The sequence below is a fragment of the Dioscorea cayenensis genome, chromosome 15, assembly GCF_009730915.1.
Source record: "Dioscorea cayenensis subsp. rotundata cultivar TDr96_F1 chromosome 15, TDr96_F1_v2_PseudoChromosome.rev07_lg8_w22 25.fasta, whole genome shotgun sequence".
Classification (NCBI taxonomy): Eukaryota; Viridiplantae; Streptophyta; class Magnoliopsida; order Dioscoreales; family Dioscoreaceae; genus Dioscorea; species Dioscorea cayenensis.
The window spans coordinates 7560707-7632795 of record NC_052485.1 but is presented as its reverse complement, the minus strand read 5'-3'; the positions used below and the strand labels follow the sequence as shown (position 1 = coordinate 7632795).

At 31.5% G+C, this 72089-nt stretch overlaps 3 protein-coding genes and 1 long non-coding RNA gene across 5 annotated transcripts in view; 1 reads left to right on the top strand and 3 right to left on the bottom strand.

The window, feature by feature from the left end:
* Window positions 1-24727: 24727 nt before the first annotated feature.
* Window positions 24728-25322, bottom strand: LOC120276873. Its single transcript, XR_005541377.1, has 3 exons — window positions 25231-25322; window positions 24953-24995; window positions 24728-24787 (listed from the first exon to the last, which is right to left on the bottom strand). It is a non-coding gene; the product is annotated as an uncharacterized LOC120276873 (long non-coding RNA).
* Window positions 25323-41766: 16444 nt separating this feature from the next.
* On the top strand, window positions 41767-45738 carry LOC120277852 (GDP-mannose 3,5-epimerase 2). Of its 2 annotated transcripts, XM_039284692.1 has the most exons (7): window positions 41767-41894; window positions 42859-43275; window positions 44406-44499; window positions 44595-44724; window positions 44799-44931; window positions 45018-45225; window positions 45306-45461. In XM_039284692.1, the coding sequence occupies exons 2-7, from the start codon at window positions 42860-42862 to the stop codon at window positions 45459-45461; spliced, it is 1137 nt and encodes a 378-aa protein (XP_039140626.1). In that variant the 5' UTR covers window positions 41767-41894; window position 42859. The 2 variants fall into 2 exon arrangements, with proteins under 2 accessions (XP_039140626.1, XP_039140628.1); XM_039284694.1 differs by lacking the exon at window positions 41767-41894 and having other exon boundaries at window positions 42860-43275; window positions 45306-45738.
* An 8282-nt stretch (window positions 45739-54020) lies between these two features.
* LOC120277657 lies at window positions 54021-56739 on the bottom strand. The gene is made up of 3 exons (XM_039284514.1): window positions 55687-56739; window positions 54694-54939; window positions 54021-54110 (listed from the first exon to the last, which is right to left on the bottom strand). The coding sequence occupies exons 1-3, from the start codon at window positions 56737-56739 to the stop codon at window positions 54021-54023; spliced, it is 1389 nt and encodes a 462-aa protein (XP_039140448.1).
* Window positions 56740-70964: 14225 nt separating this feature from the next.
* The window catches only part of LOC120277474, a 3331-nt gene continuing 2206 nt past the window's right edge, over window positions 70965-72089 (bottom strand). The window contains exons 3-4 of the mRNA XM_039284334.1: window positions 72063-72089; window positions 70965-71202 (exon numbers count right to left, since the gene is read on the bottom strand). The exon at window positions 72063-72089 is cut by the window's right edge and continues 874 nt beyond it. The gene's annotated coding sequence lies outside the window, so the exon portion shown is untranslated. The remainder of the gene's footprint in view (window positions 71203-72062) is intronic.

Genomic DNA, 72089 nt, shown 5'->3' with positions numbered 1-72089 from the left:
AGTTCAAGCTTCTGTTGCAACACAACCTTGTGACGCCTCCAACCCTCTCGGTTGTTCCAGTCTAAGTCGATGCAGTCAACTCTTCCCGAGTTTTTCCTACCAGTAACTAGCTTGTCTTTTCACATCATATCAGTAGATCCCCTTCCCGAGGGTCGCACCCACCAAGGCGCATCTCCATCTTACCAAAGATAGTTTTCAAAGATCTTTAAAATATTCTTACCAAACTTAATCTCTATTCATCTAAGTTTGATCTTCACAATCTTCAAACTTGATCTTCATTTATCCAAATTTAGTTCTTCAATATCTTCGAAGCAAGATTTTCATTCATCCAAGCTTGAACTTCAATCATCTCGAATTATATGGTCTTGCCAAAAATAGCTTGTGCCCTTCTTTAGACTATACTCCACATGGTCTTCAAGAAAGATCTTCTAAACCAAATATAGACTTTCCAAAGATAGGCTTCAAGACTTCTTGTCATCATTTCTCTTTGCCATATCACCTTGTGCCTTGTTACCTTGCTATGTCATCTTGTTTACCACATCATCGCTTTTCCACGTCATCTTCTACACATGTCAATTAATACCAATTATAGAAGTCAAGCTCTAACAAGGCTCAATGGCATAGTTTGTCTGAGATCGAGGATAACTAACAACCAATAGTATTTTCTAGAGTCATTTGCATGCCAATAAAGTTGCTAAGGCTATTCTATATTTTTCTTGAGAGATTTTTTGTATGAAAAATCCATTATTTGTAGATATTTGAATAGAGAAATTTCTTATGGGATGTAATCATATAGGAAATGAGTTTGATTTTAAGACAAGAACACCTAAACTTCGTAGGTTTTCTCTAGCCCGAATTTGTAAGCTTCCAATGAAGTTATTGTGACTAAGATCAAGACTCACAAATAGTTCAGAATTCTTGAGTGCAATAAGGAACTCAGTAGACAATTTATTGCCTCACAATTATAGTGATTGTATATAAAGAACATAACATATTGAATTAGGTACTTTCAAAATTTATTGTTGTTGTTTACCAAATTTATATACCATATTGAGATAAATTTAACCAATAATTGTGGAGATCGACAAATAAGTGATTTCTAGAGATACACAAAATCACAAATCCCTTTATTTAGCAATATGATCTAAGAAAAGGGTTATATAGTTTGTTCATTGATAGAGATTAACCCCCTATTTGGTTCAAAGAGGTAGTGAGGGGGGAAAGAGTATGGAGGGTTTGAAAAAATATTATGTTTGGTTCATAGAGGAGTGTGGAGGAGGTTTTTTTTTTTAAGAAAAAAGGAGTGGGGAGGAGAAAGAAGGAGTGTAATATGTATTTGACTATTTTGGCCTTTTACAATAAAATAGATAATACCGTACATATATATATATATATAATAAATTGTAGAATAATAATAACACAATATATAATATATGATAAAATATATATAACATATATATAATAAATAATCAGGGAATATATTTATATGAAAAAACAAATATGAATAGTCATAACATCTTTGTTATAATAGATGAACATTGGTTAAAATATGAACATCCAATAATCATTCAAACAATCTCAATGAACTTAGAGCAACTTTAATGGGGGGATTCCATGCGCTCAATGGAATTGCCCCCCATTATAAGAAATCAGTGGGCGCTAAGCACTCAACCGGTGGGACCCATCGATGTTGTTTTATTTTTTTAATCAACCGATGGACCCACCGATTTTTTTTATTTGTTATTTTTATTTTTTTAATCAATTCAACCGTCAATCATATCTTTTAATATTTTTTTTTATTATTTTTAAATTTCAACCGTTTGGTCATATCTTTTAATTTTTTTTATTATTTTTGAAATTCACTCGTTGATCATATTTTTTTTTGTTATTTTTAAAATTCAACCGTTGATCATATCTTTAATTTTTTTTTTAATTTTTTAATTTTTAATTTTTTATTTTACCTCTATAAATACACCCACATACTCAAATAAAACTTACATTCTTCTCCACTTCTTCATCTTCAAATTTTTAATTATATTATGGATAAAAATACTTCTCCACCTTCCCAAGCTCCGAATTTTCCAAATAATTTTCAAAATTTTCCATATTCTTTCTTCCCACCAAATATAAAAAATTTCCAAAATTATTCTCAAAACTCATAAAATTATCCCACCTCACAAAATTTTTCCTATTTTTATCCAAATGTCTAAAATCAACCAAATTTTCCATATGGTTATCCTATGTTTTCTAGACCTGGTTTCTTCAATCCAAGTATTGGTATGGCAAGTCAACAAATCAATATAGAAACAAGTGGCTTCCAAATTCCTTCCAGCAACCCCGAAAATTTGGATAAAAATTATGTGCTAATCAACATAATATAATAGAAACAGGTTCATTTTCTAACTCTCAATTTCCTCCTTTTCCACACAACTAGGGATTGAGAATATTGTTCTAAATGAAGACCAACATGAAGATCAAGTTGAAAAACGACAACCATGGAGCATGGAAGATGATAAAATGCTTGTGAGTGCATGGCTTACAATTTCAACTATTAGCGTAATAGAATGTTTTGGAAAACGATAGAACGTTTTGGAAAAGAGTGACAAACTATTTCAATGAAAGTCAGCGATCTGGTCCAAGGAGAAAAACAACAAGCTGTAAGCAACATTGGTTTTGGATGCTTCAACTTATTAATGAATTTAACCAAATATATAACAGATTATTAGGGGAGAATCATAGTGGATGGAGTGATAATCAATTGAAGGAACATGCTCATACTCTATATTATCAAAATCGTAAAAAAAACATTTCATCCATGAGCATGTTTGGCTCATGTTGAAAGATGATCCAAAATGAAAACCAAATATTCCTCTTGCTAGGTCCTCGAAGAAATTAAAGATCAATGAAAGCAGTGCTTATACATCATCATCCAATGCGGATACAAGCATTGACGTAGATGATAGTGAGGTCGAGGTCAAGAGAAAAGGGAAGTCAAATGTGGTCAAAAAACCAAATATAGATAAAGAAATAGAAGCAAGGTGGGCAGAATTAGGAGAATGGAGGAATGAAAAATAGTAGAAGTGCGAAGTTTGAAAAAATCTTTTGAAATGGTTGCTGATCATCAAATTTTGACTATGGATACTAGCCACATGAATGCTTAACAACTCGAGAATCATCGTCTTATGTGCAATGTTATAAAATCAAAATATAATATTTAAGTTTTATTTGCTTTATTTTTAATGCAATCTATTTTTAATATTATGTAATTTTAAATTCGGGTCATGTAATGTAATTTTAAATTAATGTGGTATCGTAATCAAATTTTATTTATAATGTAATATGTGTTTAATGTACTTTATCATTAATGCAACTTTAATGTAATTTGAATATACACTAGCCATTATAAACTAGCTGTTGTAAACTAGTCGTTGTAAACTAGCCATTTGAAACTAACCGTTTGAAAACTAGCTGTTGTAAACTACCCGTTATAAACTAGCCATTTGAAACCAATCATTTGAAAACTAGCCATTTGAAAACTAGTCATTACATTGTGCTATATGTATATATATGAGAATAAGTTCCATGCTTCTACACTTAACGAATTCGAAGTTTTGTAAACTACATCACTTTGTTAACATTCTAGATAATGGATCCTGCTTAGTTGGAACAAATCAAGCAATTTTTGATAGATGAGTTGATGGATGATTCCGAAGAAAAGATGTGTGCATTACTAGAGGAATGGGAGAGATAGAAAAAGGATGAATCATCTAGTGGCCCTAGAAGAAGTCGAAGGCATTTGAATCATGATAGTAAAGCTGGACATGAAAGGTTTTTCAATGACTACTTCACTGATGAACCAGTTTATCCTGATAATGTATTTCATCGAAGATATTTTGAATGCGCAAGGCGTTATTTCTGCGAATCGTAGATGTACTAGCAAGTCATTCAAAATATTTCCAATTAAGGGTTGATACAACTGATAAACGAGGGCTTTCACCACTTCAATAATGTATTGCTGCTATCCGACAGTTAGCATACGGGGCACCGGCTAATCAGTATGACAAGTACATATGAATTGCTGAATGTACTGCAATTGAATGCCTATTTAAATGTTATCGATGTATTATTGAAATTTTTGCAGCAAGATATCTAAGAAGACCCAATAATGATGATGTTGGACGTTTACATCAACTACATTCTGAGTGACACGGCTTTCCTGGTATGCTTGGTAGCATAGATTGCATGCATTGGCATTGAAAGAATTGCCCAATCGCATAGAAAGGTCAATTCACTCGAGGAAATCAAAGGGTTCCAACAATTACGTTAGAAGCGGTTGCTTCAGCAAACCTATGGATTTGGCATGCATTCTTTGAGGTTGCTAGTTTTAATAATGATATCAATGTGCTCAATCAATCTCCTCTGTTTAATGACGTATTACATGGACATGCTCCAGAAATTCAATTCAATATTAATGGTACAATATATACGAATGGATATTATCTTGCTGATGGCATATATCCAGATTGGGCAACATTTGTTAAAAGTTTTTCATATCCTGAAGACCCGAAGAGAATCAAGTTCAAACAAATGCAAGAAGTTGGAAGAAAAGACGTTGAGCAAGTATTTGGTGTGCTTCAATCTCAATGGGAAATTGTTCATGGCCTTACTCATTTTTGGCACAGGGAAAAATTGAGAGATATAATGTACACATGCATAATATTGCATAACATGATTGTTGAAGATGAAAGGGATATAATCACAAATTGGGATGACGAAGAAATTGAATCTTCATTCCTCGTCAGTCGAGGGTGCACTCAAAATTTTCAACAATACATAAGAAGAAATGCCAAAATACGTGATCAAGAAGTATACCATCAACTTCGATCCGATTTAGTAGAGCATAGTTGGCACCTCTTCAGAGTGAACGAAAATAAAAATCAATGCTTTTATGTCTTTTATTAATGACTTTAATTATGTAATATTTTTAATATTTTATAATTTATATAAGTTTTTTTTATTTCTTGATCATTTTTGATAAATTATTTTTTATTTATTCGCATCATAAACTTATTATTTTTTTCAAAATAATATAGAACATTTTTATTATATTTTAAATATTTGTTTTAAAATATAATTTTAAATATGTTATTAATTATTTTGTTAATAATATTTAAGAATTTATTAAATAACTATGTTTTAATGGAATATAGTAATGTTAATAGTTAAAAGATGAATGAAATGATTGTGGGTCCACTTATAGTATAAAACATTAATGAGAGATAGTTTAATAGGTAAGTGTTTGATGGATCCCATTTTATAGTATAACTATTATGAGAGATAGTTTAATGAGTAAGAGTTTAGTGGATTGATGAGGTGTCATAGGCATCAAACTTTAGGATAGTCTAACCACTAAAGATGCCTTTAGTGTGATGACAACTTAGGCACATGGTCAAAAGTATCTACTCACATGCCAAATAACCAAATCACAGCTAACATACAACTTTGAATTAAAATCACAGCTTGTAAATAAGTCATATTACCCTATCTTAATTAAATTGTGCATTCTAACACACCATGACTGAATTAAAATTTATCATACATTATATTAAGCAAGAGTTCAAATGATGTTTGACAAACTTCCCAAAATAGTACAGACTTGAACTAACCAGACTATATATATGAAAAAACTTACTAATTAAAGCTTCATTTTTCCATCATCATCATCATCATCATCATCATCATCATCATCATCCATTCCAATAGCACACACATTCATACTATCATTTATGCAGTCACCATCATCATCATCCATTTTACATGTATTTTTTTTTTGTCCAAATCTTAATTTTTTTTTTCAGTGTAGCTTAATACTTGAAACAAATTTAGACAATCTATTGTATCCTTTGAACAAATTTGGATCTAGTTATTTTAACAAACAACATATGTGCATGCTTTTTAATACTTGAAACAAACAAAAACTCTATCATGTGAGATATTTATGAGTATACAATATGAAATACAAAAAAAGCAAGAGAATTAGAGGCTCACAAAGGATCAATATTAACATCCAACAAAACAAAGAAAATAAAAAACCATGATTTCTAGACAAACTCATCATGAAAATCCCCATTAAATATAAGAGATGACAAACCTCTTTAAATTCAGTGGAAGCCAAGTTAGAGAGTTTGAAACACTTCTCTCTATTCGGAGATAGGATGCCAATCAACAAGCGATTGCCTTCACATTACATGTATCACCCCAATTTAGGGGAGTGGGTTATGAGGGGTTAGGATGTGTGAGACACCCCTCCCCCCAACCAAACATGCATTACACCCCCAAACACCCCTTCACCCCTCCCCACTCCCCCAACCAAACATAGCCAAGTTTCCAATAACTACAAAGATTGATTATGTATTCAAGTATACTCCTTTAGCGATGCACTTCTCTAAGGGGTTGTTTGGTTACCAGTATTTCAAATTACAGTGTAAGTCAAATTACATGTAATTGAAATTACTGTATTTTCACTTACATCATGGTTGTTTGGTTGCCTGTAAATGAAAATGCTTCATTTTCTTTTCAAGTGTTTGGTTTGATGTAAATTGTGGGTTAAAATCACCATGTAAAGTAAGTGTTGAGATTACACCTATTTTCAAAATTTTTATAATTTATAATTTTTTTTAATATTTCATTTAAAATCTGTTTTATTTATTTAAGTTAATGTATTTTATTTATCTAAATGGATTTAAGTTAATGGATTTTATTTATTTAAATTTTATTTAATTTTTTTAAATTACTTATTCAATATACTTGAATTGAACTTACTAATACAATTATTAATTGATGCTTATCACTTGAGCATACTCACTTGAAATTGAATCTAAAATTCCTCAAGTCATCTAAATTCAACAAACTCAAATTCAATAAAGTCAACAAATCATATTCAATAATTCAACATGTTCATAAAACAAGGTATAAAGTCAATAAATCAGATTCAATAATTCAACATGTTCACCAAACAAGTTTGAGACTCGACAACCTAAATTTAACAACTAACGCCATTAAATTGTCAACATGTTCATAAAGCATAACATAGTTCAACAACTCCAAACAAAAACAACATGCAAAATAATAAATGTCCATAAACTTAAAAACACACAAAATAAGCAAATCATAAGAGTAGACAATCTCAAACACCACCATCACGGCCCAACTGCCTAAGGAAACCATCCATCCAAAAGCATTGAAGGTCATGATCTTTGTTTATAAAAGCAGTTGCTAGATTATTTTGGGCATTCAACTGGTCATATGCTAAACCAAGATCAGACTTATTGTAGTAGCCAATCAAAGTCATGACCACATCGTACAATCTCTTACTCAACTGTACACCTTTGTCCGTCTCCACGGCATTAGCAAGCCTATCCAATCCAATGGAGATTTTTTTGCATGACTTCCAATTCTTCCCGCCTAATACGCTTTGATCCCTTGTTTACTTCTTTAGCCTTCGAAGTGGACGTTGTTGGTGTTTCCACCGGAGGAGGTTGTGATTGAGTGAAGTCCCAATCATCCAACCCTTGTGGTTGATCTTCAGAATCCAATGTCTGTAGTGTTGACAGCATTTCCATGCGGACACCCAGACTCCTAGAGCTTTGAGAATCTGTTCTTGCAAATGACCCCGTTGCTTGATCGTTCCAACAAACAATGGCCATCTTCTCATAATCTTCAATGGGCTTATTGATCTAAACCGCTTCATTAGGATGTGACTACAAAAAAAAAAGAAACAAGGATAAGTACATAGAGATAATGCACACAAATATCAATTATAAAAATAAAAAAAAACTTCAAATTACTTGTATGTACGCTTGAAATTCTTCAATGCCCATAATGATTTTCTTCTCCGAATCATCCCAAGAAACCCCACTTAAACTTTTAAGCTTTTTTATCATTACTCATATTTTTCTTACTTGTCGGAGACGATTGATAACATGTGTATCACTAACTGCCATGTTAAACCTCGTACTAACAAACCTCGCAACTGCATTGATAGCAGTACTCTTGAAACCTTTGTCAATTTTAAGGCCAAGGTTTGCTTGCTCAACTAAGCATCTGAGCAAAAATGACGTCATGATCGTTGTCCACCTAAAATTAGTTGGGCATCTCCTTCCAACATTTTCACTTTCTTGAGTCATTTCGACTGAGTCCATCCTTTACATATAAAAAAAGACAATAAATTTATATTCAAAACAAAATTCAACAACACAAAACTATCACATTAAACAAAATTATCAAAAGATGGAATACAAAATGCAACAACACAAAACAACTACATTAATATAATTCCAAAACAAAACAACAATGAAGTTATATAGTGTCATATTAAACCTAGTTATCAAAAGATGGAACACGAAATGCAACAACACAAAACAATAACATTAAATATAATTCCACAACAAAACCACTACGAAGGTATATAATTAAACAACAAAACCACAACAAAGGAAAACACTATCTATTGTTCCACATGGCCTCCATGATTGCATCACTTATTGCTAACCATTCTCTTGCTTCCTCACGTGCTTGGGATTGAGTTCTAATTTCTTGCACATTAGGTTCCCATTCTTCAACATCGGGTACATAAATATCATTACCTCCTTGTAAAATATAATTGTGTAAAATGCAACATGCAACCATGATATCCACTTGTGTTCGATATGGAAAGAATGGTCTAGATGTGAGAATTTTGAAGCGGTTCTTCAAAGCTCCAAACGCTCATTCCACGGTAGTGCGCAATAAAGAATGTCTATAATTAAATAGTTCCTTGTTATTTGATGGTGTGCGGGAACTAAATTCCTTAAGATGATAGCGAACACCACGAAATGGTGATATAAAACCCGCTCTTGTGGAATATCCAGCATCTACAAGGTAATACTTGTCTACATGGATAATTGTATTAGTTATTCTGACAATATAATAATTATAATTTTGTCAAATAGTGACATACCTTCAGGCACAATAAGACCATCTTCTCTTTCTAAAGCATCACGAAGAACAAGTGCATCATGTGCTAAACCCTCCCATCCAGCTAGAATATATGTAAACCTTAATTCAAAGTCAACTGCGGCCAACACATTTTGGGTGGGATATGATTTTCTCCCACGGAAACGAGCTACAATTTCCTTTCGAACAGATGCATGGATATGTGTACCATCAAGCGCTCCTATGCAATCATGTTTATTAATGGACAAAAATATTACGTATTGCATATAAGTATGTGAGCCATATAGTAGAGTAATTCAATATTTTCTTACCTTAAAATATGGCATAAACCTTGGATCATGTGTAATAACTGAACTAGTAGTTGTGCAGGGTGGTTGGATAAATTCATCTCGAAGCTCTCCTATGGCATAAATACATGTTTAAAATAGCAGCTAATAGTTTCACCAGAACGTAAAAAATTTACTCCAATCACCCTATTCCTCACATTATGACCAAGAATGTGAAGAAACATTGCTACTTGCTTTTCCACGCTTATATGTAGGGTGTTCCACAACAATCCTTTTGACTTCAATAAATCACATAATCCAAAAAATACAACCCTCTTCATCCTTAGCATTGCTATATTAGCCTCCTTAGATCCATGTATTATTCTTGAAACATAGTTTGTACGTTGTTGATCCCTATTGTAATACAGCTCTCGAGGCAAATTCAATCCTCTTCTCCTACTGTACCACATTAACGATATAATTGCAACAATGGTAGTAGCGGCAAGTACAACGCTTTGTAACCAAATTGATTGTCCATTAATAATCTGATTTTAGATTAAAAAAAAAATTAACTACAAACCAATGACCAATTTATATTGTGTAAAAAAATATATATATATGTACATCATATATATATATATATATATATATATATGTTAGGGTAAGATGAAAAGGATAGGGGATGATGAATGTATTCTATATTCTATTCATACTATATAATTATTATAACAATATTATAATTAATCTATTTTTATAAAAAAAATTAATTCATAGCTGGATATCCATGACACTCAAATGAATCCATATTCTATTCATAGTATATAATTATTACAACAAAATTATAATTAATCTATTTTTATAAAAACAAATTTAATTCACAGCTGGATATCCATGACACTCAAATGAATCCATATTCTATTCATACTATATAATTATTATAACAAAATTATAATTAATATATTTTTATAAAAAAAAAATTTAATTCACAGCTGGATATCCCTAATGTTTCCTTCATTGATCACTGGTGAGCCGCACCGTCACTAAAGATGCTTATGTTGTATATATATATATATATATATATATATATATATATATATATATATGTTTTTCAATTGGCAATAACTGGCCAATTATATATTATATTATATATATATACACACAGATCCATGTATAAAGAGAAAGTGTATATAGAAATTAAGAGAAGGTTTCTACACCCATGTATTAAGAGAAGGTTTCATCAGCCAATTGACATTAATTAGTGGAAAAAATCATATGCAAGTCATAGTATAATTATTTTGAATAATTTTATTTAGAAAATGGGCAGGGATGGTTCATGGCGCAGCCTATGGATTACTTCTTTAACAGGGTTGGCCGTTCCAGGATGCTTGGCCTATCAATCCACACATTCTGTCCCATTAATCCCACATATCACTACAAAATCTCCATCTCTTTGACCCAAAAGCAGGTGTTTTAAGGGGCTAAAAATTCTCAATCTTGGGGATTGTTCACCAGGAAAACAGATATTTTGAGAAAAAAATTTTCTAGTTTACACTGAATGCATTATACCACACCACCACAAAGAAGCAAAGCAAATAAGTGCATACAGAAGAAAGCATATATTGAATTTTTGACCTATCTGCAGTCATTAGAAATTATAGACACATCTAACAAATATTCAATCTAAACTCTTATAATTTAATACCCTAATTTTGGAGCTTTTCAATTTTTTTTTAAATGAGAATAAATACCTGACGGAGAAACCTGGGAGCAGAACCAGAAGCTCTGCCTGGGTCGGTGAGCGAATGAACCTCGAAGATGGTGGCGTGCAAGTTCCTGTGCAGCAAGATATGAACGGCGTTATTGTCTCTGCTGCGATTGAAGCTGAAGAGGAGATGAAAAACGCTGGCATCTCTATAGTGATTGAAGCCAAAGAGGAGAAGAACGGCGCTGTGGAGGAAAAAGGTAGATCTGGGCGACTGATTGTGAAGAAGTGGAGAAGCTGTGGATGCCTAATTGGGAAAGATGGGTGACTTTAAGAAAAAAATATATTAAAACAAATGCAGGAAAACATCCCCTTTTGTGTAAATTAAATCACCACATATATGCTTTCACAGTCAACCAACACAACCCATGTTAGCATTTTATCTGTAAATCAAGTTACATCACACCCACTTACGGGTAACCAAACAACCCCTAAGTGTAAATGAATGAGAGACTATTCTTAAAACAAGCAAAACACCTCCAAGTTCAACTAATGATCTCAACCTTTACATGTCTAGAATTTGCAAGTACAACTAATGATCTCTTATTGCCATTCAACCTTTACATGTCTAGAATTTGCAAGTACAACTAATGATCTCTTATTGCCATTCAACCTTTACATGTCTAGAATTTGCAAGTAGCAAAGACTTGCAAATGCTTTCAAGCATGTTCTATCTCATTGGGTTGCTCTGAATTCCTAGGAAGTATGGTTTGCCTAAAAATATTCACCTTCAAGAGGAGGGGACATGTTTTGAAGATTACCAACAATATTTTAACTGAGGTACGTGAGTTTGAATAAATTATTTAAATATAAAATACATGAAACTCACAATACTTTATTTTATCTATAACATATTTTCACCAAGCTGTGTCATCTAACCCATCAGTCCTCTTGAATGACATTTTTTTTTTCTAACATTAAATTTTATGTGAGATTTTGGTCTATGTATGTTTTACATGAAATATATTTGAATGATGTTTTATATTTATATTCTATTGGTAAATATGATCAAACAAAAACTATACCTTGTGTAAAATCTAATTAGTTACCGAATGAAATAGAATTTAATGTCTTATACAGTTATACTTTATTTTCTTTTATTTTGCTAAATATATTTTAAATGTTACATCATAATCTGGCAAGCAGAACATCAAATATATGGATCTTATTATCATATATTCCATTCAGATTTGTCTAATTTTTTCAATGTAGATATTAATTATAAAAATGGAGGACAAGAACCCCACATAGGTTGTCAAGAGGTATACGAAGTCATTAAATTCAATATGCAATGCCGGTTTTGATTAAATTTGGAACAAACTATATATGTATATAACTTGCTTTAGTTATGTACACTAGCCTGGTTTAGTTATTACACCAGCATGATAAGGTTTACCATAAGTACTCAAATCATGACCAATATATCATGTCAAAGGACTATCACATTTCTATAAATGTATACTTTCTTGAATAGTCTCTGTATTTTTTAAAACTTATTCTTTTAGTCCCTCTACTAATATGGTTGAATTAATATTACAATTTAAAGTAAAGAGATTAAAAAGGTAAATTTGGAAAAGTAGACTAGATAAATACTGTAATTGTCGTACATATCATGAGGTGTTTTTATTTTATTTTATATAACAAGGTGCATCAAGGAAATAAATAAAATAATATTATTAAAAAATTAAAAATACATAAATATTGTAAAGAAGAATATTGAAAATTAAAAATTGGACAGCTAAGAAGAAAACACAAAATGCTCCCACTCCAAAGTGGCAAATTTTGGTAATAGAAATAATAATGCAATGATAGAAATAGAAAATATAATTACAATAAATAAATAAATAAACAAATAATATTTAAGAAATGGTTTATGCATTATGCATATTTGAATGGCATTTCAAAATAATTACAAGGCCACAATTTATATTTGACAATGTTTTGCTAAGTTCAGTCATTATTCAATCTATTAAAATAATATATACATAAATTCATATTTCAACAATCTTTTTCACAATATTTAATTTTTTTAAAATAAATATATATAATAAATAGTTATAAAAAAATATTAATAATAAACAAATATAATTAGTTAAAAAAATTAATTTTTCTCCACTGTGAAAGTTGCCATTCCACTTCCCTTGTTTTTGGGATAAATCATTTTTCCGCAATCAATCACCCAAAAATTATACTATCGGTTCTTTTTCATATTATTTAATCATTAATTTTTAATATATTTTTATTTATTTTGATCAATATTAATTAAATTAAAATTTGATAAATTTAATTAGTATTTTTTACAAATATGATAAGCTCATGTTAGTCGAGGGCGTGTGCACAATTGAGAATGAACCGGAGACTGTGCACTCTCACCCGATGACAGAGGATGTGGTTTACAAATTCATACACTTTAAACATGGACCTATTACCACTATTGTATCCAATAAATTTTAAATTTTTGCAATAAATATCTCAAGCCAACCCATTTAGCCGTGGACCAATATATGCCGGGTTATTATCCCTTTGGGTTAAAAATTTTATCTCCAATCCATTATTTATTATTTATTTTTATTTTTTAAAAATGTTACCAAACACCACTAGCCTCCTAACTCCACCAAAAAGCTTTTAAACGGAGTGGCCCAAGTTAGGCTAATCCTATTCAATGTTTGGGCTTCTCTTTCATGTACCAATCTCCTAGCCTTTCAACATTGCAACATTTGTTCTTTGTAATAATAATAATAATAATAATAATAATAATAATAATAATAATACATAAATGAATAAATTGCAACATTTGTTGAGCATTCAACTCATTCACAGCAATACATAAATAAATTTGTGTTAAATGCTTGATATATGCTCATATATTCATTTAGTTTGGCTGCTTCTAGCCAAACTTCCAAGCTGCCTCCACGCCTTTATTTCTATTATGATTGAGGGGTCATTTAGAGGGAGTGGAATACGCATGAAACAATAAGATTTTTTTTTTTTATTTTTTATTTTCCCATCTAAAAAGAGTTAGATCTTGGTTCATGCCCATTTTCAAATAGAATAGATAGATGCAGTGATAGTCCCAGTTTGGAACTAGGTGGGGCTTGAACTCGCGTATTCCATCTTGATACTTCTTACTTGGTAATTGGTATAGCTTATTATATGGATCATGAGTGAACTTTTCATTTGAACATGCATGTTTAACTCCTACTATTTTCTTGATAATGAAGTTTTTTAATTTTAATGGTATGTTTTTAAATTTTTTGGTACTTTAATTTTATAATTATATTTTAAATAATATTTTAGGGTTTAAGATTTACTATTTAAAATAATAATAATGATAATAAAATAATTTGTTTATGAAGAGTAAGTCCACTAAAAATGCAAGATATATATGAGAGTATGATAGCACATGGATTATTATTTCATCTTCCCCTTTCCCCTTTGAGTCCACTTTGAGAAAAGGTACCCATGGTTTCTTGTTAATGAGGACTTTGTTTGCTAATTTTCTTGAGATCCACCAAGTTTTGTTTTTAGTAATGAGGACTTTGTTTAATATTTGAAAGATTAAACAAAGTTTATTGAAGCCAGCCATTGCTATTGATAAAAGTTGTTCTTGAAAGAAGAGCCTAAACAAGCTATTTCTCTTTTTAAAGGTTGTGACATTGTGATTTTTTTAATTAAATTGTTTAATGTATCTAAATTTGATAAATACAAGAACATTATTGATCAAGTAAGGTAGTGTTAAAGATTTAAGCTTGTAAATAACAGTGATAAGTGTATTTTATGATCCACAAAAAATTGGAGTTTCAATGTAACAAATAGGATTATAAAAATTTACACTGTTTTCTAATATAATGTAATATAATACAATATAATTTTATGGATAAATTTTGTAAACAAAATTACAATTTTTTTTTTAACTTGCAGAGCTTATAAATAATTTTAAATAGTCTTAGATATACTTTTTAGTATTTCAAAAAATATTTTTTAATATAGATGATTTGATTTAGTATTAAGTAGATTCGAATATTTTGAAGAGCTTTTTATTAAAAAAAAATAAAAAAAATATACATGTTGAGATTAGTGGCAATTTCATAGGAAAAGAATCAATGCAATTCATGTGGATTAATTTTTGAGTAATGCTATTTAGGCCGAATTGAAAGAGCGAATTGATAGTCTAAATGACATAAATGTCAAGTTGGTATCTACATCAAAATCCATGTCATTCTTTATCTCTCTTTTTGAAAAATATTTATTTTTTTTAATAATCTAAACCCTTAATATTTATAATTTTTAAAGCTTAACAATTTATACAAAACTTTAAACCCTAATACTCTAAAATCTTAAACCCAAATGTAATCTTATATCTAAAATTTAAAAAATCTAAACCTTAAATCATAAGCCTTAAGAGTAATAATGACGTCATTGACGTGCATGCTAACATGATTACCAACTTGACATCAACTTCATTTGATCTATCTATTCAATCTAAATATCATTATCATTAATTTTTATAGACTATTTGTTTATTAATTTGAAAGGAAAATGTAAAATTAATTTCATATACAGAAAAATTTATTGTAAGTAGTTGTAAGACATTTATGAAACTATTGATAAAAAATTATTATAATTTTTTTTAATTAAGATGAAATTTGAATATAAATATTTTAACTGCATGGAAATAAAAATATAATATTATATATTTGAATGAATAATATCAATTGATATGCCAATTTTTATTTTGGGAAAAAATATACACTCGATATTTTGACAATTTTAAGGGGGAAAAAGTCAATAACATAACTCAAAATTTTGGAGGATTTTTATTCAAACCTTCCAAAAAAAAAAATTCATTTTTAATAATTGATGGTTTTTCTTTAGAAAATAACTTGGAGGTCGTTGGGATGTTGCAAAAAAGACATCCAACACCTTGGAAGCATTTCAATACCCCAAAAATCCCTACTTTTTCAAATAGCATTCTAAAATATGAAAAATAATCCAACGGACTTGGTTCCGTCATAACTATCACGGAACCAAGACGTGGCTCATTTTTAGTCATGGATTTATAATTTTTATTATTTATTTATTATATAATATAGGGATAGATAGGTAATTACATTAAAAGATTGCTGCTCTTTATTCTTAAAGTAATTAAATTAAGACAATCAAACGGGTGGGGATGATCCATATCTTAGTTCTGTCGTAACTACCACAGAACCGAGTCCATTAGATCATATCTCTTCCAATCTTGTCTAGCCTTTATAATTGAGCAAGTTTTTTGAATGCGTACAGTACAATAGTCTTTTTTTTACTTTGACCATAAAATATCAATTGATCATTTTTATTAACCGTGGTCTATGGCCCGGTGAATTAGTCAATAAGAATGGACACATGCCTTCTTTGAGGTGTCATGTCAGCAGTGTATGTAGATGGAGAGGTGAACTAGTGCATACATGTCATTAAATTCTCTACATAATCCTCTTGATATCCTCCTATGTCATCAAATTCTCTCCGGAATCCTCTTGGTAAAACTAAAGTTTAATGGCCAAAATGATATAAATTGAACTTCAATGCTTAAAATGAAAAATAACCATAATACAGTATCTAATCAAAATATTTACCCCTTGATAAGCTCATATTACCTGGCTCAACCTCACCCTCACATCAATTATGGGGTAACATGCTTAAGGGTATCATTTTTTTCACCGACAACAAGTGTTGTGAAGCGATTGTCCAAAGGGCATAAGATGGTGCACTAGTTACGGTGCTTAAAGACCCCTAAAAATTTATTATATGGGGCAGACTAATATGATGGACAATGACAACTTGTCATGTGTATCCAAAATATTACAACTATAACATTTTTATAATATTTCTATAATATGCTATAGTATTTGTGGGTATTACAATATTTTACATAACTACTATAGTATTTATACAACAGTACTATCATGTGTTGCATAATATAATATACTATTATAGTATTTATATAGTACACCACAATACCCTAAAAAGTTTAAGTTTATGGATATACACATATCTACATATTTTTCTCAATGTCAAATGGAAGATTATATATTTTGAATATATTTAAAAAAAAATGTATAAAGCACAATATATTAAAAAAAAACGTTACAGAATGATAAGGATTGAAAAACAAAATTTCATATAATTTCTAGAATTCAAACTGCAAGATCTAAGCTGATATCTATAACCAGTTGAAAAAGATTGTTTTACTGTTAAACACTATAAATCTACCTTTTAAGAGATTTAATTATTTAAATTAATACTGTTAGTGCAAAGCTCACTTTAATTGGCATGATTTGACACTAAGTCAAGGTGATTTGACATCCATAGTAAGGTGGCATAGATGATGACGTGGATAACATGGTGACTTGGCAAATGTGCTAGGCTTGGAGGAAATATCTTGGGAGATCTTGGTAGAGTTATTTTTGGTATGTGTTACAACTCCAAGACAGGATCATATCAAGACCATATTTAGGAGATTTGATTGAAGACTAAATATGGATAGAGGCTAATTGAAGAAATACCTTTTCAATGATCGATGAGTTACTTAATTGAAGACATACCTATTGTATAATAAGACTATTAAAGGTATGATTGAAGACATATCAAATTGGGGAGATACCTATGGTTGATATGATTGGCATTATTGATTGAAGATCTATTCTTAGGAAGATTTGAAGACCAAACTTGGGTGAATTGAAAATCAAGTTTGGAAAGTTTTGTGAAGATGCACAAAGTCGTGCGCCCTTGCGAGAGGACTGCGTGGTGAGAGCTGAGGAGGTAGGCTAATTGCTGGTAGTCGGGATCGGGAGGTCTGGCTGCATCGACTCGGATAAGCATGACTGGGAGATTGATGGGTCTTGAGGTCGCTTTGTAAAGGAACCAGAACTTAGTCAAGTCAGCAGTCAGGGCTATGTTGCAAGTTCGATTACAACAGAAGTTGCAACAGCAAATTTTAGAAGGTTCTAAAGTTAGTAGCTGCGGAAATTCTAAAAAAGGTGTGAGCTATATTTGGGATATTGAGACTTCTATATAATCTACCTTACTCTGAGATTATTGAGGTGATGTGAGCTAGACATTGTACAGACACTAGACAATCTAGAGAGGGTAATAATCTTCATTTGAAAGGATGAGTATCCAAATATTTGTACTCATGTATTTTTATCTATTTTAGTGGATTTATTATCTCCGGGCTTAGCCCCCAAACATAGGTGAGTTGGCATCGAACTGGATTACCAATTTCGTGTGTCTTTTTTTTGGTTTGTGTGTAAGTTTTATCGAGAGTGTTTGAGTATTGTCAAAACCACAAATCACACTTGTGAAACTAACAAATACTTTTCAAAATGGATTAATATTAATTAAATCAAATTCCAATAAACTCCATAAATTTGCAACTGAAGTCAGGTAAACAGTTCATTAGTGGGAATTAGCCCTCCCATTGCATTTTTCTATGAACCGGGTAACTTCCTAGGTTCAAAATAAAAATGTTAAGTCACATGACAAACAGTAACATGATTGGTCATTTGTTTGCTTGTTAATAATTTTCTTCTAAATCTCTTGTCCCTCCTAAACTGGCTTAATGATAATAATAATATATTATATGATATGTTCTAGAAACCCACTTATTGAATTCATTTGTGTGCCCTGAATGATTACTTATCCTCTGCAAAATGGTTTGCTGCCTTACCTGCCTGACAAGTTACAAGATAACCAACCATTCAAAAAGAGACAACCTACTGTTAATGCCAATGTAGAGGTGTTTCAAAAATGAATAGTTTATTTATTTGTTTATTTATTCTTAAATATATGTCAAGTTGTCAATATCAAAATACAACAAACAAAATGTTTACTATTTTACATTTTTTATTAGTAAATATTCGAATTGGTAATTTTATTTTTCTCTCTCTACTATTTTGGTCTCTCTACTCAGAAATGCTCCTAACTAGTTTTTCTATTCTTGAAAATAAACCCACTTAGTCCCTCTATGTTTGAAAATGACTTAACGAGTCTCTGCATTTTCAAAAGTAGAGGGACTAGTTGGGAAAAGATTAAGACTTAATGGACTAAGTGGGTCTATTTTTAAAAATATAGGGATTAGTTGTGAGTATTTTTGAGTAGAGGGATAAAAAAAATAAAAAAAAAAATAGAGGGACTAACTCGAATATTATATCTTTCTTATTTTGAGAAATGTTTTTAACAAATGACACTAGTTGGTATAATTTGGAAAAAATTTGACTTAGTTAGCAAATGACATATATATATATATATATATATATATATATATATATATTCATTGAAATTTAACTTAGTTAAAAATAAATTTTAAACGAAAAAACATAAAAATCTCTGGACATTTATAATTGATTCAAAAGATTGTATGATAACTGTAATGATGAACATATTTTACTTATAATTCTTATGCAATTTTTTAGACATCAAATCAATTTTGTTTTGGTCTCGTTCTTCTCTTTCTTCTATGTTTCTTTTAAATATTTGATTCTTTTTATACTTTTTAAACATATTCTTCTTTTTATTATGCTTCTTATTTTTCTTCTTATATTCTCATATTCATGTTATTTTTCTTTTATTTTATTTATATATTTATTGTATAACTCTATTAATAGTGCTCATTTTTTACTTTTGATTTTATATTTTTTGTAAAACTCTATCAACAATGCTTATTTTTCTTGCATGAGTTATGTTAGGTTTAAAGTACAATGGTTTCTTTATTGTATTTATAAGTGTTCGCATTATTTATCCTTTAGGGAATTAAGTAGATTTGATGTTGATTAGCTTTAAGCCTTTTTAAAAGTGTTTTCAGAATCAGTTAAGTACTTTTTAATATTTTATGTTTAGATAACCTAACGAATAAATGCTTTTATATATATGAAGTTATTTGTATATGGCCTTTTAAAACAACTTTTAGAGGTGGCAAATTACTAAAATGGGCATTCATTTTATCTTCATTGAGTTATTATTATACATTGCTCTTAATAATGACTAGGTATTTTCTCTGGCTTCGCATCAGAGATTTTAAAATTTTGTGAGGAGTTTTAAGGCAATATCATATATAAAATAATATAATTAAACTACTCTTAACATGGAAACTATTTTATACCTTGGATTTCAAAGGTCTTATGGACATTTATTACATAAATAATTAGGTGTAATCAATGTTTTTCAATTATTAATATTATAGGTAATATAAATAAAAACTTAAATGTTTTTAAAAAAAAATTAAAATTGTTCCTTTGAACGCTCTCGGAGTAGATTATATATCTACTTGAATAGTATGTATAGATAATAAAAGCACTCATAATAATAATAATAATAACTTAATGTATTATATTATAATTACAATTATTATTATTTTATTATTTTATTATTTTATTACAATTATTATTATAAAAAAAACTAAAATTCTAACCCCAGCACAGGTTAGAATTCCCTTATTGGTAGAGAATCGAATTCTTTTAATTATTATTAATAACTTAATGTATTATGATTATGATTATAATTATAATAATTATTACTACTACTACTACTACTACTACTATTATTATTATTATTATTATTATTATTATTATTAAAACCTAAAATTCTAACCCCGACATCAGCGTTAAAATTCTCTTATTGGAGGAGAAACCCCGACATCAGCGTTAAAATTCTCTTATTGGAGGAGAACCGAATTCTTCTAATTTTTTTTTCCACATTGATTGATTTAGAGCCAAATTGGGTTGATTCGGAGATTGAAAACTTAATTGATTAATTGGAAGCTATCTTTGGTTGATTGAGAGCTAATATGGGTTGTTTAGGAGACTACTAAGTTAGTTGATTAATGGAAGTTTATGTTTGTTTTTGATCGATTTTTTGAGAACTGCAGATGTTTCCATGTTTGGTAGGAATTGATATATCTACTTTAATAGTATGTATAGATAATGAAAGCGCTCATAATAATAATAATAATAATAATAATAATAATAATAACTTAATGTATTATATTATAATTACAATTATTATTATTATTATTATTATTATTTTATTTTATAACAATTATTATTATTAAAAAAAAAACTAAAATTCTAACCCCAGGTTAGAATTCCCTTATTGGTAGAGAATCGAATTCTTTTAATTATTATTAATAACTTAATGTATTATGATTATAATTATAATAATTACTACTACTACTACTATTATTATTATTATTAAAACCTAAAATTCTAACCCTGACATCAGCGTTAAAATTCTCTTATTGGAGGAGAACCGAATCCTTCTAATTTTTTTCCACATTGATTGATTTAGAGCCAAATTGGGTTGATTGGGAGATTGAAAACTTAATTGATTAATTGGAAGCTATCTTTGGTTGATTGAGAGCTAATATGGGTTGTTTAGGAGACTACTAAGTTAGTTGATTAATGGAAGTTTATGTTTGTTTTTGATCGATTTTTTGAGAATTGCAGATGTTTCCATGTTTGGTAGGAATTGATTAAGATTCGGCCATAGTCACTACACAAAAAAAGTGCTTTTGGGGCGGTTTTCAACACCTATAGAGGCAGTTATAACCGCCTTTATAGGTATAGTGTTGGTTTTTTTACCCATCTCAAAACTCGCTCAGTATCAAGCCTGGGCTCTACACTTTAGAGCCGGTTTGTACTAACCGCTATGTAAGTTTTTATCTACGGAGCTGTTTTTTTAATAACAAAGAGTAGAAGCGGTTATAACCGCCTCTATAGCTACTAAGTTTTCATTACCCTTAATAGTTTTACAAGTGGTTATAACCGCCTCAATAGCTATTAAGTTTTCATTTCCCTTAATAGTTTTAGAGGCGGTTATAACCACCTCTATAGCTACTAAGTTTTCATTACCATCAATAGTTTAGATGTGGTTATAACCGCCTCTATAACTACTAAGTTTACATTATTATCAATAATTTTAGAGGTGGTTATAATCGCCTCTATAGCTACTATGTTTTCATTACTCCTCAATAGTTTTAGAGATGAATCTCTAAAATTATAAGTACTAGAGGCGGTTATAACCGCCTCTATAGCTACTAAGTCTTCATCACTCCTAATAGTTTTAGAGGTGCTTATAACCACCTCTATAGCTATTAAAGTTTCATTACTTCTCAATAGTTTTAAAGGTGGTTATAACTACCTCTATAGCTAATAATTCTTACATGTTCATATTTAGAAACGGTTATAACCACCTCTAAATGTGGTCATTACTTTTAATTTATTTTCCTACTAATAATAAATAAATTTATTTAACCTGTAAATTAAAGACAAATATTTAAATATATTAAAAAATATCATAAATTTAATTTCATTGACTTTTATTGACGAAAGTGAAATGTATTTTGATTAATAACAAAATGTAAAGAGTTTTACACTATTTATGTACTTTCATTACAAAATATTTGGGTTAATTACACAAAGCAAAAAACTTCATATATCATCTTCATCTTCAACCCTCTCGATTTTTAATCATGAATTCTCCAAAATCTGCAAAAACATATAAAAAAAATCCAATCTTTTAAATATAAAAAAGATTGGATATATTGCATTAGAAAAATTGTGACGCCAAATAACAAACGTAGCTTAGGAGGACCAATTTAATTAACAAATTTTTCTCATTAAAAAAATCTTGACTGAGATAGGCGCAATTGAGGTCACTATTTAACAAAGTATCAATAGTGTCATATTGTGTTCCTTATTTCAAAGGATTGCATTTTTTTTAGAGTACAATCATCAAAACACAAGGAAACATGTGCACACACTGACACGCACAAATATACAAGAAAAAGTAATGATTAGAGCATCAATTTTTTTATAACAGCCACTCAGAAATGTAATGGCATTATCAAGTATACATGCTATTCACAACATGTAAAACAATACAAACTAAAAACCACTAATTTTTAACAATTAAACTTTGAATGCCGTTCATAAGAAATTCATATACATTTATTTGCAAACAGTAGACATCATTATCTAAATTTCACTGCATACTATTCCCAGTGAGTTGTAAAACTGGCATTAATTATATATAAAAAACCCAAAAAAACTAAAGACACTGGATCATAGTTTCACTGGGGTAATGGATTGCAGGTATGACTAATAAATACTGAAGAAATCAACTGTAGCTAATGTTTGATGTTTGCACTGAAATTGAAGAATTCAAGAAAATATAGATGAATTTTCTCACTTTGCCATCAACAAATCTTGTGCAATCAAACTAAAATATATCACAACTGTCTAGTTCCTCAAATATATGGCCACTCGAAGTCTTAAATTAAACATGAAGTTCATAGACTAAAGACTTACGTACTTCATCAAAAGGCTAACATATGAACCAGGAGCTTGTGAGATTGAGGAAGAAAATAATTTTCAATTCAGATGCTAATCAGATAATGTTTAAATGCAAATTCTTGTTTGCCAACTCTGGGTATATACGCTTCTTACAAAAAGGAAGACCATTAAAACAACAATGTTATGGCATGGGCAAGGTAAATAATACTACCTCACAAGAAAACCATAACATAGAAATATTGCATTGAAGCAACTTCAAACAAACTGGCCATCTTAAAAAAAAAAATAGAAACAATATCCAATCCAAGATGGAGAAAATAGATCATACCAACGATGACTATCTAATTGGAAACCATATAGCTCATTCATGAACAAGCTCATTAGAACATCACCTGCATGAAACAAACACGAAAAGAAAAAAATAAAAAACAAGATACCAAAATAACAAAAAATTGCACCATATAATTCACAATAAAGACCTGATTATATCCCAAATATATACCAGACTAAACCACAAAGACAAGCAAAGAAACACCTAAAATGATCATGTTGTGTTCCCAAATAAATAAATAAAAGAAAAGAACAAAATAGACTTAACATTGCGAAAGACCATCTGAAAAATTATGCACCCTATATATTTCTTAGAATATATATATATATATATATATATATATATATATATATATATATCTGTGTGTGTGTGTGTGTGTGTGTGTGTGTGTGTGTGTATTCATCTCAGGAACCAGGGGATCATCTGGTTTCATAACCATCACGAGTGAGCAAATTGATAGCAGAACATGCAAATTTGAAAAATAATTAAGAGCTTTGATGATTTTGAATAAATTGAAAGGTCATAATAATGTGCCACAATTTACTACTTTGTAAAAGTTTTCATGCATGCATATTCAAAAACATCAGTTATATAGATAGCATTATTAGATGAGCAACTACTACAAATGTTTCAGGCATCATGCAACTTTTTTTAACCCAAGTTTCAAAACATGGATCCTATAATGCAGTTTTAGATATTTCAACTTGACACAAAAAACACAAAAAAAAAAAGAAGCAAAGAAGGACTTGGTCAATTCAGTTAAGAAACTTGTCACATCATTGAACAATAAAAGTTGTCATTTGTAGCATATCAAAAATGAAAAATAATATATAAAGTAAAAAAACAATGACGAAAAAAACACCTTCAATATAGTCGGGGTAGGAGTCCATTACTCCTCTAGAATGTCCAAGCGGATGCCATAGGGTGAAATATATAGCAAAAAGAGAAAAAAATAAAAACTATTCAAGTAAAAATTATAGTGATAAAATAAGAAAGAGAACAATTAGATCTGAACTTACTTACCTCATCTTGGAAAAGCGACTAGTGAAAAACCACTCCTTGGGCTTGGCCACATGGCTCCAGGTCGGGGTTTTATTTCTTGCCACTACAATAAAAGGCATATATGGTAGGTATTAATTAAATTAAAGATAGTTTAACACATGATCTAATGAGATACAAAAAGTGTGTTAATCTACCATATAAAATGCACCAACAAAATATACATATATGCCAACTAGTGAACATACAATAGAGAAGCAATCTGGCTCACCTTAAATTGATCAAGATCAAAAACATGTAGATCATTAAAGTACCTGCAAAAGAAAAAGTTCGTATTGCCAAGTTATTTATGAAAGTGAGATGAGAAAGGCAATGATTTTCAATCACGCCTATAATGATTGTAACTATTTCCAGTCAAAGGACTCTCAAAAATGGAACATATTTATATTATCTTAAGCATTAAGGACAAAAAATAATACTAACATCTAACCTATTCCAGCCATAGCATCTGCCCTAGACAAACAACAAGCACAGCTGATATGGGCTTACTGATTACGCTCAGTGGATTCTTCTTGGCGATCTCCTTCCTTCAAGGAGGTTGCAGAACCACCTTAATTGCAGTATCAAAAACAGCTTTGACATTCTGCTCATCAGAACCAACAAAATTAGGAATATTCAGAGTATTTAAGATGCATGGTTTGTATTATTTTCACTGACTACTCAAATGATTATCATGTACCTGCTGAGTCTTGAAGCTGCATTCAATGTATGCTGAAGCACCAATTTGCTTCCTAAGTTCCCCTCCCTAACAATGAAAGTTTTTCTTCATTGTCAAAACTCTCTAAAGGAAAATTTTCAAAATTAATTTTCTCAGGTTTGATCACTTACATGTGCAGGTGTTATTGCAACAACACCTGGGTGATCAGCAAGATATCCTCTGTCGTCACGAGAGTCTGGAACATTTAATGATAACAATGATCATACAACAGAAAAGGAACCTTTTGTCATACTACATTTCTTGATAAGTTTTTAAGAGATTACACACGCCTAGTTTGGTTCCCATTCAGAACAATTGGAACATTGGGAGCAAAGCGATGGAATTCTGGCATCCACTGATTAAAAAAGAAGATCTAAAGCATGAGCTAATTGCAAATTTTGAAGGCTTTGAAGATAATAAACTAAGGCAAAAAAAAACATCTGGATGCCTTAACTGAAACCTTCATTTTAAAATGAAACATTTATGTATGCCTTCATTTTAAAATATGGCCTGAGAGATTAATTGTCACCATCTTATGCTGCATTTTAATTTCAATGAATGATGTTATATGCACTGAAAGATCTAATGAAAAACCTAAAAACAAACAGAATTACAGTAAAAATCTCAGGAAAAAAAATATAAAAATGACATTAATATTATTAGTAAATGCTAGAAGCTTGTGGATCTAATGAAAAAATGGCAGATTACAATGTTAATACTGAAAAACAAAGAGAAATTAGCATCTCTAACTCTCAGTGGACTATATATGCCGCTAGCTCTTCCTACAAATCAGATAGCAAGGAAGCACATCATTGCACCAATCACAGCAGAGAGAGCACTTGAGAAACAATTAATTTCAATCTAGCTAATGATCCATAGATCGATAATCAACAACGCCAGATGAGATGATAATGATATAAAGCTAGCTAGAATTACAGTAAAATCGCAATAAATCATATTAGCAGAGCTCTCTCTCATTGATAAAACAATCGATCCAACAAGCTAAAATTACTGTAAAAATTTCAAGAAATCATAAGAAAAAATCCGCAAAGCTCTAATTGATAATGATGTAAAGCAAGAAATGACATGAAAATTAGAAAAACATCTCTGGGAATTAAGATCACCTGAAACCTTAGAAAGAGAGAGAGAGGAAGAGAGAGTGAGAGAAAGATGGAGCAATGGGGCGGGAAGTGAAAGTGAGTATATATAGGGGGGATGAAGAGCTAGCACGACAACCGCGAAGGAGACCGCTTAAACGACGCCGTTACAGAAAATTCTAACATAACCAACTCCGTTATCAGTGGAGGCGATCGTCGGTTAGAACTCACCGGCGGTGGTGCGGCGGTGTGGTGTGGCGATCGTCGGTGCGGTGGGGCGGTGCGGCGAAGATCGTGCGAGAGAGAGAGAGAGAGAGAGAGAGAGAGAGTTGTTTTATTTAATTTGTGGGGGTTTTTTAAAACCGGATGTAATTTATTTTTTTTAAAAATTATAACACAGTATGGAGCCGGTTTTTAATAACCACCTCTATAAAAGTGCTTCTAAAACTGAGAATTGGTGTAGTGAGTTAACTACAGATTTTACCAAGGTTGATATGGAGAATGTTAACATAAGAGAATGATTTAGGATGATGATTAATTAGACATCCATATAAGTCACTTCTTAAGGATTTTGTCCTATAGAGGCCAGTGAGATGTGGCGAGAGCATGATTTGATCTTAAGAAAAAGTTTGTTATCCATGATGATTGTGTTCCAGATATTGAGAAAAGCTTTGAGACCAATAGGGTGTTAGTGAAGGCAGAGCTTCTAGGAGAGGATCTCATGTGTTGATTACCATTATTGATGAGGAGTCAAGGGATGCAAATTTAGAAGGAAAGTATGATATTTCGTAATTTGTATGAAATCTTGTACTCAGTAAATTGCCTATTCTATTAGTAAATTAATTATTCAAGCTTGACCACGCAGATATATGTATTTAGTACTAAAATGAGTTACCAAATTTCTATGCCTTTATCTTTCTTTTTGGTTCTTTTGATTGTCTGTGATTGATAACTTGAAGAACATTAATAATCTCTATTAGTGCAGACACACTTTATTAGCATCATTTGATAACTTGTTTATAATGACATGGCAGTCGATAGTGATGTGGCAATTTGATGAAAAGGCATGGTGTCATGGCAATGGAAAGGTATCAACTTAAAGGAGATATTCTAGGAAAAACGCCATCTTAAGAAGGAGCTATTAAAACTAAGGTTGATCTTATTTAAGTAGTAAGCAAGGATGATAATTATGTGAAGACAAAGCCAAATGGAGATTCTAGCTACGTTTGGCAAGTCAAAGGTTAAGAAAAAGATCTTAGCTATATTTGGCAAGTGGATTGATTTAAAGTGAAACTACTTGGAGGACAAGATCATATCGGAGCTCAATTTGTTTCCATGAAGATAAAGCTAATTGTGGACAGAGCTATTTAAAGACATAACTGCACATGGAGAAGATTGAAGACAAGATTATGAAGAGCCAAACTTCAATGAACAGAATATTAAATTTGGGAACTAGAAGATTAAAGAATCAAACTTGGATGAATGAAAATCAAGTTTGGTAACTTAAATATTGCAAGAGATTGTGAAGGACAAATTTGGATGATTTGGAGATTAAGTTTGGTAAAGATTGTTGAAGACTATCTTTGGTGAATATGCACCATGATGAGGCGTGACCAGTGAGAGAGTATTGTTGACAAGATTGTAAGGAGGTAACTAGTTGATGATAAATTAAGATAGGGAGGATTCGACTGCATCGACTTAGACATAACTAAAAGGGTTGGAGATATCTTGAGGTTGCGTTACAAAGGAAGTTGAACTCAGTCAAAGTCATTAGGAGGGCCACATTGCAAGCTCACTTGCACTTAGTGGTGTAACAGCTAATTTTGGAAGTTGTCTAAGTTAGCAGCCATGGAGATTCTATAAGAGGGAGACCCTATCTTTAGGTTGTAGAGTCATCTATATAAAGAACTTCGCTCTAAAGATTTAGGATGAGTCAACTAGACAGAGACCCACGTGTGCGGGTGAGAGAGTGGGCATCTAGCAATCTAGAGAGGGTGCTTGTAATCCTTGGTGAGGATAAATGCAAGTCTTGTACCCAGGTTATTTCCCTCTTTTAGTAGATTTATCTCTAGGCTTGACCCTCAAGTCTAGACTATTAGTGAAGCCAAACTGGGTTACTAATTCGTGTATCTTCTTTCTTTGTGTTGTAGTATGATTGTGCGTGTGTGCTTGCATGAGATATTGATTGAATTGTAACCCGCACACCTCCGACAGAACTAACAATCTCTAATGAAACAGAACTAACAAGTTAAGATAATGGAGAGAAAGAAAACATGTGAGAAATGAGAGTGAGTTTCGAATAGCTTAGTGGTTAAGAGGTTGGAGGGAAAATGAAGAAAACTGGAAGTTAGCATAAAATAACTTCGTGGTTATGATGTTGAAGAAGAAACATGAGTCATTACCCCTGAGATGTATCCATTAGCCTTCAAGATTGTAAGTCTATCTGATTTGAATCATGCTTTACTTTTTGAGGTGATAAAAATTTCAAGCAAGCTTTATTAACTCAGAAACATCAACTACCTACTTAGATTATATGTGTGTCCGTCCCTATTATGAGGATACCATTCAAATCACATGTATATCCACTCTATTCTCTGCCTTTTCTCTCAGAAACATCTACTAGCTACTTAGGTTGCAAATGTGTTAAATATAATTCATAGACTACGTACTTAAAATGGCCATTATCTGCTCAAATTACAAGTTTACCTATGCAAATCAAAGGTTATTTGTGAAAGATACAAGTTTAAACATATATATATATATTTTAAATAAATTATATAAAATAGCTTGGTGGTTAAAAGTTAAGTTTATTAACCAGGGTTGATCCAATTTATAGAACGTTAAGTTACTCAAACAAATATTTTTAAGTTCAATTTTTTATGTATGTTAACAAATATGTACTGAGAGGGATTTATCTTTATACAGAGTCTAACTACCACAAGGATTAGAGATGGCAACCATCTCCAAACCAGGCCTGACCTGACCAGACTTGACCCGACCCAAGTGTGACGGGAAAACCCCGCTTTGACAGGGTTTCGGGTTGGGTTCAAGTAAAATCCGACAACTATGAAACGAGGCGGGGTGGATAAGGGGATTTTGATACCCACCTCGGACCCGACTAGAAAAATAAAATTATAAAAATACACATATGTCATATGTATATATATATATATATATATATATATATATATATATATATATATATATACCTATATGTAAATATTATATTAGCAAATAGAGCTACTCATTGATAGAAAAATAATTGATGATTGATAGCACCCATGTAAACAAAAAAAAACCTATTATTTTGGATTTAAAATTTTAATATCTATTTTAGCATTGTTTTGCATGTGTGACTTGAAAAAAAAAGTGCAAACTTCATTATTTTGGATTGATGTTTTCTATTTTTATTTTTTATATTATGAGTGATTCGTCAAAAAATTATACTTGCCATGATTTTATAACATTATATGTGGGATTAAATATTTTTAGATGGAGGCGGGGACGGGGATGGGGATGGGGATGGGGTAGGGATCCCACAGATGGCCAACTCCCCGTTGGGTTAGGGTGTGTGTGTGTGTGTGTGGGTGTGGGTGGGGGGGAGGGGGATTTCGATTGTAGATTTAAATATATAAAATTTTAATATTAAACAAAATTTGTAGAATACTGCTTATGTTTCTTTTTAATTGGTTCATTTTAGAGTTTTTCTTTCATTTTTTATTTGTCAATTTAAAAAATTTATGAAAAAGTAAATATTGAATTTTCAAAGTTATCTTCTATATTTAATACACTTTTGCAATTTTCAATAAATAATGTGCAACTGCACATTTTATTAAATTATATTTTAAATAAAATTAGTTTTATTAAATTATATTTAAAATAAGAATAATTTTGAAATTTTAATATATTTTTTTTATAAATTTTAGATTACTAATTAACTTTAGCCAATTTTTTTTAATTCATATATATTAATTAATTAAGATAAATAGAAAGAGTAGAGAGAGTACATTAGTAGTTAAATATTGAGATTTCCACGGCTTTTTATTTAAATATTGTTTATTTTTTAATTAATTACCATAATAGGTATTTTTGTAATTATTTATGGAAATAGGCATTTTTATTTTTTTCTAATATCAAACTTTATGCTATGTTTGGATTGAGGGCCGGTGAGGAAAAGTAAAGTAAAATGAGGGGTATGAGGGTCAAAGTGAGTCATTCCCTCGTTTGAATATATATTTATAATTTAATGAAAGGAAAGGAAGGGTTAACTTTGACCCTTCAAAACCCTCCGAACCCCCACTTTTTATAGCCCCCCGATCTGCGGTGACGAGGGAGGAAGAACCTTTTAAAAATTTTAAAATATTTTAAAAGACCTTAATACCCTTAATTTTTAAATTAATTACATAACGTCATTTCATAAGTTTCTCCTTTCCCTTTTACAATCTAATTTTATTTTAATTGAGTATTCACATGACACCCATCGCAGATCCTTGTTTTTATGTATTTCTTTTTTTGCTTTTATGTTAATTTAATTATTTTATATTTTAGTAGATCTTATCAAGCATCAATCCATTGTGATGATATAAATAGCAACATTTTTTTGTCTTATACAAGACAATAATGCATGACATATTTTCAAAGGAAAAATAAATGGTGGTATTTGAGAAGGAACAAAATTAAAGTAAAAAATTTAAAATTAAAATAATAATGATAATTGTAATAATTTAAATATTTATTAAAAAAATCTACTTAAAGTGTGAATTTATTTGAAATATTTATAATGCGTGTGTTTAAGTAGAAATAAGTAATTTTTTATTTAATAATAAAGGTATAATTGGTAAATCATATTATTGTATATCCTCTCCCTTCCCTTTCCTTCTTTAACCAAATAAGTCTTATCAGAAAACTCTCCTTTTCTTTTCCTCCATAAAATTTATTTATCCATAGCAGGGTTAAACCCTTCCTTTCTTTTCCCAAACTTTCGCTTTTACATTTGAATCCAAACATTATGTTAGGTTTTTTTAAAAGGTTGTGGGTTCTACTAGTATTTTAATATTAAAATTTTATTTTATTTTTTAAAGTTGTGTGTTCTACTAGGTTTTTAATCTTTAAATTTTTTTTTAAAAACCACAGGTCCTGATAGTTTTTTAAATTAAAAAACAGTTTTACATTGAAACCATTATAATTTCATAATATGAGAAGTACTGGACCCCTATAATGGTCCATGTCTATATGCTGATCTTACAATGTGAAAGACTACTTTCGGGGCCCATAATCCACCAAATTCATAATGAGATGGACATAAGGGAGGCGGTCAGCTGAAGCGATGTGGTTTATGTCGCAATGAAGGTCATAGCCGTCGAAATTGTCCGAATGTCGTTGGTCCAAGTCGTATTTAATTATGTAAACTAAATATTGTAATTGTTGAACCATTTTATAATATATGTAATTATTTTGGTCCATTTAAAATATCAAGTGAGTTTGTTTTAGTTGTGTGAGTAATTTTTACATGTTAAAATTTTAATTGTTAAAATTTTTAAATGTTTAATATTTGGTTGTTATGAAAAAATATTAAAATTATTTAAATTATTAATAGCTTGTTAGAATTAGAGAAAGTAGATATATGAGAGCAGAAGTGGGAATAAAATAAGTTATTAAAATATATTATGAAATTTTAAGGGCTTCAATGTAAAATTGTTTTTTAATTAAAAAAACCAGTAGTATCCATGATTTTAAAAATAAAATCTTAATATTAAAAAACTAGTGGAACCCACAATTTTTTTAAAAAAATCCTAAAGTTTAATATTAAAAAGAAGGTATAAATATCAAAAGAAGGTATAAATCTATTTTTCATTTTCCATCCTTTTAGTCCCTCTATTATAAAATCTGCCTTTTTGGTCCTTCTATTTGCACATTTTTGTCCTTTAGTTGTAAAATCCGCCCTTTTGATCCTCGTATTTAAACATTTTCATCCTTTTTGGTCCCTCTAATTCATCAACTGAAAGGACCAAAAAGGCAGATCCATCAATTAGAGGATCAAAAAGACAAAAATGTGAAAATACGAGGACCACAAAGGCGGGTTTTATATTAGAGGGACTAAAAGGGCGAAAAACACAAAATAGAGGGACCATTTTGATATTTTGACCTAAAAAAAGTAAAATGTTTATTTTCGAAAATAATTACAAAAATACCTATTTTGGTAATTAATCAAAAAATAAACAATATTTAAAAAAAATCCGATTTCATAGAGGGGTGCACGAGCCGAGAATTAGCTCGGCCTACCCCGGGAAACCCGCCAGGTCATGCCGGGTTAGAGGACCCAATGGCCAGGTGAGCGACCTGTAACTGGCAAGCACGGTAGTGGGTCAGAGGTTTCTGAACCTGTGACCCGGCAGCGTGACCCCCCAGGTCAATCGAGTTCATTAACCCGATGAGTTGTCTTCTGACCTAGCGGGGTGACCCATCGGACATCTAGGTTCATCAACCCGGCAAGTTGAGCCTGGCAAACCGCCATGTTGATTTTATTATTATTATTATTATTATTTTATTATTATTAAAAATATGTTCTCAAAGTTGGAGAGCAAAAAATTAACCACTTGAGCTATAATTTATTACCAATATGCTATAGGAAAAGGCTATATATAGATAGATGTGGAATTTGGATCAAAATATTTATTTTCAGACAACTAAAACTATAGGATTACACTTTCACAAATATTTTTTAAAAATTATTTTTATACTATATATATTAATTTATAAAAAAATTAAGAGACTATATAATAAATTATATATATATATATATATAAACCAATATGTAAAATATCAATGTACCGAACAATAAATTTTCATAAATATTTTTTAAAAAGAATAATTATTTTGTTAATCTCCTTTTGGCTCATAAGTACTAAGTCCCTTCACGTGCACACTCTTAAATTCTCTTAAATATGGGCACTTTTATTTGTCACACACATATACATATTAGATTATTTTATTCCAATTTATAAAATAAAAAATAAAATAAAAAAATAGTTTTCAAATTATGCATATCAATTTGTACAAAAATATATTAGTAAAAAAATGTATATCTTTGAATAATGGTTAACACCATGTTATTATGATTAGTTATAAAAATATATAAAATTTTTAAGTTAATAATTTTTTTCAAGGACAACATGATGAGCACAATAATAATAACCATATAGTTCAAGATCAAAGGGAAATATAAGAGCCAACCCTGATTGTAATGAATAAATAAGTTGATGATTACTTCAATTTAAAATAAGAGAACTACTTGATGTTTATTTTCTTCACTTAAAAATATATGCTAGTAATTTAATTTGATGGATAAACAAATTAAATGCAACTTTTTTTTTATCCATTTTAAAATTATTTTGACATGTCTCAAAATTTTTTAAGTTATTATAAATTATTTTAATTTTTTTTGTTATTTAAAATTAAAGTTAAAAAAAAATTAGGAACTTTTTATATTTATTTATGTTTTATACAAATACAAGAAAAATTTGTAGACCTATTGGTAAGGGTAATAATTGTCTATGGGGTGCCCTTAAAAAAAACATTTGTCCTCTTGTGAACCTCTTTCCAAGAAAAACAAAACCTTGGTCCTTGTTGAGATTACCCCCAAGTTATCATGTGAAGATCTTTTAAAACCTTTTTTTTGCCTGATTAAATTTTCTTCGTGCACAAATTTTCCTTTAATTAACAATTTTATATTTATTTAAATACAATAAAATTTGTGTGCAGTTTGTGTGCAGTTTTCTTTTTCTTAAAAGAAATTATTTATTCATTTTTATTTTTTTCAACAAAAAAAGGTTTATATAAGTACTAAACAATATTATCATAATTACACAACTATGGCCGATAAACAATCAAACTGTTCACGAGCAGCTCGAGTTTGGTTTGATATTGGTTCGAATTCGATTCGATCATTTTAATAACAAACTGAACTTAAACTCAAATTTGAGCTCGAACAATAAACGTGTTGAACTCAAGCTAGAGTCAGCTCGATCGAGTTTGGTTCGAAGTTAGAATATATATATATATATATTATATAATATATGTAATAATAATTATTATTATTGGTTGTGTTTTTAAATTTATATTTAATTTTTAAAATTAAAATAAAAAATAATTTAAATTACAACATCATTTTTAATTACTTTTTTCTTAACCGTTGAATCATTTGATCTAACGGTTGAAATTATAAAAAATAATCTTGAAACCCTAAATCCACTCCCCAATCCCCACTTCCCCGTCTCCCAACATACCAGATACCACATCCTCGCTGCCGCTTTCCAATTAGCTATTTTTGCATTAATTGCGACTTCATCAATCTTACTAATTAGTGTACCCGTTGTATTTGCCTCTTCTGATGGTTGGTCAAGTAAAAATAATGTTGTATTTTCAGGTACATCATAATGGATTGGATTAGTCTTTCTAGTAGCTATCCTTAATTCTCTCATCTCTTGATTTCTTGAACTTCTTTGGTATCTAGAAACCCTAGAGAAAGATCCAGACCATTGTAAAAACCATTCCGTTCTCCTCCGCAAGCAAGAGAAGAGAGAAAGACAAAGAGATCTTCGCCGCTCCCGCCCTGACGTGTCGCCGAACTCCTAGCTTCGCCGCCCCCGCCCTGACGCATCGCAGAACTCCCAGCCTCGCTGCCCCCACCGCTGCTTCTTCTCACCCTTACATCAAACCCTTTTCGTTCGGCTTTCTTCGTCATCCATCCTACTTGTCAGCGATCCCTGGCCACGTGCCCCAAGGTACTCTCCCTTCTCATCCTCTTCTTTTTCTCAATAGATCTATACTTGGGGTTTGATGCTTCAGATCTTGTTTGTTTTTGCTTGATTTTATTCGAATAAGGGTTTTGCTTTCAATACCTTTGAGACCTTGATTCTTTTTTTTTGGATTGTGATATTGTTTGGTTGAATCTTGTGTTGCTCTTGAGAAAAGGAACAATCATCACTTGTTGTTTGCTTTTTTTACTTCTTTTGATTTTTTTAAGATTGGATTATTTGTCAAGGTGCTCAATTGTGGAATTTTGGGGTTATTTCTTATGATGATTCTTAGGTGAGAATTGAAATGTATGAATTTTTTAGCAAGAAATTTTCCTAGAGAATTGATGTTAGGGATTTTGTTTACAACTTTAAAACATTGTTAAATGGCTCGTCTTTTTCATGCTTCCATGTGTATTAGTTTTCAAGTTTATTAATTGGATTATGGATTGTTGGTGTTTCATTTGCTTGTATGCTTTTGTAATCGAAACTCTACTTTGCCTTTTCCTTTTCTATGATCAAAATGACATCTTGCTTGTGTTGCTACTTCGGTTTTTATAAATTTTTTTTTTAATTTTACTCAAGATTATTGTTCAATCTTAAAAGCTTGCTTCTATGTGAAAGTTAGTTGGCCAAGTGAGCACTGTGCTTTTGGATCCAGATTTAATTGTCATTGTTTGTTGTGTTGCATAAATGGTCTTTGTGGGGATGTTGTTTCTCTCTCTCTCTCTCTCTCTCTCTCTCTCTGATGACAATTCAGACATGGGTAGTTTGTTATTTGTTTAATAATTATTAGTTTTTGCTTGGATAACAAACTTATTCTAAGAGTAACTCTTAAATAAAAATTTAAGTTTTTTTTTATGAAATATTATATGTGATATATATAGTAATTTTATTTTATAATTTATTACAAGAAAAGTATTGACAAAGGAGTGGGACACAAATTTGCATGGATTTCTTTTATGGTACAAGTGGTAGAGACAAGTTAGCATTGATACTTTGGTCTTTTGATGCTTTTGTATTTGGATGGTAACTTAGTTTTTGGAATGATTGTAGACCAAATGGTTATATTGAACATGTTACTTTTGGATACCTTTGAATTCAATATTTATATTAACAATGAATTATTAGCACGATTTTTATATTAATATTGCAGTGAAAATTTAAACCATTTCCTACAATTTGTTAAACATTGATTGCAAAAATAATTGTAGCTAAATGATAAAACAAGATAAAATCACTACGAATATGAAAATTGTAGACAAATACCACAATTTTCTACGAAAATTATCGTAGAGAAAGCATAATGGAACAAGAAAAATCCACTATTCTCAACGAAATTTTTTGTAGCTAAATTTCGTAGAGAATTAAGGAAACCATTGCCTACAATTTTATTCGCAGCAAATAATCTTTTCCCTCTACGATTTTTTTAAATTTAGCCACAAATTTCATTTACATTTCTCTACGAAAATAACGTAGAGAAAGGTTCCAAGTTTGGGCTATGAAAACAGGAAATGGTAGCTAAATACTATTACCTACGGGGCATTCTCTACGTTTGGCTCTACGATTGTTTTTCGTAGATGATAAGTTTTACCTACGATTTTAATATATTTTCCTACTAATGTTTACTGTAGACATTAGTCAAGTTTCTTGTAGTGTGTTGAGGTTCCTATACTTTCGCTTAAGAAAGATCAGATATTGTTGAAAGTGGAAGCTGCAGCTTTGAATCCAATTGATTGGAAAATTCAGAAAGGCATAGTGGGACCATTCTTGCCTCCAATATTGAGCATGATTTATGGACTTCACCTTTAAAATAAAGTGTATAACTAGTGGTCATTTTTTATGCAGTTCCAATGTATGCATCCATCTGATTCTACACCAGAACAAGCTCAATTCTTGGTCTTTTTTTTCTATGTGGTGTATCTTGACTTCATGAACAACATGGGGCATTGTAACTTTGAGTTTGCCCCTCACTGGCTCTTCACTGTCGTAAGTATCATCATTAATTAATTAGTTGTTCTTCTTTTGAATCCTTAATCTTTAAATCTGAATGTTAAAGTTTTTGTTGCTAATGATTTCTAACTTTTGATCATGTATCATTCATTTTATTACACTCAGTTCAGAACAAGTCCAGTGATTGTTTGTATGAGAAGTCACTCAAAGGAAAAGAAGAGAAATGTATTGTTGAATGAACTCTCTAAAAGTACTTTTTTTAGCAATTATGTAATTTTTTCCAAATTTATGTGATTTGTTACAAATTTATGAATTTAGCATATTTACAGTTTTTTGAATCGAACTCGAACCAAATTCGAGCTGAAGATTAAAATTTTGAACCCAAACCGAATTTGAACAAAGATTAGAATTTCGAACTTGAACCAAACTCAAGCTACAAATTAGAATTTCAAACTGAACTCGATCTGGGCTCAGCTTGTTCGAGTTCGGTTCGTTGCCAGGCCTAAGACTTTTCTAGTAACCACAAAACTTTCTTCCTCCGAAAATTTTCTTTTTAATTTAATATGTGATTAATTTTTCTACTTAATATCAATTTGAGGTGAAAAAGCAAAGAGAGATTCTCTAATTTTGATATCAAGAAACAAGCACCAACTTCTAACTTAATAATAATAAAAAAAGATCTTATTATAGACTTGGAGATTTTAATTGAAAAATAAGCTAATGATATCTTTCATATACTAAATAGTTTATGTTATATACAAGTAAAAATAGATTTACAAAACAAAAAATACAAACCAACAAGGGATCAAATATCTAAATTTTTTTTTGTGTTTTGATAAATGAAACGTAGTAAAATTTCCAATGGAACATTTCAAAGCCCCACACATCCATATAATTTTTACAGTATTATATATATTTTTATAAAAAAAATAGATAAAACACAACTTTGTTAAAATAAAGAGGAACAAAAATTCAAAGAAAAAAAAATAAAGAACAATAAAGGTTACAAAAGCAAAGATGATCTCACAAAAGAAGAACAATAAAGCAGATTTACAAATATTATATCAAAAATATCTAAAATCAGTGTTTTGAAACTTGGGTTGATCCGACCGGTTGAACCTGGTTCGACCAAACCCGACTAGGTCACTGAGTTTGGTTAAATTTATTTTATAATAAAATTTTCTACTTTCCTACTTTTTAAAAATAAAAATTCATGCTCTTCTCAAACACATGAAACATAAAATATTCATATGCATAATCTAATTAAATATCAATTAATACCAAATTTTTAAAAACCGAATCTAGTTAATTGGAATTAATCTTAAATTTGGGTTTACATTTTACACTATTTTCTTTTTATAAAGTCATCAAATATATACATATGATTTACCTCATCCATATACATGGTAATTGTTATACTTATAAATTATAATAATTTGTTATATGATATAAAATGATTTTAGGTTTATTAGAATTATTGCTATTTATTGGTACTTAAATTATAAAAAAAATATTTGTTTGTTATACTTTGTATTATTATTTTTCAAAATTTTAGTAATTTATATTATATTTTATAATCTTATATTTAATTAAAATTATATATATATATATATATATATATATATATATATATATATATATATATATATATATATTATTTATAACCGGTCCATCCCGGGTCAACCATTGACCCTTGACCTAGAAACCTTTTTGGGTCTCTCCCCTAGTCGGTTTCAGAACATTGTCTAAAATAAATCTTAAAAAAATTATAGAATAACTTTAAAATGAATTTTTTTAAAAAATATATATATATAGTCTATTTTCATTTAAAATTGGTAAAATTTACTGTTTTCTAATATGAAAGGATGATAACTTTTTCTCTTATGGGTAATTAAAAAAGTAAAAATAAAAAATAAAAACAATACACTTAAAAAAAAATGTTCCTTTCACTCACTTTCATATTTCCTCCATTTAATTTGAGCCAAAAATTTCCAAGCAAGTAGGTATCCAATTTTGATAAAAAAAAAAAAACCCTATCTTTTCTTTTCTAAGATCATTTAACTTATTGTCCAAATTGATTTGCTGGATCCTCCGGGCGTTTCCAAAGACTTCAGATTCGCCACGCAATTGAATAAGCTTTTTCTTGTTGTTAATTCTAAGCAATAAAAATACAGTGCACCCAAACCACTAAAAAAAATCTAGATAATAACCTCATTCATTATCAAATATCTAGGTATTTTCAGCGCAATACAGAGATTCGATCTTACATCACTTAACTGTAGATTATTTAATTAACAAATTAACTATTTATTTATTGTTTTGATAAAAATCAACAAAAACCACTTTATAAAGAGATATTAAAAGATAGACATATATTGTTGTACCAGTTACAATGGCTTAACGAAACCTTAGAGATTTATTAACTCATATATAGATATTATATGGGACAATTAAAGCATATTAAGTGCACTCCCAAAAGATATTTATAGAACCAAACACAGTTAATAAATCTCTCTGCCATGCTATGCTACAATACATATAAAGTCTGCTCCAAAAATTTAATTTTGGATCTATCAATTCACCATTCTTTTAATATTTCAATGCACCGAATTGCGGTGGTTGTAAATATAGTATGCATAATATAATTAGGAAGTTTTATAACTTAGATATTGAATGCAAATAGGTGCCACGTTTTAAGCTTGATCCCATTTTGAGAGAACGAAAGTACTAAAATAAAAACGAGGAAAAGAATAAAAAGGAGAAGCTTTTTGGACCAGATGCGTCCACGATGTACCTAGCCGTACATAAATCTTCTATGGGCCCACTCTTTCATTTGATCCTTTAATCATGACCGTCCATCTCCGTGGTCCCCACCAATATCGGATCCAAGATAAGAAAAAAACCAAAAAAATAAAAAATCTAACAAAAATAATTTATAATTTCAGAAATTTTATGCGGTTTATATATGACCATGTGTTGGGGTTACATGAATTAAATTATATGAAAGATTTTTATATTTTTTTTTACTTTAATAAAATAGTTTTGGTTTTATTTTATTTTTGTTAATTGAATCATATATTTAAAAATTATAGCGACGATATATTTTCAATTAAATAAGTATATTGAGCTTAATTGTCATATTAATAGAAGAGAATTCTCCTAGTGCTTAATTTTTATATTTTATTTAAGAAATATCTATCTAGATTATATACTTTTAATAAAATAAAAATTAGGTTTTGATCACTTACAGTGGAATTTCAACCTGTGTTGAATTAATTTAATCTATTTAAATTATTATAAATATTTTATAGTAAAAATTTCTATTAGAGAAATCAGTAAATATGTTCTTTAATTAAATTTATGAAATGCCAAATGGGGTTGAACCAAGTGATAGATTCGGTTCACTTAAGTGGTTTGGGTTGATCAAATGATTTTCAGTTCTAATCTTTAGGTTGGTTTGATATACAAAAATTTAAAATGCCATACAATACAATTTTTTTTTTGTCACTCTATATTTTGTGAAAGCTGAAACAATATAGCACATACAGCACCAAAAAACCAATTTAGTATAAGGCAACTTCCTAAATTTTTTTATCAAAAAATTATAGTAGTAAAAAATTTTCTAATTTACATCATAAAAAAAACTATCTTTCGTTAAAATTAAAAATTAGCAGAACATATCTTATCATAAAAAGAATTTATGCGGCAACTAAATCACTTGTAATGTGTTGCATCACCTGTGCTATTATTATTATTATTATTATTATTATTATTATTATTATTATTATTATTATTATTTTTCAATCCAACATTCTTTATATTTGTAAAAAAAATAATTATTTACCGGGTTTACTTTTAATACTTGAGAACCACTAGTAGTCTAGTGGTATCTCATTATAATGATGAATGAGTTGGCCAAAAATTTAAATCTATGACAGGGAAATTTACCATCATGGATTATACTTATAATATATTATTTTAGATTTATGTGACAAATTATTTAGCCTACCTTATATGTTAAATTTCAAAAAAATCATAACACCATAATCAATGTATCTCTGTACCTCACTTGTAATTTTTGTAAAATAAAATAAAATGAAATAAAACTTTTAATACCCAAACTCAAACTGCAGGATTTGTTTCCCACTAAACAGGTGAGATAAAAAAACCAAAAAAAATATATATAAAATGAAAAATAAAATTAAAATCTATTTAAATAAATATAAGAAAGTTAAACATAATTTTAAATTGTTCTAAAAAAACATATTGTATTTAAAATAATTATTTTAAAAAATAAACAATTTTTTTTCTAAATTTTCAGCATTCCAATCAGGGTTATTAGTTAACTTAAATATCAAGTAAATAATAATTTCAGTAACCTTTAAAACTACACAAGTAAAAAATTAATAATAAACAATTTTTTTTTTTTTATAATTTTCTCCGGGACTCGCGTTCGTCTTTATAAAATGGACCCCTTGGGAGATCTCCCTTCACGCTTCTTCACTGCTCCCCTCTCTCTCTCTCTCTCTCTTGCGCTCTTTCTATATTCATCTTTGTTGGTCTCTCTCCCTCTTTCTCTCTTGTGGTTGTGCTTGGAAAGCCGAGGTCGAGGTAAAAATTTGGTCTTGCGGCATAGAGTTCTTGTGATTTGTGGTCTTTTTTTGATTTTTTTTGATTTTTTTTTTTGGGTATCTCGTATTATTGTTGTGCTTGTTTGAATTTGTTATTTTTCTTTTCATTTTTTGCGGTTTGATAGGGGGATTTTTGGGGGTTTGGGGTTTGATTTATGGTTGATAGTGATGGTGGAAGTGCAAAAAAAATGTGATTTTTCTTCTTCTTCTTCTTCTTCTTCTTCTTCTTCTTCTTTGTTTTAGGAATCATTCTGAGGGAAGAAAAGGCTTCTTTCTCTTTTTTATCTGTTATTTGTGTCATGGGGCATGAATTTGTTAATTTCTTTTTTGGTGTTTTTTTTGTAGTAGTATTGATTGATGTTTTGTGTTTGCTGTGATGTTTGTCCTTAAGATGATACATAGTTACTGTGGGAAAGATTGAATATTTTCTTTTTGTTGTTCTGCTGAATAGTTTTTAGCTTGAGAATCCATATTCAATGTTTTATGAGATTTTCAAAATAGGGCCTTTTATGGCCAGCTGCTAATGGATTGGGTAAGGTTGTTCTTTTTTGGACTGCTGATGTTTTCATGAGATGATTTGGCTTCGGTTTTTGAAGTTAAGTAAGTATTTCTTACGTTTTTATCGTAGTTCCTGCTTTGATAGTTGCTATAGAGGGCTTGTTGTATTTTACAAAAGCTATAGCTGCTCTAACATGTGGTCATGTTCTTTCATTTTCTTTTCAGTATTTTGTGAGTGCTAAGGTTCTTGATGGATTATCTCCTGCTTGTATATGGGGGGAAAAATAATTGCTTTGCATCTTGTCTTGTTTTTTTTATCTGTACCACATGTTCAATTTCTTATGCCTTATCTCCTTGGATCTTTGTTTCTACTGCTTCTTTAACTGCTTTTGGCCTTATGAGTCTCTGAAAGGCTGAAATACTTTCTGATAATTTAAATTTTGCAGAATGGGCAGCAATGGAAATAATGGCACCAATTTTGGTGAGTATACTTATGCAAATTTGGAGAGGGAGCCTTACTGGCCAACTGAGAAGCTCCGTATCTCCATAACTGGTGCTGGTGGCTTCATTGCCTCCCACATTGCACGGCGTCTGAAGAGTGAGGGCCACTACATTATTGCTTCTGATTGGAAAAAAAATGAGCACATGACTGAGGACATGTTCTGCCATGAGTTCCACCTTGTTGACCTCAGGGTGATGGACAACTGCCTAAAAGTTACTCAAGGTGTGGATCATGTATTTAACCTTGCAGCTGATATGGGAGGCATGGGTTTCATCCAGTCCAACCATTCAGTGATCATGTACAATAATACCATGATCAGTTTTAACATGCTTGAAGCTGCAAGGATTAACAGCGTCAAAAGGTATGTCTATATCTCATGTCTTTTTTCTGTTTAATAGTTCTGATTTGTCAAAGAATAGCTTTCGATTTCGTTCTTGTGTTTGCTCTATTCTGAACTTTTTAATAGGTGTTTGCTGTTTGCATGGAGTATTTTTCTGCTGTTTTGTTTCTGTTCCCTCCATTTTTATTAGATGTTTGTCATGTGGTAACATGATAGACTAAATCATCTCAATGAGGACATCAATGTTGTTGATCACGGACATTGTTTAGACAACACTAGTTATGTTTTCAGCTTTTCACGCTAGAATAGATTCAGAATGCAAACGACAAATTTGTTATTTAGAATTATTCTAGTACATCTTTCCCAATTTTGCGGATGTTTGTGGTGATGACAAATAAGAAATAAAAAAAAAAAAAAAAATCCATGGGCATGCAAATCTTGGAATATTTTGTTGCTTTCTTTTTTTGCCATTTTATCAAATAAATCTTTGAAGGAGAGAATCACTTCAAATGAAAACATGTTATCTGAGAAACACTTGGAAGTTGGAACTTAGACTAAAATTACTTAGATTCACACCTTTTAATTTCTTTGTAAATATTTCAAATTTAGGAGCACAAACTTTGGTTGAGTTTCCTAGAGATTAAATATATGTTTCTGATTTTTTTCTTTGGGTATTTGTATTCAACTCTGATTCACATGGAATTTTGCTCTGTATTCTCAATTGTTGTGATCCCTTGCTTATGCTTGTTTGTACATTTGTGTAAATTTATGCAAAGTTATTTTTGTTACCTTTCTTTTCTTTGATTAAAAAAAAAATTCTTTCCGTGGATTTCTATTTCTTATCAATGAATGTCTTATGAACATTTGCTTGTCATCCTGAGATTAATTTGGTAAGTCATGTTTGATCTGGATTCTGGAAGTAAATCCTATTTATTATAGAGTCTCTTGTTAGTTGGAGGATACTATGGTATTGTTCTTTTCTCTTGTTGATAATTATGCTAAAATAAATGTTATACAAAATAAGATTAGGTCAGAATTATTTTTCTGTCATTTTTGGGTTTTTAAGTACCCTTACCGCGGGAACCTTGGAATAACTACAGCCTTGCAGTTTTAGTTATGTCATGATGAACTTTCTAAATGATCGCGTGCAGGTTCTTCTATGCCTCTAGTGCTTGCATTTACCCTGAATTCAAGCAGTTGGAGACTAATGTGAGCTTGAAGGAGTCTGATGCTTGGCCTGCAGAGGTTTGCCCAGTTTTAGTAATCAAACATTTTTGGTCTCATGTGGGCCATTTTATTAACATCTCTCCATTTCGTGCTTATTATTTTCCTACATTTAGCCTCAAGATGCTTATGGCTTGGAGAAGCTTGCTACCGAGGAGTTATGCAAGCATTATACCAAGGACTTTGGCATCGAATGTAGGATTGGCCGTTTCCATAACATCTATGGCCCATTCGGAACATGGAAAGGTAATCCATTTCGCTCCGGTGCTATTGTTTGCACATTTTTCACAAAAGTAAACTTTTAAAAATTGATGGTGTAGGTGGAAGGGAGAAGGCCCCTGCTGCTTTCTGTCGAAAGGCGATCACTTCTGCTGACGTGTTTGAAATGTGGGGCGATGGACTCCAAACTCGATCCTTCACTTTCATTGATGAATGTGTGGAGGGTGTTCTGAGGTAACAACCTGTTCAACATCATGCTTACAATCATTCATTTTAGGTAGTAGTTCATCAATGAATTGGTCTTTTTGTATTTGTTTCAGATTGACAAAGTCGGACTTCCGTGAGCCAGTGAACATCGGAAGTGATGAAATGGTGAGCATGAATGAGATGGCTGAAATTGTTCTCAGCTTCGAGAACAAGCAACTTCCCATCCATCACATCCCGGGGCCGGAGGGTGTTCGAGGGCGCAATTCCGATAACACTCTTATTAAGGAGAAGCTCGGCTGGGCCCCGACGATGAAACTGAAGGTACACACACTTGGTCCTAACTAATTTCCGTACCATTTCAACACGATGTTTTACAACCTTGTCAATCTTTTTGTCAACAGGATGGACTCAGATTCACATACTTCTGGATTAAGGAACAGATCGAAAAGGAGAAAGCTCAAGGCATCGACTTGTCCATTTACGGTTCTTCCAAGGTGGTCGGAACTCAAGCGCCCGTCCAGTTGGGCTCGCTTCGTGCCGCCGATGGCAAGGAGTAAAGTCGTTGAACTCATGATATTCCTGCTGTATGGGATTATCATATCCGAATGTTGTACTACCGTCTTTTTCATCGTCTTTTTTGACTCTGATATATTTATCAGGGAACTGCTTTTGTTTCTATGTTCATTTCATGTTCTAGTGTGTTCTATTAGTCTTCAAAATGGCTTGCTAGTTCTGCATGCCTCTTTCTCTCTATATGTATGAGTTACAAATAAGTGATTAATAGAATATGCTGTATTTCTTGTTTTATCAAAATTGTTCTATTTTTATGGATTTTATTTAGTTTAAGAGCTGGTTGTTCTCTTCTCTTGTCATAATCAATGCTTTTAATTTTTTCTTATTTGCATTCCAAATTTCTTCCTAAGAAATCTACATCAAGTCAGTTTGAACGTTTGGAAATTGAGACTTTTAAACAACTGATAGCTCAGTTTGACTGACTTTGTCTCTCATGATGTACCTTTTTTGAATAAACTAATATATATTTTATTGTATTTCCATGGAAGCATCAGATACTTGTATTTTAATATTAAAAAAAATATGAAGATATTTTTAACTTCAATTTTTTTAAAAATATACTTATAAACTTGGAGCATATTTACATTTTAAGATATAATGATAGTTTTTTTTCTTTAATTTTTATATTTATTTACATTTTATATTTAAATAATCAACTTGATTGGAGAAAAATCAATTCTTCTTTGGATTTTCGGAGATATGTAAATAATCATATTATTATTTTGGAGGTCATATAAAGAGCAAAAAAATATTAGATAATAAGTTGAAAATAATTGAATAATGTTATTATTATTATTATTGTTATCATTATAGAACTAACTCCCAAAAACATGACTTTAAAGTAATTCACATTATTTAACAAAACTGTTTATTATATACAGTAATACTCAATACAACTTAGCTCTAAATGATAATTATATATATGAGGTCAACTTAGGTGCATTGTGATATGTGTGGTTAGTGTAGTACTCATTGAATTTTGACACATGTTCCAAAAATATATTAAAATATAACAATTTTTCTATAATACACTTACTCTTTCCATTAAATTACTTATTTCAAAATAACTATAGAAAATCTAATAGTGAATTACATGAACTTTACCTATTGCATTTCACCAAAGCTTTTCTACTACTGTAATAATGTGGACAAACCACCATAAAAACTTATTATGCCTTAACCATGAATTTGGAGAAAGTTGACATCTCGTATGAGAGGCAAATGTCTTACTGCTAGCCTACTGCAAATATGATAATTATACATAAATTGACTTCACATTATTTAGCATGAAAATTCATATATATATATATATATATAACATTTTCATGGAAAATAAACCAATAATTTATGAAAATAAAAAAATCTTAAAAAATAGTCTACGGCGCTAAGTTTGGGTGGTTATCAGCACTAATTCTGGGTTTTTTGATAGAGGAAAAAAATATAGTGAGAGTTTGAATCTCCATGCAGACCGCAATAATTCAAAATGATAGTGTGTGAAGTATTAATTTTACGCAAGTTACTTGACTAACCTAGAGGCATACTCCCTTCGTAAGGAAAACAAAAAAAAACAAAAAACAAAAAAATCACACTCTCTTTATTGTTCGTGTTAGAGTATAATCCGCATGAAAGAAAAATAAAAAGTCTTATTAGTTTCTCTTTCACATTCAATTCCCACTTGTTTGTGGAATATTAAGAGAATATAACTTCCCTTCATGCATGTATATACATGGAAACTTTGGGGCCATTTATTGAATGAATGGGCAAGGTCTGAGTGATGACAGTCATCCAATAATAATACAAATATATGTGGAGGATATTAACATCTCTCCCTCTATCTTGGGGACCTATTTATTTTATGAAAAAGATAAAAGGTGGGACCACTGCTAAACCATGAGTTATTCCTATGACTTTGAGAGGAGCCCTTTATCATAGCATCTCATATATGATATTTCCTTTTATATATATATATATATTATGAAAAAGATAAAAAGACCACTGCTAATAATGGGAGTTATTACACACTTTTTTTTTATTCACCAAGATGAGGGGCAAGTGAGGACACAACCACCTATCCACAACTATTACTCACATTTCCAATAATATGCCCTCACCCTTAGATTTGAACTCTCATCAGTTATTCAAACAAAGATCCAGATATCAATAAATCACTTGGTCGTTGGTTTGAATTATATAAGAGAGGAGAAAAACTTAAGGGGTTAGTGTTGTGCAATATCCACAGAGAATAGCAAAGAAAAATAATAATAATAATACAGAGAAACAAAATTTTATGATGGTTCAATATATTATAATTTATCTCCTCTGTAAAAAAAATTTTCCTTAGCAATTTCATCTGAATATAGAAAACAAAGAATAATCTCATTAACCAAATCTCAATACACTAAAGAATTTAATTTTCTTTTCTAATAAAACTTCTAATTTTTATAAATATTAATCCAAAAAACTTATTCACCTTTATATAAAAGTTCTAAAAAACAATAATAATAAACAAGTCCAAATTTTTTTTTAAATAATTTGAGATTTTATAAGGTACATTTATGAAGGGTATTGTCATCATGTACTCGCTAGGAATGTCGTTTAAGGATGTTACACAAGAATTAAGAATAACATTAAATTATCATAAATTTAACATAAAAAACAACCAAATTACTGAACTATCCATCTCTTGAAACCATGTATTTTTTTTGGGACTATAAATATTACTTTCTTCATTTATATAACTTAGGAAATTGGAGATGAGTAAAATTGAAAAAATAGAATAAATATTGCCTTGATATTATAAAATGACAACTATTTTGGAATAATTTTTTTTTCTTAAAACAACATGTATTTAGTAATGGAAGGAGTATATCCTTCCAAATTTAAACAAAAATTCAATACCAAACATCCTGGGGAAAGTGTATCTTTCGAATTATATAATTGGAATCTCAAAAATTAAAAAAGGAAATTAATTTGATTTCAGTTTTATCTATGCTTTAATTTAATTTTATAAACGTCAGCACAAATAAGAGCAGGAGGTCAATTTTATTGATATCATTATTAGCGGGCTCTCTCTCTCTCTCTCTCTCTCTCTCTCTCTCTCTCTCACACACACACACACACACACACACACGCATACAAGGGGAACATCATCTGCCAGCGTTCATAGGAACCTCCCAGAGTTTGCAAAGGTGTAGAGAGAATTGAGAGAAGAGAGATAGAAAGAGATTGGTATGTCAACAGTAGCATCAACGGTTATCCGGTCATGGTACTCGACTGTAACTGGTTGTTTTGGTGTGCTGAGGTTTAGTTTAATTGCAATTATAGGTTTAGTAGAAATAAGATTGAACGACTGTAAATGATTCAACCATTATTGCAATCATTATCTACGATTCAGATCAAAGTACCGTACATTCCACTTTTACTATACTACTATTTATAAGTACAGTAATACTATTGCTGAAATAGTTGATCACTATTGGATTTCAATCAAACAGTTTAGATGAACTTTCATAGATTTGAAATCTATAGACGTTCGTAGAAGATTCATCCTCATATATATATATATATATATATATATATATATATATATATATATATTGATAAAGACGGCAAGTGCCACCCCACAAAAGAATTGTCAAAGAAATAAATAGATATGGTGGTATGCGGTTTAACGAACCATATGGATTTAGTATGGGGGGTAGACTAAGATACAATATGCAGGGCAATAACAGCTTGCCATGTGCGCTCAAAATAATATATCATTGTTTATCATGTTAAATCTTTAATTGCATAAACACTATAAAAAGATATATATATTTTTTTAGTAAATATTTTTTTTTTAAGTAAAGTGTATCAAGTACGGGTGTAAATGAGTCAAGCTGCTAGTGAGCTACCTGAGATTGGTTCGGTCAGTGCTCGAATTCGATTCAACTTTTCACGAGTCAACCCAAGCTCGAGCTACTCGTTTAATTTGGCAAGCCGAGCTCGAGCCTAAAAATACTCAACTCGTGAGGCTCACGAGCCTAAACGAGCTTCTATATAATAAATATTATAAAATTAGTTATATTTAAATTACAAAAATACCTACACATATAAGCCACATTATTCTAATTACTAAATTCTAACCCCAAATTAGTAAAATTTGGAGCTTGGAATATTATTATAAATATAATGAACATAAGTTGAATTTAGAGTTTTATTATGAATTATATAAGATTTATTTACATTATTTGAAAATGACAGGTTAATCAAGTTTAAACGAGCTCAAGCTTCTCGAGCTTAGTTTGTATATAACTAATTTTGGGATTTACGAGCCGAACTTGAGCATAAAAAACATGGCTCGATAGGCTCGGGCCTCTGAAAAATGTAAACGAGCCAAGCTCTAACCTAGTGATACTCGGCTAGACTCGGCTCGGTTCGGCTCGTTTACACCCCAAGTACCATGTAGAATCCAATTATTAGATAAAGAGGAATTGCGTGGAGCATCCCTCCCATTTTGTCAATGGAGTAAAAAGTCCTTTGACTTTTCCATATCCCTTATAAGTCCCCCCTTTTCTATAGAAATACTTTCAAGTCTAACAGTCCACTAACGGTGTTAAAAATAGAGTAAAATGACGGGATTGCCCTCAGTTGGTTATAAAATTTTGAAAATGTAAAATAGTTAAAGTAACCATCACATCACATCCCCATACTCATTTCTTCTTCTCCCGAGAAAAGAAAGCCTTTTCGTCTTTTTTCCATTGAACGACCATATCTCAGTCGGTCGTCATTCGTGTCGCTGCTACCGGAGAGAAGGAGAAAGCTTGAGAGCATCCTTGCCTTCTGTTTGGACACTGAAGGGAAAAAAAGGTTCGAAGGCCGACGGCATTGGAGGCCAACACCCTTTGGTTAGTCTTATCTTGCATTTATAGTTTATTGTTTGTTAAATTGGATTATCATTGTTCATAAGCCACGAAATTCCTTGAAATCTCTTGACGAAGACATGAAATTTGAGTGTGTAGTTAGTTTGTACAATAGGTTTGTGCCCTAATTTCAGTTGTAATGAATAAATCCGCATGAATGCATGAAAACAAATGTCTTATGTGTGCAGAATCTCTCTAATAACGTTGATATCAACATGTGGAATTTATTTTAGGGCCGGTGATTTACAAATGTATTTGTTGTTCATGCCTAACAATCACATTACAGATAAGATTGTATCTCTTTAGTTGTATTATGAATGGATGATTAACATTTAGAACCAAAGAAGATGTGAATGGATCATTAACATTTAGGATTCATGCATTTTTTTATTATGAATAGGATTACTATCGGTGGTTATTGTTTACATTTACGTTGTTACGTTCAATTACTGGATGACAATTGCTTGCTGATCGTGAGTTGTTGTTGATATTATGGGCAATTTATATTGTTTGGGGAAAGATATAGTGGGTTATGACTTTGTTATTCAATAAATATATGTCGCTCGACCGGTTTTGTTTTTGTTTGTGTGATTAGGAAGATTATGGGTGACGATTCGGAAAAATCTTGTGAACGGACGTTGTTATTTTAGCATCGATTGTTGATACCATCAACCGATTGAAGAAGATGATGACACGAAGGCATTGGGATATACTTCGAAGGACACCATTCAGCCACCTCATGGACATTGAGCCCATAGTCCAAGAGCGCAGTGTTTTGGATGCATTAATGCAGATGTTTGATGAAAGGAGAAACACATTCCATTTGGGGGATAGTTTTCTGCAATTCAAGACCGAAGATGTTTCATTAATATTAGGATTGCAATGTGATGTCACTGCCATTGACTTCAAAAGGAAAAAAGGAACGTTCTGTATTTGAAGAGGAATACTTCAGTAAAGGAGTAGACCGAAACAAGGACTGCCTGGTGAGGTCATTAATGAACATGGTGGTAAGAAGAGAAAGCAAGAAAGAAGAAAGTTTTGTGAAGCTTTTATTAGTGTACATTCTAGGATTTCTCCTTTTCCCCACAACTTCATGTTCGTCACCGGCATGGTTACCCTTCTATGTGGACAATCTATCAACAATAGGACAGTACGCATGGGCACAAGCTATACATAAATGGATGATGGATGATGTACCTCTCGCAGCTGCTCGTGTGAAAGAGAGATGTGCCGGGAAGCAATCAAGGATAGGATACGTAAGGGGTTGTACTATGGCATTAATCATATGGTTTTATGAAGTCACAGGTAACGGGAAGAAGATTCACTTTGGAAGGACACCACGCATTCTCTGTTATGGTGTTGGTAGTTACAAGAAACAAGCTGCTGCTAGTGCCTTGATTGATTCACTAGAGGGCAAGAAGGTATGCATAGTTTAGCATGTACTCGTGAATATTCTAATTTCGGTTTTAATATTACAATATAGTACTCATAAGTATCGATGATGAAATTAATATTTACAATTGTAATGTTGTTTCACACCAATCATGTCACAATTTGGCAAACTTGTTTACTTATTTATATAAATGTTCAGTATGTTATATAAGATGTTTATTTTATGCAAAGATTTTTTATGTATTAATTTCTAATGTACATGTTTTCGTTGATGTTTGTTATCTTCTGCTAGTTTGTTCCACTCATGGCCGACAGAGAATCTGAAATCGAACTGCTCAGATATGGAAAGGTTCAACGGAATAACTCATTGATGGTTTTAGAGACATCCGATGCTATGAAAGCACCTAAGTATGTGAGGACAAGGCGAAGGAAATTAGATGGGAAAATGAAGGGGGAGCCCTCCCAGACGAAAGGTCAGCATAGTAGGTAGTCAGATAGCACACAGTTGGAGTCTGGCCAGCAATCGCTATCCTCAAGTCCAGTGAGGAAGGCCACAAAAGACGAGAACTATGAAACTTTGATGGAAGAGTTGATAGCACTTCGTGCAAAGGTAAGTGTTCTTGAAAGGAAGGAAGATGTCATCAACAGGAATGAGGAGCAACCACCCCATGATGATCCGTCTGAACCCCCGGCCAAAAAAGTTCAAGAAAGTGGCGTCCAAGCCACGAGTATCGAAACCCCCATTGGCGGGGACGTGATCCCAAGCGTCCCCAAAGATGAGAAGCCACCAGCGAGCTACAAGGGCAATGAAATCCTCTTGCCCAACACTTGCTCCCTCAACAAAAAAATGTCGGCACTCGAAAAAGGAAAGAAAAGGACAGTGCAACTCCATCACAAAATGAGTGTGCTTAATGAGCAAACAACCGATGACATTGATAATGCCATAGAGTCCTTAACCCAACCGAAAAAAATGATGAAAAAAATTATTTGTAAAAGAGGGGAGAAGGAACCATCCCCGGAGAGGAAATACAAGATATCCCCACCAGTTTAGAAGACACTGGGTTACATATATGCCATGAGAACATAAAAGAACCTCCAAAAGATTTCATTCCAGGAGCGACCCATGAGTTTTTGGCCGTCTGAAAAAATTACAACAAATGGCATTGAGTGTGTTTCTCAACAGCAGAATAGACGAGTAAGTACCTCAACAAAATTTCGCACTGTGCTGGTTCAATTTGACACTATCCTTATTGAATTCAAAATTAAACCTTCACTATCATGGTGTATTGAGCGTTTTTCAAATTTTCTCTGCAAATTTCAATTTGTGCATGCTAGTATTACAAATAGCAATTTAGATATCATTGTAATTGTTTATTTTTATTGTAAGTGTTTATATTTATTATATGTTGTTCATATGTTTCCTTGATATGATACTAGGACTACTGTATGGAGTAATGTATGGGCCACACGACCCGATGTCATCTTCATGCTTTAATCGATGGTAAACTTATGGTGCCAGATTCTGTCATCGATATGTTCGTCCTTATGTTACTCGATTCTTTGAAGAAATCCCCCCACGAGTTCGATAGACCTGTCACAATTTGTAGACCCATGGCGCTTTGCTCATCGCGGCGAGGGAGCATTCGGTTGATGGTCTTGATAAAATGATGTCCCCGACTTTTAGAAGATTATGGCGGAGTAAAAACTTGTTCTCATGCCGGTTGCTTTGAACAAACATTACCATCTTATTGTACTCGACAAAGACGAGAAGGCATATTTTTCATTATTCATCCGTCCGTAGTCCGGGGCTTTTATGATCATGCAAACGAAATGCCATGGTAATATTGATACCCATTTCGAGTTTCTGGTACTTTTTTTGTAACTCTATTTTTCGTGTTTTTGCAGCTGCTCCTTGTTTGAAGATCGCTTTTGCAGATAAAAATTCAATATCAATGAGGCGGCATCGTATACCCTTACCCATGTTCGTGATCGCCTTGACGAGAGGGAGGACAATGTCGATTGTCCAGTGCACCTGATGCGCTTCATGGAACAGCTTCTGCATGGCGAGGAACTCAGTGTACCCCATTCAGATGTTGCCCATCTGCGACTAGAGTACGTTGTACGCATCTTGTCAGATGACATTACACGAAACACACCCCAGTTAGCATTGCCTATGCAAGCATCAGAGGCAAGTACAGAGGATGGGGAAAAAATGGATGATGCGCGACCACAAAGCCAAAAAGAAAATGATCAACAGCCAATAACCACGTCACCCATCCCAGAGATTAATGCGAGCACTTTAGCACTGCCTAATGATTGTCTTTCGAAAAAGTCAAATGCCTAACATGAAATGAATGTCCTCACTTTCATCTGCATCTGTCTTACTTCCCTAAGAACAGTCATTATTGTGTTTGAATATTTACTTTAATAAAAACAGTCATTACTGTACTGTCTTACTAACTTATGCTATACAAATTAACAACAAAAGTCATTTTTGTCTATTACTGATCATAAATGCTAGCTCCAAATGACTTACTCGCTTTATACATCACTTTCAATGCTTGCTGACCAATAAAGCTTACTCGTATCCAACTATTGTGTTTGTTGTTTATAAATTGAATATGCCGCTCATTAATATATGACTACGTTTATATGTGTGGTTTGTTGTTTACTTACACAGATAGCAGTTCATTTTCATTAACTGCTAACCGAAAACGCTATTTACACTTCAAAATTCGCTATCCACGGCCAGTATTACAAATTAACATATATGGTTGGATGGACGATTTTCAAAACATGTTACCCTATTTCATTGTTTAACAAAAAGATGCACACCACCTAGTGTTTAGTCTGCGATTACTTCATTACATGTTGCCCTGTTATGTCCGATTGAGTGGCAACGGCTACAATGTATTTCACGCACATGCCATGCTTGTGACTCAATCCGCTTGCGCCTCGGACGACCAGGCCTTTTCTTTGAGATAGGTGGTCGAATACGGAGTTGGCGAGATTCATCCAACGGTTTGTCATGATCTGGTACAGGGAATATCGATTCTTTGTATGTCAACTTGTAGGATTCGACAGTGTAGTATAGTTCAATGAAGCGATGTATATTTGTATCAGTTTGCATAATCGCTGCGCAAGCATGCTTACATGGTATTCCGTAAACCTGCCAGTGGCGACAAGAGCATGTTCGAGCACACAAATTAGCAGAATTACTCGGTGGTCAACAACCTCGAAGCTGTTCTCCATCCCGAACAACCCTATCCATAAGCACCTGCTTTCTTTGACTATCACTTCAATCTTCTTGTGTATCACGGGAGGCAAAGATAAGATTCCCATTTTCAAGCAACAATTACGTCGGTTAGTACATCATGTTCATCATCTTAAACCTAACAACATGAACATAGGTTGTATCAATTGCACCGTGGAGCATACCATTACGATAGTAAATGTAAAATATAACAAGATTTAGGGATAATAATGCAAGTACAAACTGTAGAACACATTGCATAATTTGTAAACACCAACTACTAATACTAAACGATAGAACGTGATAAACGAAAGGGAAATATAAAAATACGTAACTCAAACCTCTAATAGTAAATAGATTAAGCGAAATCGTAACGAAAGAAAGAACAATATTAAAAAGCAAATGGTTGAAAAAAACATGAATACGGGAAAGCATGTAACAACTTTGCATTCTATTATGGGTACCACCTTATTGCATCTACCATCTTACACACGTGAAGGTGTCGTGCTTCTCTTATCCATGCATTAAAAAGATTCTCACGACGTTGGAGTACATTTCACCCCACCGCTGGCCTCTAAACAAGTAATTACACCAATGTGATATGTCCGATTTCTGGAACATCCAATGGTGTGCTTGTCCTAATGTGGCCAATAGGGAGCGTACAGCTTCATCATATTCGAAAGACGTACACGCATATGCAATCTTCATAATCAAACTCCAGCACTCATCTTTTAATGACTTTCCTAGCTGCCCATTTGATTTAAGAAAATTTGCATGTAGATGTCGCAAGCAATAAGCATGCGGGGATGAAGGAAAAACCTTCGCAATGGCATTTACAAGTCCTTTCGACCGATCCGAGATGAATATGATTATGTTGGTGTAGTCGTCATCACCGTATATTGCATCACCCAAAGTTGATGTAAACCATGTCCAGTTATCATCAGTTTCATTATCCACGATAGCAAACGCCAAATGAAAAAATCTTTCATTTCCATCTTTAGCTGTTGCACCAAGAAGGATACCGCCATATTTGCCCAACAAGTGAGTTCCATCTAGAAAAAGCATAGGCCTACAACCCCGCTTGAAACCATCAAGAGAAGCACGAAAACAGAAAAACCCACGCTTGAATCGTTCTCCATCAGTGTCAATAATAACGACGCTACCTGGGTTAGTTTCAGAAACTTTTGCTGCATACCATACCAACAGATCATAGCTTGCTATATCACTACGATGAAGAATTCCCTTTGCTAACTCTTTACCCATCCAGGCTTGTTTATACGGCAGACGAACACCGTGGTCACGTAATATATCTCGTTGTATATCCACTGCTCGATACAGAGGCCGATCACGTAATTTCATCACTACCTTCCTACTAACCCATTTCTTTGATGCTCTCGGGTGAAATGGTGCGTTGATGCCCCCACCGCATTTGTGTTCATGTTGTGTTGTTTTAATCCTGAATGTAGGAAGGTTTCCATCTCTTGAGGCATGAACACGCCATTGACAATCTTCATCAGCACATGTCACAGTCACTCTATCTTTATCATTCTTTATGAACCGAAAGTTGAAATTGCGTTTGACGGCTAAGTCACACAATGCATCCTTAAAGTCTTTCGCATTTTCAAAACGATGACCAATCATAGTAAACTCAGCTTCTGAATCTCTTGTCGGATTACTTATTGTTAAAGGTCCTCTATGTAAAACTGGCGGTAGCATTGACAATGTTTCCCTAGTATGATGGAAAAAGTAAGTTGTTAAATCAATAAATAAACAGAAACACTGTAAAATTGAATTCTTACTACCAAAATCTTAACATAAAGCAAAAATCTAAACTACAAAACCGAAAACTAACTACAATCTAAAGTGAATAAATACGAAAATGTTTTAATGCGCAAAAAAACCAGCATAACAATCACTGTATCACATGTGTACACCATTAAAATCAAATAGAAGGACAACATCTATCGCGTAAGCAGAGATTTACAAAAAATGAAAGAATAAAAGATATATGATATTTACGATGGTCTCGATGACCCAGAGTTGTCTTCTGTGTTTGTCACACCCACCCCTTCTACTGAGGTAAATGTGGCACCCATCAGTTAAAATTCCCTTTTAACTGGAAACTGACACCCTGTTTTAAACAAAATCAGACCTACAAATCACAATTTACAACTTTACACCAACTACAGGTTCAAATACATAAATATCATGAATACAATAACTCAAATTTGCGGGTACAACCGCTACAAGATCACAACAACAATAAATAAAAAGAAAGGAAGAAGGACCCACTGCAATCCTGGACTCAACCTGACTAGCTCTATACTCGATCAGGCAATCTAGGGTCCTGCTCCTGCAGCTACAGCACATTCAGTTGGTCGGTAGTGGCTTAATAATTTCAAATACTTAAATACAGTATATATCAAGTATATAAATACCAACTGCTCAAATAATTTTCCAACTTTTCCAAAATACCAGAATTCTAGCAAAATACAATCTTTAAAGAACTTTTGAAACATAAATTTCAACATAGATCAACATCAATTGATTTTCTCAGAAAACACAAATTTTGTAAGATACTGCCCTCATCACAATTCAAAAATAACATAAATTTCAAATTCAAAATAACGCAATACCCAACACTCACCCAGCATAACATGGTCTAGAAAACTCTCTAAACCTTCGCCGTGGCCGCGGCTAGGTTCAGAGCCGTCAAGGAACTCATGTCCTTAACGTTGACCCATCGGTTCACCGGTCGGTGACCCCCGGCTACCCGATGAATATCCAGTCAGGGCTCTCCGCTCCCACCTGAACTGGCCCTCGTAGAAATCAATACTCAGGTCCACCACGCCACCTCTAAAGGCTGGCCCGTGGGGACCCACTACTGCAGTAGTCGGGCCTTAGCCCGTCACCATCAAAACCATCAAGTAAATACAGCAATAATACCATCTGTATAAATCATAACACAGGATCCTTTTCCAGGACAAGTATTCACATCACGGAAATAAACATTATTTTCCACAAAGCCAATGCCAAAAGTATAACAATGCATAATACCAGTAAAGATCCATAATACCATTCCTATACCAGGAATGAAAACCAGTTCCACAAATATTGTCGGTAAAAACATTTTAATACGCGCACATGATTTCACAAATCATTCCAAATCAAAGCAGCATATGTACCCATCCAAAAATAAATACATGAATTGAATAATTAAATCACGTATACATGTATTTCCACTATTCACAAATACGTATAATTATACAAAACTGATGTATCAATACGGTTATCATGGCACATCGTAGGAAAATAAATATAAGTATATTTCGACCTTATACGCAATTAAACATGATAAAATGAAATACTTAAACATTTATTTCCAAAATACTAGCCATTAAACAATTATTTCAAAATAATAATAATAATTTATTTATTTAAAATAATAGCCACTACCAACTCACCTGGTGTCCTTGGGTTCCTTGCTAGACCTGGAACTCCCTCCCAAGACTGAACAACACCTAATAGAATAATATAATAAAAATAAATAACATATTTAAACTCAAAAGAAAATACAAAAATAATAATCAACTCTCTATTGGGCCCACTCACTCCAATCGGTTAAAACCCGACCTCGCATAGTCCAATTGGCTTTCAGTTGTATTTAAACCAACTCAGTTTAGACTAAACACAGCTAAACCAATCTGAACCAATCTTAATTCCATTGAACCAAGCTCAATTGCACTGAACCAAGCTCAATTTCACTGAACCAGCTTGAACCAATTCAATTCTTATTCAAAATCCATTGAACCAACTTGGTTCAGTCCAAAACCCTTAACCTAAAATCAACTGAACCAAACCCAACCCATTTCAACTTGATTTGATCAAGCCCAACTCAACCAAATCAACTCAACTCAACCAAATCAACTTGGCTAACTCAACCAATTCAATCTAACCATCATCATTAACACATTAATCATCATCATCATCAATTTAATTAATCAAACCAAACCCTAATCTCGGTGCTACAGTGATTGCTACAGATGATTCCGTAATCTCATCTCCATTTTTCAGGAATTTCATCACAAATACTGAGGTTTTTTTCCAAAACAACTTCAAGTATTCAACATCAATCAACAATAAACCATGCTTTTACCATTCAAAACCAAACTAAACTCATAAAAACAAACTAAAATTTAGCATGGTTGCTCAAGCTTTTTAATTAAAAATTTATACATCATTTAAACCAAAAATAAACCTTACCAAGGGACTCCGTGAACTCTCTCCCATGATCTCCAAGTTCTCCACCTCAAATATCCTATTTTCCTCTCATTTCTTCATCCTCTCGGGATCTGTAGCACAAAGATGGAGAAGAAGATGAACCATCAAAATCTAGAGTTTTCTCCAACTTAAGTTTTCAGCCGAAATTCACTTTTAGTCCCTCAAAATATAATTTCTTACAAAACAGTCCCTGAAAAACTCCCAAATGATCCTTGAATTATGAAATAGTATTCTAAAAAGGTCCTTTTAAATTACCCAACGGCCCCCAGGTTATAACACAACATTTTAAAAAGATCCCTTCCATCTTACCTTTCAGTCCTCGGTTTCCATAAATATTTTATATCAATCCTTTTTCTATTACTCTTTAACCCAAAATCTTTTAAAAACTTTTACATTTAAGTCCTTGTTCTTTCCACTTGGGTTTCTCACCAAAATTACTCTGTACAAAAATCTTACTGCAACTGTAGTAATACCTTAAATATATTTTTCCAGTAATTATCCAAAGGTTCAGGGTATTACAGTGTTACTATCCACAGTCTCTACCAACATATCAACCACGTTTATTTTGAATAACCGGTGAATGTTGCACATTGTTTGGAAGTCATCTTAGGAACTAATGGAAGTCACTGTCTTCTGCTCATCTGAAATTATATACTTGACTTTGACCGATGAAGTTTGAAGGTGCCAATACGTACATATTTCTTCCAATAATAATTCCCACCCACTCAAGATGGTTAAATCTAACACACAACCCTCTCCCTTATATTTCACAACAGTGTAAAACATGTCCATTAAGCCACTACAGCAACAAAACAAAAAAACCTTTAGTCATAATTGCCACCTTCTGAACATGGTGGTTGATAAAAATAAGATAATAATATGAACAAAATCTCTAGGTAGACGATATCGTTAACATACGGTATGCTCAAGATGAGATCCTTGCAGCTGGTGTAACGTTGCACTGGATAGCTTCTCCGGACTGGGGAGACGGAGACGACGAACGAAGATAGAATTGGTTTTTTACATGAAGAGGCTCAAGAATGAAAACAATATGGACCAGAACACCAGCTTCTTCATCAAGATACCAATAGAAGAAGAATGCAACTTTCAAAGCAAGTTTGCAGTACATTAGCCATGCTGTGATTTGACTTGGCGTCATTATTCCCTCCAAACTTTTTCAAGGGTACTTTTGGGATTAAACAAAAATATCATAGCTTGGGGTGACGGAAGGGACGAACGAGTACAAAAACTATAAAGGAAGGACGGACGGGGACTTTAGTTTTGTCAGAAGGACCTTGGAGGAAGTTTAAAAAATTTCAGGGACTTAGAAATAATTTTCCCTTAGATAAATTGTTTTTTTTTAAACATGTTTTTTTTAAAAAAATGTGGACAAATCACGGGATGACCTCTCAATTGGAATAAAATACTTACTCTACTATTATGGTGGTGGTAAACCTTATTATTTTTTATTAGTATTAAAAAAATTTGCTAAAAATGAATCAAATAGTTTTTAGTATTTACAAAACCTATCTACAATGTTGTGCATGGTAGCTCTTGAAGTTTGTTCTAATTTATTAACCCTAGCACCAACAATTCACAAATCCATAACTCATAAAATTAATAATTTCATCTCATAATTTTTTCAAAAAAATCTCGTCTTTAAATTATTATGGAATTATATCTTAACTCCAAAATACTTCGAATTGAAATATCTAAAAAAAAAAAAAAAATCAATCCAAAAACCTAAAATCTTGAGCTCAAGCTAAAACTGAAACACAACCGTTTAGACCATACCCATTTGATAATAGCACTTTCATACAAGCTCAAGAATTTATAGCAAGACTTGCAAACATGTAATTGATAAGGTTTGAGATAAAATGTAAAATATATAATAAAATGAGACTTATAGGTTGAAATCTAACTATATTGTTCCTGAGAGCATTTCTATTAATAGAACCGTCACAAAATAACAAAATATTAAATGGGCATCAATTCACTGCTAATTAAAAAAATTCTAACAAATTTTTGGACATCAAATTAAAATGGTAATATTGTCATTCTACTCCTTGGAGCAATTGAAGGTTTTCTATTTTCATTTTATTCTTTAGGTTTAAAGATCATTACTCATTCACATTTTGAATGAAATATATTCTATTCAACCTTTTTGACTTATCCAATTTTAAGAAGTTTTTTTATGTCTATTTTAAAAATTTATGAAGATTTAAATATTTTTTTTACAAATTTATCTTTTATATTTAATGTATTACTATAACTTCTAATAAATTATTATGTTCAACTAAATTTTTTTATTAAATTTATGAATTATTAAATCATATTTAATTACTTCTACACTTTTTATTAAATGTTTTCATTTTGTCAATAATAGAAACCACTTTTCTACTATTATTTGGAATGTGCTTTTTGTTCCTAATAAATTTCAGATTGGAGAAAACAAGAGGAACCAGATTTTTCACATTGAAATTTTATTTGGAAAAAAGAGGAAGTTGAATTTTCAGATGAAAATTTTAGTTAGAAAAATTTCAAATGTAGAAAACATGAAGAAAGATATTCGTTTGAAATCATAAAACAACATTTTGAGAAAGAGTATATTTAAAATAGTGAAGAAAATTAAGAAATTTTAATAAACTTTTAAATAAAGGTAATCTTATAAAGTTAATACTATTTTTTTATTAATTTTATATTATTGATTAACTTTAACTGTTTTCATTAATTTATGTTAATTAGTTAAAGTAGACAAATAAAAAAAAACTGAATAGAGTATTATTATGTGATTCATTGATAAATAATATTTGCATTTTGATTGGTTGAAATTTTGTATAGTTCTTGTCATTGATGATTAATTTAATTATCAAAATATTTATACAGTTCACGGAGATAAAGGTTACAATTACCTCATATATGCGCTTTTTGTTAAAACTTTTGGTATTTACTAAATGTCTCCTCATCGTGGAATAGTAGAATAGCAATATCTAAATGGATTTTTATTTAAAGAAAGTTTGAAATTATCCCTCTCCTCGTTTCATATTAAACCTTATGTATAATGTTGTTCGTATTTATTTTTTATTTTTTTTTTAAATTTATGCATTTATATTTTCTTATAAAATGATAATTATAACATGACTTTAAAAAATCACATACATTAATTAGAATACAAATAACATATAAAAACTAGGGAAACCCACTAGAAGTGGATGACCGGTTAAACAAAAAACAGAAATAGAACTAAAACGGCTTACAACACACAAAAAACAACAACATGACAATACAACACAAACAGAGATGAACTACAACTATGACAATAAAAAGATAACGTAAAGATAAAATATAAGGACAGAACTCAAAGGACACCCTAGAGTGGTGGTAAAGCTTTCGAAGGACACCCTAGAGTGGTGGTAAAGCTCTCACGTTAAACTATCTCCCTAACTAGTTGTCACCTCCATAAGAACACCTATGCTGAAGAGGTGCTCCAGGAACTCCAAACCACACTTAGCAGTCACAGCTGAGTTATCTAGCCTGGCCCACTTTGCTTCGAATACTGTAGTAATCTATGACAGGAACATATGAATAATTTTAAATCTAAGAAAAGACATGAATATGATTTAGCCTGAAAAAATGTATGCATTCCTTTCTAACAATATGCTCCAAGTTATTGCCCTAGCAAGGAGGTCCCAAGTGTCCTTCAACTAGTGACAAAATTGGGACCTCGAAGTGCGCCATAATCCTCTCAAGGGAATTTGGGATACAAGAAATTTCTGAAAGCCTAAGTTAAAAAGTTTCAAATTCTCTTAGCAAAGGAGCAATAAAAAGAACAGGTGGTCTACCAATTCAATTGTCATGTGACACAATATGCAAGTAGTAATATGTAGTATATTACATTTCATGTCAAGTAGGTTTTCTAAGATGAGGATATGGTTATCTAATGCAAGCCAGTTAAAGAGATTTACTTTGTGAGGACAAGCATTTTTCAAGATCATCTAGATCACTTAGCATTGAGTGCCACCATCAATAACAAAATTATAGAATGATTTGACAGTGAATCTACCCTTGGCGGCTAGGTACCATCATTTTTTATCATTAGGACCCTGGGATTAGACTAAGATACTATTAGCCAATATGCAATTAAAGGGTATAGCAAAAAACATATGACTATGGCATTTGCACAAAAATCCTTTATGGTGCAAAAAGGATGTGATGTTATTTAGAACATCTTCAGTAAGAGGAATCTAGCGTATAATTGTTAACCCACTTGTCAAACCAAAAAAGAGTAATTGCACAATCGTGAATTTCATGTAAGATACATGCCTTTTACACATGCAAGCAGCTAAGCACTCCACTCCAAAAAAGGATTTCCTTCACGGGTATTTGGAGTACATATTCCAAATAAGGGTATCCTAGTAATAGTTGTATTGAATGACATTTGAACCACACCAGGGAATAACGCTTGAGATTTTTCACCACTATTTTCTGAGTAAGGCATTATTGAAATCCTCCAAGTTCAAAACTCCCCATCCCATTGCTTAGGAAGTTTGCATAGTCAATTTCAACTAATTAGTCGACAACTGGGGTGGTCAATAATAGGGTTGGACCAAAGAAAACTTCTCATAATTTGGTCAATTGCCTTAATCACTCATTGGGGAAGTTTAAAGATAGACATCCAATATGTTGGAATGGAAGAAAACACAGAGCTGACCAGGGTTAGTCTCTCTCCTTATGATAAAAAATTTAGATTTCCAAGTGGCCAACCTAGCCATCATTATAGCGATCAAACTTTCCTAATCCTGTCATCTAGGTCACCAATCAGAGATGGGTACTCCCATATAGGTGAAAGATAGAACACCAATGAAGCATTTGGTAGGTGCCCACTCTTCATTGAAAATATATTGGGTTTCTAAAAGTTAATAACTAGACCTTAGATGTCACGCCCCATCCGGTAGAACAGGCTCATAACAACCGCCATGGTAACTTGAGATGGTATGAGTCATACCCCATCCTCAAGTTAAGGCAAGGCGTCATGACATCTGTCAACACCAAAATAAATTAACAAATTCACATAAACAAACTCACAACAATTGATTTAGATAAATACAACACTCCACTGATACCCAATGCCACTACAACACACAAATCCAATAGACACATTCAAAGGGGAAATGTCAAGAGAATGAGAGGAAACAAGGGAGAAAAAGAAATAAAAAGAGTTTGAGGCACGGAAATGATCAAAATACCCTTACTTCTTCACTAAAGACCCAAAAAGACCCTTACATGGGCGTGTGAAACATCATCACGGCCGTGTGGCACTTTCATACGGCCTTGTGCGTTTATAGCGATTGCTACAATACTACACTACAGTGCCATTGCTATGGTATCAAACACAAGAACATTGCCCACACGGCTATGTGTCACCTCATGTGCCCTTCTGCAAAAATGCTACAATATGATATTGCTATAGTATTATAAAAAAAAAGTAAGGCACAAAGGAATGGCTCAAAACACTACTACACTCTCAAAGCAGAAAAACAACCCAAATAAAAGTCCTTAGCATCACATGAGATGCCTTCAAAGAGAAAATTCATCACTCTTATGTCTTCAGCCCCTCCAGAATTTAGGCCTTGTTTCAATTGACATCAAACAAAAGTGTTTTTTTGTGGTTTAGTAGAAAGACTTTAAAAAAATGTTTTTAGAGTAAGTTAAGGGCTATTCTGTATTCTGTGTTTAAATAAGTTAATACAGAAATATTTTTATACATGTGAAATTGTTTTGATATGCATTATGTAAAAAGACTTATTCAGTGACAAATTACTAAAATGTTCATTCATTAAGTTATTATAATATCTCAACTATTATATACCTACCACGTTATTATAATTGTTATTGTTAATGGTAATAACAACAATAATTATTATTATACTTATAATAATAATAATTATTATTATTGTTATAATTATTATTATAATTATTGTTGTTGTTAATAATAATAATATTATTATTATTAATAATTTTGTAGCCTAATCTTCTCGTAGCCCTAACTATATGCATTAATATATTAGCAAATCAATATAATAAAAATAAAACATCATTGGCGAGCAAAATAAGTCCTAAAATAGAAAAGCATAATTGACGAAAACATGTTAACCTGAATCAGAAACTAGTACGAAAGGAAGCTTCAATCTACAATCTACAATCTCATGCTCAACCATAAAATAAATCAGATAAATTGACTTCATGCCTATCACTTAAAGCAACAAACAAAAAATACTACTAAAATAATGGTAACACAAAGGTCAAGAGTTGAGTTTCATGATGCTGCACATTGAAACAAATCATTAACCTAATCATTGGCAGATAGAACAATTCCTAGCAAGAAATGAACTTGGAATTAACCCCAAGCCACAACTCACCATCCTCTTACATTCAACACCATATGAATGCAGCCTTGATGAAATTCATGCCAAACTAATACTGATTATAGCAATCAAGACGTCAACTTTGTAGTTTCAACTGTCAAGTCACTATACAGGTTGGTACAAACTCAAGAAAACAAGGGCATGAAACAGGCAGTGACAAAACATGCTAAGACAAATCAGAAACCACTCTTCCAATCCTCATCACATAGAGCCCACAATCATAAGCATAGGTCTGCTGTGGCGTCTGCCCTTCTATGAATCCACTTCCTCTGAATCATCCCTGAGAAACCCTTCACAACCTTGAAGAACCGTCCCATCTATGATCAATTCATTAGTGTCAAGCTATATATCCTGATGCATTATTCGCTTGCTCATACACCAACAAGCTCCAGTGTGCATCGCCCTCGGCCTAAGTGAAATCCGAGCTGTTATTGATGGTGAAGGCCACCAAATCAAGAAGGAGAGATTCAAAATCTCCGCAATGAGTAATCCGGAAGGAGATGGAAGACGGAACGAAGAGGATGCAGTCGGAAATGGTGGTGGAGAGGGGGTGCGGGCAAGAGGTAGGAGATGACCAAGCTTGGATGCAGAGGAATTATGAATTGTGTGTGTGAATATAAACCCAGTCATTTCTCCAATTCATAAGGCTAATTTAGTCTTTTTACAACACCAAATCTGCTTCTCAAAAGTGTTTTTTGGAAGCACCACGATAGTATTTCAGTATTTTTATTAGCTTCTGTTTTTATAGAAAGTCAATACAAACATGTTTTTTGTACACAGAAGTGCTTAACTTATTAAAAAAAGTATTTATAGGCTTTTCAGAAGCCACTCCTAATAAGCCCTTAGAAACACAAGGTCATTAGATACCACAAGTGGCACAATTTCTCAAAATTCCCCAATGGAAATCTATATAGGTGTCCTAAGTTTGGGCCATGCTTAAATATCGTACTGAGCACATTAGAGACTAGGACAAAAATGAGGGGTGAAAAAGGGTCTCCCTACCTTAGTCTCCAGAAATATTTGACATATCTACATTGCATGCTATTAACAAGAAAATTTGACTTGGATGAAACCAAAATAGCTTTGATCTAACCAATCCATTGAGTTTCAAAATCATAGACGGCCAGCAGATTTAGTAGAAAGTCCCAGCCCACTATATCAAAGGCTTTAGCAAGATTTACTTTAATTATGTGTACAAAGACTCTCCACTTTTGTATGCTAAAGATCAATTCTTCAGCAGTGCTGATATTATCCAGAATGCATATTCTTTTAATAAAGGTAGTTTGTGAGATATCTACGAGAGAATCAAGGATCTTGCTAAGCCTTGAAGCTAAGCAATACACTCTTCTCTTACATGCACTAATATAAAACCATACAGGTCGTACAAGTAATAAAATGTATCTGAAGGGTAGGGTAATCAATCTCTCGAAGACTTGTGCACCTAGTACTAATTTCTCACCTATTATTTCACCGATGTATTGAAAGATGGTTGCTAAATTACCTAACTAAAATAAAAAAAAACAACCAAAAAGATTAATAATGATGATAAGATTGAAGAAAATATTAGATTGAAAACATGGTACGTGGGGTATAAATCCTTTTGAGACATAATTGTAATTGTAGTCTTATATTGGTTAGATGTTGAGTATTTTTGAATGGTAGAGACCCCTAAATAGATTAACCCCTTTCTCAAGACAGTCAAATACTAACCCTATATGACAAACTTAATAGCCATACGACTGCTTACCTAATTACAACTTAAATTTTCTTTTCATTCACCGATTATTTTTGACCCCCGTGCTTTGTTTATCCACATGGCCTTCATACCTTTTATTTGGCCATTCAAGTTTGACATCTTCACAAGGAGTTCTCTCCCATTGCGGGATATATTTCACAATCAAATGAAAATGAGAGAGTTTTTTTTTTGTGAAAGAAAATTTTATGAAAAGGAGAACATCAGAGTGTTCAAAAAATTAAAAAAAAAAAGAAAGAAGAATATCTTCAAAAGTAAAATTCCAGCAAGATAAGGAACGGTGGTCTCTTTGGTAAAAAAATGTAAAAGATGATGTATCAAGAAATATTTTCTAGTGATTGTGATAATGTGTCAAGATTACGATTCAAAAAGGTTTGCTTTTTCAAAAAAATGGACATCACCGTCAATTCCTATCAAAACTAACCGTGTTAGTGGATAGAAGGATTGAAAAATAAGTCAAAAGAAAAAAAAGAAAGATTTTCTTATAATACTGACACTTCATAAGATCATGTGCGGATTCTATAAACTTGGAGGAAATTTTTGTTCATTTTTCATATATAAAAATTACCTTATGATGCATATGAAAATACAACAATTCTTTCTTGTCTCTCTAACGAGGCCGATTTGAAGTTTAACCTGTGTAGGGTAAGGGCATAAGTGTTGTAAAGATTACATTCATGCTCCATGTATCTCTAACACGTGACTTGTCCACGTACCTAGTATTCCTAATATATATATGGTTGTGGAACTTTTTTTTTCCCCAAAATACTCAAGAAACAAACTCTTCGAAACTAATATCCAAGCACACATTCTTTTCAGAAGTATTAATCTTATAAATAAATAAATTTTTATAAACTAAAAAGTGATATTTCTCTTAGAAACTCTTAAAAAAGCACTTTACAGTTAGCAGAAGTATCCTACGAGCATAAGTTAAATATTTGTAAAGCTTATTTCATACAATGTTAATCTATTTATTTTTATAATTTTTCTTTAAAAAAAATTACCATTTTGGATTAAATATTATGAGCCATGAGTTACTATTAGTTAACATAGACGAAAAAAAAAATTTAGTGGAGTTTGCAACATGCATAGTTTAATTATAATCATCAATTCACTATCAATAGATAATGTTCTAGATAAAAACACTAAATTTAATCATATATATTAAGATTTGGATTTACAAGCCTAGCCAAAGAGTTCATAGACTAACCGCATTGTCCCGCTGCATAAGGTCTACAATTTGAACGATATATCATACAAACTGCATGCATGTCATGTTATATATATTATGATTATCAATTTTTTAATTTCCCAATCCTAATAAAATCACATTAATTTAATGAAATTTGGTGTTGAGGTGTTTTTGTAATAGAATATTTTTATTTTTTTTTAGTTTTAAAATTGAAAACCAAACAATATGATTCACAGAGAATAATATACTCAATAGTTATGATCAATAATAAATAAATCATTCATGATCCAACAAATCAGAAGCCAAAAAAAATAAATGATAACAATTAAATAATTTGGAAAACATTTTCCACCAATGCACTGCCCATAAATAATTCAATGAAAAATTATAATTTAGTATTGTCAGTAGGATCCTGTAAATCTTTTATTATTTTTTTATTTTTTTCTTTTTTAATTGTACTGTATTACTGATTTCTAAATACTGATGTCACACTAAGCTCATCAACAAAGCTTTCACCTAATTTAAATAAAGAACAATTTATGTGGTTTTTAAAGAATTAAATCTCAGGTTGGTAACATGTCATATACTAGTCAGAGGTTTAGTTGAAATATACATTTAAAAAAAAAAAAAAAGAATCAAAGATCTACAAAGATCTACTAACTAATCAAGTCTCCCACAATTTCCTTGCCATAATAAAAAAAAATTCTCTTTAATCATTTATCAGTAAACAAACATGTGTTTTAAGATTAATCATTTATGTGTAAAAATAAAAATTCATGCCAACAAGTAAATATGACTTAGGTCCATTTGATTCATTTATAAGAGAATAACACAAACAATACAGCACAATATAAAAGGTTGATTTACAATACAAAAATTTGTATAATTTTATATTTGATGTCAAATGAACATCATTAAACTTTTATAGCATAATTTGTGTAACAAACTGATGTTTAGCGGTATTAAAATATTTATAGCAAACTTTTTTATGAGATTCAATCTTAAACACAAACAAGAATGAGATAGATCAAGCTTTTGATTGATGATAGTTGCTATCTCTCAATAATACCAAACAACATCATATCATCAAACCAAAGAGATAAAAACAAAATGGCAGTTGAGCTTCCACATCTCACCACCCATCCCATCAACAATTAATAACCCCTTAAACACATCTTAATCAAAACTTATCTTCAATTAATCAAGCAACCCCTTTCCACAGTGACATGATAAAAAACACTACCTTAAAAAAAAATTAATAATAAATTAACTCGTTTGGCCTCATGCTAGGAAGTTGGTAGTGATATCATTGAAACTTAAAAGTTGTTACTCCTGCACTATACTTTCCCTTCCCTTTTCCTAATAAGTTGAACCAAAATAAATACATGCATCCATCTATATAACTAAAAAAATGTTGCATATCTCATGAGGCATCACACACTGTTGAAATTGATGAGAATATCATATTGCTAAGAATATGAGAGAAGATGAGATATATCATCATTCATTTATATATATATATATATATATATATATATATATATTGGCAGTAGTTGGTATGTCTAAGTGATATAACTAGAATTATTGATATTCTTGTTTTGATAGATAGGTTGGAACAAACCTTAAAAAAAGAATTTTTGTGGTCAGTTTCAAAGCTTTTAGTTATTTGTATGAGAAACTAATTTTATTTGAGAAGCTAAAAAAAAAATTTAAAGTCGTTTAAATGGAAGGTAGTTGGAGAAGATATTTAAAATTAAATTTATTTCATACTAAATAAAATCATTTTACTATTTTTATTTATCTTAAGATAACAGAAAGTAGTTAATTAGATTTGAAGAGAATTAAAATCTCAACTTTTGAGAGGTATATATGAAAGAATATTCGTGAGGGTAAATGTGTAATTAAAGCTTTCGTACAGGGCTACATAGGTAAAGTAACCTTCCCTTCTTAAACTTTTTTTTTTATAAGAAAAACTCAATTTATTACAAACTATACATTTATAAATACATATTTTTTATTCTTTCAAGGATAAATGTGTAACTACAGGTATCTACAGGGGGCACATATGTAAAAGAACCCTCAAAGAAAAAAAGGTAAATAACTTGTTTTTCCCAAAATAGCTTACCACCTAAAACTTCTTTTATAAGAAAAACTCAATTTATTAGAAACTTTACTTTTTAAATGCTTTAAAAAGCAAACAATAACAAACACGCTTTTAAGCTGACAGGGAAAAAACAGAGACATAAATACAAATATATACTATAACATACAACCAAACAAAAATAAAAAATAAAAAATAAAAAGAAAAAAGAAAAAGTTAAATTAAAAACAAAAGGGAGAAATTTCCAATTAAGAGAAAGAAAGCAAGGAACAGGGACGATGACATGATACCCAGCCATAGTGTGAGGGGTCCTATGCTTCCAGTGCAGTCGTTTTCCAATCAGTAGGAATTTTAGGAAACCAGGTTCGGAAGTGGTTTTACATCATGTAAAAGGTTTTACTTAAAAGACCTCCCCCTCCATCGCATTCTAGAAAAAAGTAGTAATTCATAAGAGTCTTTTTTTTTCTCTCTTTTTAATTTCTTATTTTTTAAAATAATAATAATAATAATAATAATAATAATAATAATAAAATGTTAATTTTGGGAGAAGGGAAAGAGATAAGAAGATAAGGGAAAGAGAGTGGGAGTGGGACTGGTTTGCCCCCTATACAAGGATAATGGGTCCAGGGCAATGATGGGAAACGAGGCAGAGGGGGTGGGGGGGAGTTGGTGGGAAGTTGCTTTCCTGAAAGTGGGAATTATTACTTATGGGTCTCTATTATTAAAGATTAAGGGCTTATTTATAGCTATCCCTTCTATAATAATTGTACCACTGCTTTAGTTCTTCAGTTTTGGGAAAACAAAACAAACAAACAAACAATTGAATCTCTCACATAATATATTACTAATATATTATGATTATTAAATAATAATTTATTAAAGAGTAAATTATTTTTAAGTTGCTTGGGAGAAGGGGTCACCATTACCCACCCCTTTAAAAGTTTTTTTTAAAGTTCAGGAGAAAGCGTGCAAGCTCAACGCCCCATAAAGGGAAGCTCGTAAATAAAGGTATATACATAGGGTAATTTTGTCATTTTGGAGAAAAAGAAAAAGGTAAAGGTGGTGCTGAGAAGAGCTCACGCAATCCTCATGGGCATCCGTTTCTCCGCCACACGGCGTTCGAGACGGCACGAGCCACCAGTCCATCGGGGTTTTCATTTCCCCGCATCTATTTTTATTTTTTATTATATTTTTATTATATTATATTATAACATATATATATATATATATATATTAATATTAAAAAAAAAAGAAAAAAAAGAAAATGGAATAAAGAAGTAGAAGTACCTTGTTGTTCCGTCGTTCGTCGATGAT

Bases quoted from the DNA above. Each gene is read 5' to 3' on its own strand.
- LOC120277852 (XM_039284694.1), top strand. From the start codon at position 42,860: ATGGGCAGCAATGGAAATAATGGCACCAATTTTGGTGAGTATACTTAT. The intron at 43,276-44,405 runs GTATGTCTATAT...GATCGCGTGCAG, and splicing joins AGGATTAACAGCGTCAAAAG to GTTCTTCTATGCCTCTAGTG. The intron at 45,226-45,305 runs GTACACACACTT...TTTTGTCAACAG, and splicing joins CCCCGACGATGAAACTGAAG to GATGGACTCAGATTCACATA.
- LOC120277657 (XM_039284514.1), bottom strand. From the start codon at position 56,739: ATGCTACCGCCAGTTTTACATAGAGGACCTTTAACAATAAGTAATCCG. The intron at 54,940-55,686 runs GTACGCTCCCTA...CGCCACTGGCAG, and splicing joins CTTTCGAATATGATGAAGCT to GTTTACGGAATACCATGTAA. The intron at 54,111-54,693 runs GTGCGTGAAATA...ATTTCATGTTAG, and splicing joins TTGAGTCACAAGCATGGCAT to GCATTTGACTTTTTCGAAAG.